The following is a 51,754-nucleotide window of genomic DNA, read 5'->3' on the forward strand; positions in this document are numbered from 1 at the left end:
GGGTGCTGCTCGGGGAGGGTGGAGATCCCCAGGTCCCCAGCTTCCTGCTGGGCCGCTGCTCCTGAAAGGGGATCCGAGCCCATGATAAGGGGCTCGAGGCGGGTCCTCAGGAAACAATGGGTGGCTTGATGGGACCTGCTCTGTGATACTCCTGAGAAGGGAGAAGCCCCTGCAGCCAGTCCCCACTGGAAAGGAAATTGGGGGTTTCCATGGAAACCAGCTCCCTGGGCACAAAGGCTGGTCTGTGTGCTGGGAAGGCAGCTGAGGTGTCTCCCCACAGCAGCCTTTGCTCTGGTGAGCGGGGAGATGGAGGGAGGGACTCGGGGTACCCATGGGGGCAAGGGCCCTGGTGCCTCTCGCAGAGCTGACAGTCCCGGGGCCACCGGGACGGGTGCAGCCTGCAGACAGCGGGGCAGAAGCGGGTGGGCACGGCAGAGAGCCGGAGGCACGGGGTGGAAAGGTCGAACAGTTTATTATTTACACGTACAAAGAGTGAGAGGGCAGGGGCGGGGGACGAGGCACAGCCGGGAAGGCGAGGCCGGCTCAGTCGGTGATGATGAGTTCGTCCACCCCCCAGTCTTCGTAGCTGCCGTCGGGCAGGTAGCGCCGGATGATGATGGGGATCTTCCGGGCCCTGGGCAGGGGAGAAGGCACGGGCATGTGAGGGCTGGAGACGCCCGCGCTGCGGCAGGAGGTGCAGAGTGCACGGGAGGAGAAATCTCAGGAGCATCCTGCCGGGCTGAGCGTACTTTGTAGGGAAGGAATCAGTAAAAACAGGAAGTGCCCGCCTCCGTGGGGGGGGGGGGCACAGCGGGTCTGGGAGAGCTCTGCCGCCCACGGCTGAAGGGCTGGGGAGGAGGAGTGGAGGGCAGATGGCAGGCAGCGGGAAGGGCAGGCAGCGGGAAGAGCGGGTTCTGACAACCAGGAGCGGCCTCCCCTTCGCGGGCCCTCCCTCCGCCCCCCTGCTGGGCTGACTTCCGAACAAGCTGAGGGCCCGCAGGAGCAAGCACCGCTCCCCCAGCCAGCGAAGTGGGGGTCAGGGTGGGCAACAGAGAACCCAGAGCACGATCTGGCGACTTACTTGAGCTCTTTCATGGCGATGAGCAAGGGGTCCGTCTCCCCTTCCAGCTCCACCATCACTGGGGCGCACATCCTGTGGGAACAGGGACAGGCGTTGGGGAGGCTGCAGGCCCGGCCAGGAAGGCCCGGCAGGGAGTCGGGGGTGGGGCTGGGGCCCATTTCACAGACAGGAGGGGCACCCCCCTCCTCACCTGGAAAGACAGGCAGGTGTGACGTGGCAAGGGGGGGGGGGGCAGTGGCTCGGGGGCACAGCGGGGGTCCGTGAGTGGGAGCCAGTAGACCAGATTTAAAGTTTGCCTCCAAAGACACGGAATCTGTCTCCGAATCTCAGTATCCTTGTTTGACAACGAGGGCAGAAGGCCCGCCTTCGCCTGCAGTGAGGCTGGGACACTCCTCACCGGCTGACAGGCAAAGCCACACTAAGCACCATATGTCAGTCTCTTAACATGGTTCTTACACGGATTATTTCATCCGAGGTGAGTGCTAGGGTTACTTCTGTCTTACTCGTGAGGAAACGGAGGCATAGAGAGGTCAGTAACTTGCCCTAGGTCACACAGCAGTAAGTGGCAGAGCCAAGATTTGAACCCTGCAGGCTCCGACCTACTGTGCTGTAACACCTCCCATTTATAAACCGAGGATCCGCACACCTAAAAACGGCAATGGGAACGGGACAAGACGAAGCTTTAACCACAAGGCCACACGACATTCATCAAGTCAGCTCCCCCCCAGGGACCCCCCCAGGGCCTCGGCAGGCTCACTCCAGCACAAAGACACGCTGCGTGCAAAGGCTGCCTCCAGGGGGGGGTGGGGGTGGGGTGGGGGGAGAGCCTCCACCCGCCCGCCGTGAGTGACCGGCCTCAGGGCCTGGCCTCCTTTCCTATCCAGGCACCGCGCCCTCGGCAGCCCCACCTTCCAGTCTCCACGCGGCTTCTCAGGTGCGCTCCTGCTGACCGCCCTTCCATGACGCCCACGGCCAGAGGCAGAACCCAGCCCGGCCCCTGCTCACCTCCCGAGCACCTCCCCACCCCGCTTGCCTGAGTTCCCCCCGCATTCCCCCCACACCAGACTCCTGAGGCGTCCTGGACAGACGCTGCGGTTACCCTTCTGTGTCCTCGTTCGAGCTCTTCCTCCCCTGCAGGCCCGCAGGAGACGCAGATGTCTCCGCCCTAGGGACCGTGTGCCAGACCCTCGGTGCCCAGCTCACTCGCACGTGCTCCCTCGGCCCCGCCTCCTGAGCTCTAACACTGCGTGTTCGGAGTTGCCCGCCTGAGACCATGACAGGCGCCCGGTGGCCCAGGACGTGCCCCAGCACATCCTGGAGGCTCTGAACACAGACGCGGGGTGCCAGTTCCCGGCCCACCTCCTCTAGGAAGCTGCCCTTGATGATTCCAGCTCAGGTTTGCACTCAAGGGCCCCAAACCCGATGGCCGGAATTACTAGGAGCATACACTAAAACCCCAAGATCCCAGGCAGGTCCTCCTCCCAGACCCTCGGAGTAGGCTGTCCAGCGGAGGGGCCCGAGAACCTGCGTCTGCAAAGCCCCCTGGCCATCAGCCGGTCTGAGGGCCACCGTGTGCGCCAAGTCAGTCGCTAGCTTTATTACCGAATACTTTGATTTGCGAGGTCTGTCCAGAAGGTATCCAGCCAGGAAATATGGAAAACAGAGACGATTACTGGAGAGAACACAAGACACAAGGAATGCTGCACACAGGACAATGACCCCTCAGTCCTCGTCCAAGCAGGCACCCAGGGACCTCACACAGCTCTCCCGGTCACCACCCGCCGCCGCATCGTCTTTCCCTGAGTCTCACTGACGGTCTGAAATCTCTTCCCTCTCAAAGGGGATTTTAGTTTTGGGAAAAGCCAGAAGTCACAGGGCGCCAAATCTGGGCAGTAGGGGGACTGAGTCACCTGGCTGACTTGGTGTTTCGCCAAAAAACTCTGCAGGAGACGTGATGCACGAGTGAGAACGCCGTTGTGGTGCAGCTGCCAGCCCCCGCTCGCCCACAGCTGCGGCCCTTGGAACCATCCGAGCAGTTTCCACGGAGGAGTGTTCAAGCCCAACGCAAAATCTGACGCAGATTCACTGCTCTGCTCGCTCAGTCATTTTGAATGTGACGGCCACACAGTGCACATGCTTAGTCAACGGCGTCTACCACCCCCACTGACCAGTACAGTGAAGTCGTCACTGTTCACGCATGTGCATTCCAGTCCACTCGCCTGGGCTGCCAGGTGACATCGATGTCGTGCAAACCATTCTCGTTACATTAACAGTGGCTGGATTTTTTCAGGACAGGTCTCAGTATTACTCCCAAAAGCCTAAAAATTTCTCCAGGGCAGAGAGCAAGCACTTAACTTTCCCCATATCAATAACTTTCCCTCTTTCAATAAGTATTAAAAGTTTAAAGGATGTGGCAAAATGCCAGCCTTCTTTCGTTCAAGACAGGAAGAATCAAGAGCATCCACTCATCCGGCCAGCCCCACTGTGTGTGCGCGAAGTGCCCAGTGTGCGAGTGCGCCCCTCAGTCGTCTGCCGGCCCCAGAGCCTCCACAAGAGACCCGGCCAGATACTTAGGAGGCGACTGTGGCACACATCAGCCACTAGGTGGTGCTAGTGAAAGGAGTGAGACTCCATCCAAAGAGCACCCAGGACGCGTTTACTTGGCACCTAGACGCAGGCTGCATGCCTGGTGCTAGGGATAAGCGAGGGACCGGACAGCCCTGGCTGCCTGCTGCTCACCGTGGGCAAGGAACTGCCAGACGGGGGCGTGCTACTCCTTCGTCAGAAGGGCCACTGCGGACCCAACGAGGTGGGGCCATGCCTGGTTCCCAGAGAAAAGCAGGCTGCTGGGACCCGGTCGTGTTCTGAAAGCCTGCATCCACACCCTTTAAGTGTTGCACGGTGCCCACCAAGTGCACACCCATCTTCCGAACCTGTCACTCAAAGCACCAGTGACATCTTCTCCAGTCTTGTACCCCAAGCCACGTGCCATTCCCACCACAGGCCACTTGCCCGGACCTGTCCTGGTGCTGTTGGTGGCCCCGGGAGTACCGTTAAAACCACCTCCCTCCCCCTGACCACCTGCACTATGACCTCTTCACAGGCTTTCCCGTCACCCCTGCAATTACTCCCTTCTCCCCTTCCTGCACCTCTCGAACAGCACTGCGGCTGCCTGCCTTGGGGTCGGGGCATTCGTGAAGGGGTCCAGCTCCCCTCGAGGAGGTACGCACTGGAGGACAGGGGGCTGCGTCTCATCCTCTTCGAGTCCCCAACAGGAGCCAGCGCAGCGCCTACTCCGTGGTGGGAGACTCTACCTTGAATACAACCGGTTGACTTGTTTGAAAAAGAGTTTAAGAATTACTCTCTTTGCCGGGTCATTTTCAGCAGAGAGGAGCGTTAGAGGACCGACACAATACTTTGCAATGATGAGACTGTCCTCTACCTGCACTGCCCGTCACGGAAGCCCCAGCCACGGGTGCCCACTGAGCACGTGGAACGTGGCCAATGAGACCGAACAGCTGAACTTGCACTTAGGTTAAATGTAAATGGCCGCATGGAGCTGGTAGCTCCCAGAATCGATGGTGCAGGCCACAGGACCTGGGTCCCAGGGACACCAAAACTGTCCCTCGGAGCGCGGCTCTGATTTCTCCCAGACCAGCAGGGATGGCCACCAGGCTGGCGAGAGGTCCCCTGCTGCAGAACGAGCGGGAGCAGCGCTGCCCGACTGTGGGTCACCGAGGAGGACATGCGGTCCTCTCCACCCACAGGACTGGTGATCAGGTCCAACACCGACTGACAGCCAGGGAGGGGGGGCGCACGGACCTGGCGTCGGCACGCCGGCCGCAGCTTCCTTTCAGTCCATTGCCCACCACGCCCCACCCGAAGCGACCCGCCTTCCAGATCACCACCAGTGCCCACACCAGCTTGTGAGAACTCTGGGCAGGGCTCCTGCCCTCGGCCCCCGGTCGCCCTCGGAGACCTCCTGTGACAGACAGGACCACACCTGCCCTCCCTGTCTCCCGACTCACTCCTCCCCAGCACGAAGGAGTAAGTAACTTGCCTGACACGGGAACCTGGGGGAAAGCCGGCATCCGTGGCCTGTTTTGAGAGTCCCCGCTTTCTCAAAGCCACCGCCTGCAGACAGGGCGCCGTCACAAGGCCCCTGGCCCCGGAAGGCAGGCCTGCCCCGGCAGACACAGCCTCCGGGTGCCTGCACGCCTGAGCGCGCACTCCCCAGCAAGTCCCATCTCTGCCTACCCACTGGCCATCCCCTGGACCCTGTGATTCTTTAACTGGGTCCAAATGTGGGAGAGAAAGACAGGTTGCCAATTTCAAGTCCCCAGAAGTCCACACTGTTCTGTTTTCACGTCTCTAGCACGGCCTCTATGTGGAGGGGTCTCCCGTCCTCTGAGCTGGCCACAGCTGACCTCCCATCAAGAACCGCCAGCCCGATGCGGGCTGACACAGCCCCCCGAATGAACTGACCCACAACGGCCTAGGGCTGTCTAAATCCACAGTTTTCCTTCCTTCACTAGCCTGAGAGGCAATCACCGAGTTCTGTATTTTGTTGTTACTTGTCTGCTGTACTGTTACTTGACTTCTTAGATGGTCAGGTCCTACTTCCCCTGTTGGATCGCAGACTCCCTGAGGGCAAAGGTCCAGCACACAGCCGGGCACGCGGAACGAGCCCCCCACTCGGCCTGTGAAAGCGCTGCTGGGCCACACCGCTCACCCGGAGGCACGCTGTGGCCCGGCGGGCGGAAGGGACAGGGAGGGGCACACTCACGCGATCTGGAGGGCGCGGGTGCCCAGCACGCGGGCTCGCTCGTACTTGGTCATGTACGGGGTGGTGATTCGCTTCTGGTTGGCCTGCGGTCGCTCTCCGGAGGGGAGGATCTCCACGTTCTCCTGGCCCTCCTGGACGCCAAGGAAGAAAGAGGGAAAAGCTCAGGGTGTGTCGTTGGGAGGGGGAGGGGCGGGAGCAGTGACCATCACCACCACCACAGCCGCCACTGCTTATTACGTGCCAACGACCTCGCAATTGCCCTACGGGCACCTTATTTAGCCCTCATGTGACCTTACGAGGCAGGGACTGTGGTGCCACTTTAGAGGCCCGGGGAGTTAGCTGACTCGGCCCAAGTCTCAGACCCAGTGAAAGAAAAGCATCGTGACCGGGACTCCAGAGCCAGCTGCCCCGTCCAGGAGAGAAGCAGAGGCCGAGAGGTGGGGTGGCCCAGGGGCGCCGGCCCCGTGTGAAGAAGTCCTTGGGCAGAGATGACAGATCACCCTCGGCAGGAGGCAAGAACAAGTGTCCCATCTTCAGGCAGGACAACTGAGTCCAAGGGTCAAGGGGCTGCAGGGTCACAGTGAAGGCAGAAACAGGCCGGACGTTTCCATATATCTACATATTCACATGTTCAACGGGTGCTCGTTAGGCGTCGGTTGCACGCCAGACGGCAGAACAGCGAAGGGTCTCTGCTCTCAGAGAACGCACATCTGGGAGGAGACCAGAGAGAACACCACGGCCGGTGCTTTGCAGACACACGAGAGTGCACGACACAGGCACTGAGGGGGAGAGGGGCCCCTGAGTCACGCAGGGGTCCGGAAGAGAGTCCGGAGACGAGACTCGAGCTAGTCTAGAAGAATGAGCAGGAGTTCCCAAGCCAAGGAGGAAGGGAAGGGCATTCCAGGCAGGCTGAACTGCACGTCCAAAGGAGAGAGGAAGGAGACCATGTACCAGGTTTGCTAACTAATTGTGGAGCCTAAACAGAGCAAAGGTGCACACCTCGGGGTGGGGATTCTGAGCAGAAGAGAGACACGATTTGACTCAACACGTACAGTGGCTGCTCTGGATACTCTGCAGGGGCAAGGGCAGAAGCCAAGAGACCGTTTTTAGGAAGACCGGTAGTAACGGATCGTGTGGGCAGGCAAGAGAGAGAACTCCGGCAGCAGAAAGGCAATCGGAGAGCCCGACGGCAGGAAAACCAGGAACACGATTTCTGCAGCGGCGCCAGCAAAAAGCAGGAGCGATCTGAACCAGGCCCAGCATGAGGTGTGTGGAAAGGGGGCGGGGCTGAACCACTCGTCACACTCGTCAGAGGCAGAGCTGACCGGACCGGACGGGGGGGGCCCGGGGGAGCAGCAGGACGGAGAAGAGGTTTCTGACGCAGCGCATGGGTGCCAGAGAGAGCCGTGCAGGAAGTTCAGGGAGGGGGGCTTCAGCTTCCCGGCCTAAAACACCAAGGGACCGCTCTCTGCAGGAGACACAAAGCACTTCTTCCGCCACCAGTGACACAAGACAGGGAGCCCTATTTTATTCATGAAGCCAGGAACCCATCCACGCAGTGACTCGAGCCAGAAACCCAGGAGTCATCCTTGCCGGCTCCCAAGTTCCCCTCCCCATGTTCCACCCACCAAAATGCTTCCTCGTCGGCTTGCTCGTCACTGTCACTGACACCGGCAGTGCCCAGGTCCAAGCCGCAGGTCTCTCACCTGCGGGTCTAGGCGAGTCCCCTCACAGGTCTCTCTCCTCCACTCTTGCCCCTCCCCAATTCACCTTCCACTCTGAGACCAGAATGCCCTTTCTAAAATGCAGACTAGGCCCCGGCTGCTGTGGCTCCGTGGACTGAGCGCCAGCCTGTGAACTGAAAGATCGCTGGTACAATGCCCCATCAGGGCGCGTGCCTGGGTTGTGGGCCAGGCCCCCAGTTGGGGACGTGCAAGAGGCGACCAATCGATATCTCTCTCACACGTCGGTGTTTCTCTCCCTCTCTTTCTCCTTTCCTTCCCCCCTCTAAAAATAAAAATCTTTTTTAAAAATTAAAATAAAATGCAAACTGATTCATGCCACTCCCAAGCTCAAAGGCTTCCCACTGCACTTAGGCTATGAAATCCGCCTGATCTGGGCCCTTACCTCCAGATCTACCCAGGTCACTCCCCACCTCGGTCTTATGCAGCCCCACCCTGCAGAGCGCTGTGCACATAATGAACATTCAACACATTTGTTGAATGAATGAGGGTGACACTTCACCCACCAGTGAGCTGACTGTCCCAGAAGCCGTGGGCTATGATCCAGGTGGACAAAAGCCCGCAAGCCCACCCTGCAGGGCGTCTCCACCCCCCACGACTGAACTCTGCTCAGGCTCATGGGGGTGCTCGTGGCGGGGGCTCCAACCACAGAACAGGAGGCAGATGCGCTCAGGGAACTGTCATCGGCCAGGTCATCTGGCAGCCTGGGCTGCAGAGGGAGGAGCCCAAGGCCAAATACTGACCTCCTCAGCATTCTCCAAGTCATCTAGTCCTTCATCCTCCTCCACGTCATCAAAGTCGTCGCCATCAAAGCTGCGCAAGAAGAGGCCAGTAGTTAGAGCATCACTGACTGGAATCGAAGAGGGAGAGGGGGGGTCTCATCGGTACACAGGATGCACTCAATAAGTATTCACTTAACGAGTGAATCAAACTTGTGCTTCATTCCACTCCTTCCAATGGACCCCATCAGCCCCCAACGGTACTGGGACTCCTTTGTCGTCACTGTTCCTTTCCCCTTTCAAAAGCACCACCGCCAGCAGCACATAAGCGGGTATTACTGCCCGATCTTTAAAAACAAAACTCCATTCCACAGAGCCCCATTTCCACGCTCCCCTTGGGAGCAAAATTCATGCAATTCATGTCAGTTTCCCATTCTTCTCTTCCCATTCTGCCACAATTCTGCTTCATCAAAAGCAATCCTTCATTCGAGTTTGTTAACATTCTTCCATGGCGGGGGGGGGGGGGAGCAGGGGAGGACCTAATATACGGTGACGGAAGATGGTTTGACTTGGGGTGGGCACACAGTGTGATACACAGATAGAAATGGACACCTGAAACATACAATTCTATTAACCAAAGTCACCCCAATAAATTTAATTTAAAAATAATTTGCCCTGGCTGGCATGGCTCAGTGGATTGAGCACAGGCTGCGAACCAAAGCATTGCAGGTTCGATTCCCAGTCAGGGCACATGCCTGGGTTACAGGCCATGGCCCCCAGCAACCGTACATTTCTCTCCCTCTCCCCTTCCCTCTCTAAAAATAAATAAGTAATCTTTAAAAAAAATGATAATAATTCAATCTCCCTGGTTGGTGTGGCTCAGTGGATTGAGCACTGGCCTGCAAACCGAGGGGTTGCCAGTTCTGGGCTGTGGGCCAGGCGCCCAGTTGGGGGCATGCGGGAGGGAGCCGATCAATGTTTTCCTCCCACTCTTTCTCCTTCCCTTCCCCTCTCTGTAAAAGTAAATAAATAAAGTCTTAAAAATAAATAAACCCAATAGACTGTTCTTGTTCTCATTTAGCTTGACCTACCAGCTGGCAAAACAGACCACTCCCTCTCCTGCACACACTCTCCTCACTGGACTACAAGGACATCTCCCTCTCCTGGCCTTTCCCCCCTCCCTGGCTGCCCCTCCCCGCTTTGCCAAGCACTCCTGTTGGGATGCCCCACACTCGGCCATCTCCTCTTCTCACCGCGACTCCCCGGATGACCTCACCTGCTTCTTAGTTTTGACGGACACGCTGACCACGCCCCTATTTTTACCTTCAGAACACACCTCTCTCCTTGGGCCCCCATTTGAAAATCATTTTGGCCCTAGCTTCACAATAAATCCAGAATTCAAAACCACTTCTCACTCCCTCTACGACTATCTCCCTAGGGCAAGCCACTACTTTCTCTCCCCAGGTGACCGCCACCCTTCCAGACCGTTCTCCCCTCCGAGTCTCACTGGACCCTCTGCAGGAGAACTTCTACCCAGTAAGTCCTCACTTAACACTGTAGATAGGTTCTGCGACTTGAAGCAAAACGGGGCCTAATGAAACCCATTTTACCACAGGCTAACTGATATAAACCGGAGTTAAGTTCCCACAGCATCTCATCAACGCTGGAACAAACTGACGTTATTCGAGGACCGGCTGCACTACGCGCTTCTACTGCCTAACCTCACCCGATGCTGTCTTAACCTGTTTATGGGCCTGTCCATCTTCCGGAACGGGAGCACGTGGGACTATGCCTAACGCACCTCAATATTCCCAAAACAAGACGCAGCGCCCGGCTCAGGGGACGTTTGCTGGGAGACGCCTTGTCCACTGATCCTCTCTGTACCCTCCAGCCTGAGCCCTGCGGTGCCCGCGCCCTGGCTACGCTTCTGGCCCCCCACCCTCCCCTGCTCCCCGTCAGTAGCCCCAGTCCCTTAGACGCCTGCGTCCTCAGCCTCCTTCGACCCAGGCTCCTGCTTCACCCGCCTCTCCCGAGGATCCGCAAAGGCCACTTCGTCCGCACTCACTTGTCCTCGTTGTCTGACATGACGCCCGCGCCGCAGCGACCCGGCTCCGCGCCCCGGACCCGCGCGGAGGCCGACGAACAGCCTCCGCCTCGCGAAACGACTCGCGCACTCCACGCCTGCGCCGTGACCCCGAGGCAATCACTTCCAGGGGGCAGGCCAGCACGGTAAGTGTGCGCATGCGCCGAGAAGCTAGCGCTCGTTACCATGGTAGCCAGAGCGTCTAGTTACCAGCCCCAGCACGATGCCGCGGCGGAGTCTAGGGAGACCAGCTGCCGCTGTCTGTGGGGCGACCCACCCAGCCGGGGTCTTACTTTAGGGTGAGGTTTCAATTTGAGCGTAACAGCCAACGGGCACTGTCGTGACCGCGGCTATCTGAAGGTCCCCTTCCCAGGGCTTTCCCTGACACAGGCACCGGGTCAAGATGAGGTCCCCGTTCGTGAGTGCATCTGCCTGGTGCATCTGTTCGGGGTGGAAGGATCGGGCACTGTCGCAATAATGACGGGCGGCGTCGCTCCCAGCCTTTGGTGGTGTCAGGGGCCTGGTGTGGGAGTAGAGATTGGACCTGGGAGACGGGATGTGTCATTGCGTTCTTTCCCTGCGCAGGGCCTTCCCATGGCTTCCCCAGAGAAGGTGGAGGCAGTGGCCAAAGGAAAGGGGTTCTGGCGCTGCCCCAAGCAGGCCACTTACACCCCTGAGACCTGCGAGCTCCTCAGAGGTCAGTGCGCTTACAGGACAGGGGAAGAGCGGTGGTAACAGTTACACCCCGAAACTCAGGTCTCCCCCATGTAACCTGTGGCTTAGCCATAGTATTTTCATTTTTTTTTAATAATTTATTTATTTTTTTAGAGAGGGAAGGGAGGGAGGGAGGGAGAGAGAGAAACATCAATGTGCGGTTGCTGGGGACTGTGGTCTGCAACCCAGGCAGGTGCCCTGACTGGGAATCGAACCTGCGATGCTTTGGTTCACAGCCTGTGCTCAATCCACTGAGCTACGCCAGCCAGGGCGTATTTGCATTTTACAGATGAGAAACCTTGAGTTCAGGAAGTTTCGGGTCCTACAACTGCAAGTGGCCAAAAAATCAAAGAACTAAGCATTTTAGAGTAGAAAACTCCTGTGTATCCTTAGATCACACTTTGCATTCTCTCACGGGAAGCCTGTCTCCTCCCTACCCACCACCACCACTGTGGAACCAATTGTTATTTACCTTCACACTACCAAACGTTACCTTGCTCTTCACCCGACAGAGCGTCACCTGCAATCAGCTATGTGGTATGTTCCACTGGGTCAGGACTTACCCACCCTCCTGGCCTGTGAATTGCACCAGGGCGGGCAGGACTGTTCCTGCTTTGGCTCCCGATCGTAGCTCCAGTGTCTGACACATGCTTAATAAATACCTGTTCTTTCATTCATTCGCTCAATGAAAAAAAAAAATTAAAAAGCCCACTATGTGCTTTAGACCTTGTGCTAGGTGGTGAAGATACAGTATAAAAAAAAGAAGAAGAAAAAAGCAAAAATGTTTTTCTTTTATGGAGCTACTGTTTTAGTAGAAGGGTAACAAATAATACATGAGTAAAACCCATAGAACTCAGTGGTGAGTGCTATAAACAAATAATGAAGCAGGGGAGGAAGAGGGGGTACTCGGGTATAGAGCGGGGGTCAGAGGCGACATGATTTCAAGCTGCTGTGGGGTGAGACTGAGGTTTCCGCCTGCAGCCCAGGCAGCCTCATTGGAGTGCTTTATCTTGCAGTGATGATGAAGGAGTCCAGACTGACCGAATTCCAACAGCGCCACATCATGGACACCATGAAAAGTAAGAGTCGGTCCCCAGAGGCTTCCTGGGCGGAGGGATTCTGGGCCACGTTTTTAATGCTCCTCCATATTAAGGATCAGAGGACGTCATTTTAAAAGGCCAACCCTGTATAGTGTAGCATTTTTTATGTTGCCCCTGGGGAACTGACCTTTCGGGACCTTTGTTATCCCACCCCCACTACCCCCCCACCCCCGCCATGGGTGCTGCTGGCACAACCACAAGCCTCCTGACTAACCAACCTTCCCAGGAAATCACAGAGCAATCGAAACTTCCTGCCCAGCCAGAACCGTCTCAGAACTGTCCCGTCTGCAATCTGTCCCTTCCTGGTACACACACACCGTCTGAGCTCTCAGAGGAGAGGACCTGAGGTTCTATTCATTCATGGCTTAGCTGGCAGAGACAAGAGCACTGGCAGAATCCCAACTCGGGAAGCCCGTGCAAAGCTTTCCCACAGCTCACCTCTGACCGCTCATTGTATCATTTAAATAAGAAGTGGAAGTGCATGGGCCCCATGTTCTGAAAGCAGCCTTACTCCCTGAGATTTTGCTGAATCAGCATTTAATGGGTCAGAACAGAGGCCTTTAAGAGAGAGAGAGTGCCGGAGCAAGCCCGCCCTGTTTTAGTGGGATCTACCGAAAGCTGTTGCCTTCACCCTGAAGAAGGGATGTGCCTACCAGGGGGGCACCTGACCGGCCAGGGGAGCACAGGGAGGGGAGGGTCAGAGAGGCCCCTGTCGGCACAGCCCCTTCAGCTCTGGCTGGCAGAGGGAGGCTCCCTCGGGCCAGGTCAGGGGTCAGATATCCTTCCTCACTGTGGACAAGGACAGCTCGGGCTGCCAGAGTGTCGTAACACATCTGAATCACAGGGCAGTCGCCACGCTCAGCACTGCACTGACAAACCGGTGTCCCCCAAAGCTCGATTACACGGACTGTCCTAGAAATGCCACTAAGAGTGAACGCCAGGAGACCACAGACTACGTCTGTCCTGGTCACCGCGGTGGCCTCAGCGCCTGGGCACTCCTCAGTATTTAGTGAAGGACGAACTGTGTTGGTGGCTGGGCCACCACCATGGGCCACCACCAAGGGCCACCACCAAACCCCCGGTAGTGTCGTTCCCCTTGGAAGTTTCATTTTTTTTTTTAAATTGCCTCCAAGTATTTGTGTGGAGTCTGCTTTCTTCTAGAATCTCCTCTTAACCAAATCCTACTGTTGTTTTGAGCTATAGTTCAAATTCTGTCGCAAGCCACACATTTCTCTGCTTCACCTGAACTCCCAGAACCACTCAGGCCGTGGTTGTTTGCTGGGAACGGGCCAAGGGAAGAGGCAGCACTGGCGCCGGACGGGCAGCAGCAGGGAGGGGAGGGAGCGGGAGGACATTCCAGGAGGCACGGCATCTCTTTGGAAACGAGAGATGTGCAAAGCCCTGGCTCCCGCTGGAGGACGCGTGAAGGGGAAGGTCAGTGGGAATTCCTGGCAGCCCCATGCTTCCGGGCCCGCAGGGCGGACACCTCAGCCATGACTCCTCATCTCCCAGGCCCCCCATCCGCCCCCTCAGCCAGCCCGTTGCTTGACCTTCAGTCCGTACCGACACCTCCGACCGCCGCTGCCCTTGGCCCCCACACTGTGATTTCAGCAGCAGCCAAGGGGATCCCGTCATTCCCCCGCTCCAAACCCTCCGGCGGCTTCCACCCTTGCACAAAGTGAGAGCCCACCTCCCCAGAGGCCTACGAGGCCCCGTACTTCTCTTGTCTTCCATGCCCTCTGACCTCTACTCCCGCTACACCCCCACCCCGTGCTCACTGCTTTCCCCGCACCCCAAACACTGCAGGCGCATTCCCACCTCGGGGCCTTTGCTCTAGCTGTCCCCTCGGCCTTGGATGCTCTTCCCTGACGTATCTGCAACGCTGGCCCCCCACCACTGTTGGGTCTCGTCTCAGATGGTACCCTGTCCTCGAGGGCTTCCCTGGCTCCCCAATGTAAATTGCAAACCCCACGGTGACGAACCCTGTGCTCCACCACCTGACGTGCTGTACGCGGGTGTTTCATCCCCTCCACAGCCCCGGTGCGGGCGCACCAAGGCAGGCCTCCATTTCCCTTACCACCGTCCCCGCAGCGTGCTGGGCCGAGGCAGTGGGGAGGGAATCTATTACCCCCCCAAACCTCCCCTCCTCACGCGTGAACCAAGCAGGTGTTAGGAACCCACCTATACAAACAGAAGCACCAGTAGGAGGCCTTGACGTACAGGAGTGTTTACTGGAGCACAATTAGGAGCAGTAAAAAAAAATAACAAAAACAGCCTGAATTTCTGAAACTAGGAGACTCGTTGCAGATAGAATGTAGCCATTGTGAGCACCAGCACACAGCCGTGAAAAACCAGCCACGTGCATAAACGGAGTGGTCGGAGAGGTGTTCAGGGGGAGTTGTTAAGTGAATAGAACACAGTATGGTGGGCTGCTTGAGCCTTACATAAGTGCATGTATCTTTGTGTTTATATATGCATCAAAAAGAACGGACTGAGACCACCCAATTGTTACCATTGCTCCTGGTAGAGGGGGGTTGGAAGGGAAGACTGCTGTGCTGTTGGCCGTGTTGTAACAGGCAGGCATTTATAAAGTGAAAAAAAAAAAGCCAGCAGATTCCCCCACTCCAACCCCCCTTTCCCAGGAGGAGACACGCTGCCCCTCCACTGCAGCCCGACGTGCAGCCAGAGGGTGCTGCCTCCCAAGCAGCCGGACCCAGCCATCTGCCTGCCCCCCATCCTGGTGGCCCGGTCCCACCTCCGGCCTGCCAGCCTGTGCCAGGCCAACGGGGCCTACAGCCGGGAGCAGTTCAAGCCTCGAGCCACCCGTGAGTCAGAGGGCCTTGACCAGAGCCCCCCCTCCTCTGTGTCCCTTCCTGAGGGGAGGGGCTGGGGGTGCGGGAGGGCGGCCAGCCCACAGGGCAAGTGAGCACGCAGCTAATCAAAGTCTCCCGCTGCTCATACCAGTGCCCTTGAGCCTTGGCACGTGAGCTGGGCACATTGCAGGGGAAGCTGGTCGGGCTGTCCTTCTTCAAAATTTTCCCGGAATGCGCCCTGGCTGGTGTGGGGCAGCGGACTGAGCACCGGCCTGCAAACCAAGGGTCACAGTTCGGTTCCCTCTTGGGGCACGTGCCTGGGTTGTGGGCCGGGTCCCCAGTAGGGGGCGTGCAAGAGGCAACCACACATTGATGTTTCTCTCCCTCTCTTTCTCCCTCCCTTCCCCTCTCTCTAAAAATAAATAAAATCGTTAAAAAATATAAGAATGGATGAAATCTTAAGCAAAAATTTGTTTTCCAGAATGCTCTTTAACAATTAACTAGACTCTGTCAGTCTCTGATGGGTGGCCGACTGTCAGATCGCATGACTGCCGCTCTCTTGAGCGGACACGGTGCCTCGAATGCAGAGCGTCCTGCACCCCGGCCTCCTTCAGGGAGCCGTCCGCCCCCTTCCCCCTTGGCACTTGACCTCTCGGCCCAGACCTTCCCACACCCCACACAGCCTCTCCACGCGGGCTGCTACACGGCCACCACTGAGGTTCCTTAGCCTTGCTCTGTGCCACAGCAGTGAGTGGCTTTCGACAAAGGTCTCTTCTTGGTGATTTCAACCCCCTTTCCCACCTGTCTTGACGTGACAGGCCCAGGAGCACCCTGGGTAGACAGTGCCGGGACAGCAGAAGCCCCCCCCCCCTTACCCTGGCCCCTTGGGGCAGGCATGCGTGATTGGGAACACGGGCCGTGAAGGGGGTGCCCTTCCCGCCTGAACAAGGCCTTTCCTGGGCCTTACAGGAGATCTGGAGAAGGAGAAGCGAAGACTCCAAAATATCTTTGCCATGGGAAAGGACAAAGGGGAGCGGAAAAGGAAGCCCCCTCCTACAAAGCAACAAAAGGCCCCGGCCCCCGAGCCAGACCGCTTTGAAGAACGTGAGCCCCGATGGGCCAGTTGTGTTGGGGGGGGGGTGGGTATGGGGAGGGGCCCGCCAGCTGGACAGAGCCCCTTCTTCTCCCCGAGAGGCCACCCCTGCTCCCACCACCCCTCCTGGGAGCCTGGCGGCCCCCGTTGCCCTGTACGACGATGACGACCCTTCTCCCTGTCCAGTGGTCAAGGAAATTCAGGAGAGGAAAGAGTTCCTGGCTGACATGGAGGCCCTGGGGCAGGGCAGGCAGTACCGAGGGATCATCCTTGCTGAAATCTCCCAGGTAGGAGAAGCCACGGGCCAGTGGGAGGGGACGCAGCCACCACCATGTGGGGGACGTGATTCGAGTAGAAATGAAGGGCCAGCTGCGGCTGAGGCCCGGGGAGTCCAGCTCAGCCCCCCTCTCTGTCGTCCCCTGGCGTTCCTCCCCCGACACCCAGCTCTCCCGGATGCCCTCTGCAGAAACTGCGGGAGATGGAAGACATCGACCACCAGAGGAGTGCGCAACTCAGGGAGGCTCTCATCCCAGCCTAATGTGTCTGCTGGAGTAGCCCAGCCTCAACCAGCGGAGCCCACGCCCTTGCCAAGCAGGGTCATTCCCAGGTCTGCCCGCCCAGCCTGGCCTTCAGCCACGGCAGACGGGCACACGGCACTGCCCGGGCCTGGTGTTCTCTGAGCACGTCGGAGACTGTACCCAGGGGCCCTGGGGCGCCTGCGCCCCTGAGACCCAGTCACATGCACACACGACTTGGAGTCTTTTCTTGGGGAAAAGCGAGGCTTGAGCCCCCCCGTCTTGGGTGAATGTCCAAGTGCACCCGAAGGGCCCTCTCCCCACCATCGCCGCCCCACCGTGCGTGCCCACGTTTAGCCTTCTGAGCTCGGGAATGGATATCCCTTTCTTCCTCCCCGTCTCAGTGCCTGCCGCCTCGACTGACAGCCACAGGCGAGTGTTTAACCGCTGTGGTTAATTGGCCAATAAAACACACTTAACGTGGGTCACTGCACACGTTGCTTTGTTTTCAGAGGGATAAGGCTTATTTGTTCAAGGAGTGAGAATTCTTCAAGCATGTTTCTAGCTGTTTGCACATCTCAAGCGGGAATGGGAACCAACACTTCCTGAGCGCCCATGGCCGGACGCTGCGGTCGGTGCCGAGTCTCACTCGAAGGTCCTTCTCCCAGCAGCCCCTGCAGGGGCCCCGCGGCCCCGGGTGGAAACCGAGGCTCACCAAGGCACAGAAGCAGGGTCATTTCACTAGCCAGCAGCCTGCTCAGCAATGAAAGTTAGCTTTACGTCTCCCCACTAAACCCACAGCCCACAGGAAGAAACACAAAGGGTGGGGGAGAATCCGGACCGAGCGCCCTGGCTTTGGCGCTCCGATCCAGCCCGTGGGGTGTGAGCGTGGGTGCCCTCCCCCGCCCCCCCGGCCCGCCTCAGCTCTGACTGCCCAGTCGGGAGGCCCAGCCTCACGGGGGCGTCTGCCCACAGGGCGGCCCTGGGCCTGGCGCAGCGCACACCGCAGGCCCCGGGTCTTCTGGCCACCACAAGCCCTGCGTTCCCCAGTCTTCTGTCATTTCCCCGTCTCCTTAAGTCAGAACATTTTGGAAATTTCAACCAATCCTCCCACCTGGAGGTCACATGACCCAAGTTTTCGTTTGTAGGGCAAACTCTGCCTGCAGCCTCAGACAGAGGAGAGGGGCCAGTTCGAGACCATTCTGTGGGAGGCCTGTGTCCACGCACCCTCCAGAACCTGAGGCCAGAGGCTGCAGAGTGACAAGGACAGCTGTGCTCCACTTCAAAGGCCCCCCCACACGGCCCAGGGACAGCAAACTGGAGAACCCCACGACAAAATCCTGACCCTTGACTGAAGCTCAGGTTAATCACCAACATTTACAAATCTCACACACACACACACGATCTGGATTTCTAGCTTCTTTTTAAAACAGGAAGACCCGATGACGCGGGGCCACACTCCCACGGGCTGCGGCTGACTTGAGGAAGGGCGCCCCCCTTTAGTAGTGGCACAGACACACCCCAGTCCACCCCAGACCCTGCCATCCCAGCCTCCTGCCACCGAAACAGCGTCACAGAGCCACCTCTCAGCTTCCACCCAGCCCGGTCCGTGCACCCTGGCCCCTGAGAGGTCCTCGAGTCGGTGACGCCAGCTCCGGGTCCACAGGCACATTTGGAAGGAGGCCGCCAGGCGCTGCCCGGGCAGGAGCCCCCTCTCCCTGTGGGGCAAGGGAGCCCGACGGCAGGCAGGGGGCCAAGGGCTCCGCTGGTGGGCAGCCCTACGTGCCCGCCTGGGACAGCAGAGGTGCTTGGCCCCGAGGTGCAGTGCGGGCAGGAGAGAAGGCAGTCCTGGCCAGGGACAAGCACCCTAAGTCTGCAGGGCCCCAGCAATGAGGTGGTCTCCATTTATTGTGGGCGAGGCAAACCCCCACGAGTTCATTCAGTGTGATCTTCCCCCAGAGGTGCGCTGAGGGAAGGGGGCCCTTGGGGTGCCCCCCAAATAGCTTATAGCAACAGTGTTTCGACCCAGAGCTGCTGGGCACGGTCCCTGGGGAAAAGGCATTGTCCCCACCGGCTCCTCCCAGCAGGGTGTGGCCATCAGTCCTTGGGGGAAAGAACAAACAGGAACGTGAGGAGACAGACCGGTGATGACCACACACAGGAGTGGCCGCCATCCCCAGGGGACACCCAGCGAGGCGGCAGACTGCAGTGTGTCAGAGAACCAGGGTTAGCACCTACATAAAGCGTACCGCCTCGGCAGGTGAGGGCACAGAGACCCCTGCTGGGAGACTCGGCACCAGGACACCCACCCACCCACCCAGGGCGGCCGCCATCCCCAGGGGATACTGGGGATAGCGCTGCCCGGGGGAGGTTCCCTGCGCAGCAAGGGAGGAGGGAAGAGCCTCCTGGAACCCGGAGAGGCAGAGGGGCGGTTTTGTCCATCATGCGTGTTCGTAGCTGAGGGCGCAGTCACCGAACAAACTCAGAGACGTCGTGAACGCAGCTCCTGAGCGAGGAGGACAGACCCAGGGCCGCCAGCCGGGACGGGAAGACGGACTCGGGGCCGGGCTGAGGCAGGAAGAGGCCAGCGCAGCCGGGCCCGCCTATGACAGGCCACAGGCGCAGAAGCCGAGAGGCAGAGACCCACGGCAGACCCCGTGGTGGCAGGACCCTCGGTCCAGAACTTTGGCAGCTGGGAATCCCATCTGGACGTGACGGGGGGAAGGAGGGCCGAGGAGCTGCCCGTCACGGCAGGCGCCAGGGGGGGAGACAAGCAGGGGCAGGTGTGCTGGGCCGTGCTGCTCCATGGCTCCGTGGACCCAGGCCCCCGCTGGCTCCTTCCGACTGTCGCCGCGTCTGGCGTCATCAGAACCAGAGCGACAGGGCTGAGCCGGGAAGGGGCGAGTGGAGGTCCCCTTGCTGTTAGCTCTTGTCCCCCGGGGACTTGCTCTTGGTGTCGCGCTTGTTTCCTAGCAGCTTCAGCACCTTCATGGTCTTGAACTTCCCCTTCTTCCTGCTCTCGGATTCAGCCTCCTTCTGGAACTCTGCGGGAGGGAAAGGGGTCTCAACAACATGGGGGCAGGGGCCCTCGGGGCAGGCCAGGGGCGGTGGCAGAGGCCTAGGCGTGCCAGGCCACAGGGGCTGGGTGCAGCTCCAGCACCTGCTCCTGGGGAGCCCTGGGCACGTCACCTCACCTCTCTGAGTCCCCGGCGCTTGGCCTGTAGGACGGGGACCATACCCCCTCCAGGGTTCTGACAAGGACCCAGATACAGGAACGTGAGAACAGCCTGGGGACTCTGAGGCACGGCACACGTTTACCTCCAACAGCCTCGTCCTTTGAAGGAGCCCTTTGAAGGTGCCAGGCCCTGGAGAAGTGCTTTACACATGTTACCCCAGGAGTCCTCCGCACACACCTGGGGGGCGGGGCCTCCGTCACCCCCACTCTGCAGGCCGGGCGAGCCAGGCCTGGCGGGGGTGAAGCGGCTGACTCAGGCACCCGCGCGAGGACGCACCAGCAGCCGCTGGGACTGCGGCCCCGGCAGCCCGATTGGAGGCCAGCCCCAACCACAGGCCACGGCCTGAGTCACGGTGGGACCGAAGCCACGCCCAGGTCTCCTGCTCCCAGCCTGCTGCTCTCCCCGCCAACCCAGCACGGCCTTGGTCCCAGCAGGTCCTGCTCGTCGAGCCCACAGGCCCCTCCAGGCCCAGCTGCGGGTCTCGGGGAGCGGTGCGGAGCACACGGCAAACCGCGCTGGGAAAATGCTCACTGGCACCCCAGGCCTCCCGGGGCACCGGGGTGTCCACCCACCCCCCGCCGCCCCGTCCCCCAGGCCCAGGCCTCGGGTTTCCTGGCCACGGGCAGGCCTGCCTCTCCGCGTGTGGCCTCCCAGACCAAACAGACGCTGGGAGCGGGCACACGCCAGGCCACAGCACCCACTCCAACCCTCTCCGCAACCTGTCTCCACCCTCCAGGGGTTCAAATGGGCCACACCCCAGGGCGGCCTCACCTTTCTTCTTGATCATGGCTTCCAACATCTTGTCTTCCTCTTCCTCCCTGGAATGGGAAAGCAGAGCCAAAGGTCCCCCAGGAGGCAAGGCCGGAAAGCCTGTCAGACACGCCCAGCCTCCGACTCCACCCCGGCCGGCTGAACACGGGCGCCCTGGGATCGCAGGCAGGGAGCGCAGGGCTGGCGTGGCCTGCTCTGGGCCCTCCCCCCCAGGAGTCCCCAGGGGAGCCCCCGGCCCCGCCCTGTCATCACCTCTGCCGGTCCTCGTCCAGGCAGTTGACGATGGCATTGCGCTGCTCGATGAGGGTCACGATCTCCTGCATCAGCACCTTCTCCCGGCCCCGGTCGTCCTCGGTCCACTCTTTCTCTGCCCAGGGTGGGGGAGGGGGGGGAGCGGGGGTGTCAGTGGCAGGAAGCCAGGAAGCAACATCTAAGCACTAAGTTCGGAGGACAGTAAGGAGGGTCCCCGATGGGTGGGGATGACAAGTTTTTGGAAAACTGAAGGTTATCATAGAAGAGACCAAGGCTACTTAGGCTGCCTACCCAAAACACCGCCCTTTAAGGGGGCTCCGGGGGGCCCAGCACAGCAGCTGTTCTGAGAACAGAGCCCAGCGCACACTGGGTGGTTTTTGGTTTCCTGCTGCCATTCATTCATTCATTTTCACTCACTCACTCACTCATCCTTTCATTCATTCATTCATCGTTCATGGAGGTTTCCCACAGGAGGCGGGGTTGGGGCTGGGCCTCCTGAGGGCCTCCAAAGGGGGGCTGGCCAGAGTAGGGCAGGGGTGGGGGAAGAACAGAGGACCCCGGGGTCCTGGAGAAGCAACGTCACCCCTGCGGCATACTGGAACACTAACGAGCTGCAGCTTCAGCTCGCTCCTTGTCGTGGCCGCAGACCCCAGCTCAGCCACCTAGCAACCGTCAGCCCTCAGAGGCCACGGAGCGCTTCCACACCCACTGCCCCTTGACCCCGGGGAACACTGTGCGAGGCAGGCATCTTCATCCTGCCTTCCACTCCAGGCCACCGGGGCTCCGCGAGGCTGAGAGAGCTGCCTGCCTCCCCGGCCCTGGCCCCACCCCAGCACATTGGCAGCGAAGCGCGGGACTGCCTGGCCCCACACTGGATCCCTCCAGCTGCTGCCCACCCTGCGGAGCCGGTCGGGCCCGTCCCTCCTTCCCAGAGTCACTCTGAGTCAGGCTGTGCAGGGGACCCTCCGCCTTCCCGCCCCCTGCCCGTCAGGTCAGGTCCTGCCGTGCTCTGGCCCGACGGCCGCAAGCCCAGAGCTGCCCCTGGACAGGCGTCTGCAGTCATCGCTGCACGGGGGGCGGCCCCGGGCCCTGAGCCCCCTCGTGTTCCAGGAGAGGACGCAGCCGCAGGCGCTGCGCTCCCGAGCTTGGCGCGCTCTGTGAGCTGGTCACCTCGGACACCACGTGTGTCCACACCTCCTCCACGGCTCAACCAGACGGCACCTCCAGGCCACCTGTTCCCAGAGTCCGAGTGTCTCCATCGGCTCCGCCACCCACAGCCCGGCCTGGAGGGGAGGCCCCGAGCCCGCTCCCCTGCCCCATGAGGCCCCGGCAGGTGCCCCGGGGCGGGGGGGGGGGGCGTGTGGCCGCGCTCACCCGGCTTGTTGAGAAGGCACCGCAGCTCATACTCCACGTCGGCCTGGCGCTGCTCCAGGTTCTGCTGCTTGAAGCTGCGGGGCGGGAATAAGCTGCCTGTCAGTGCGGCCCCACCCAAGGCCGCCCTGGCTGGCGCTGTCCGTGCCGAGGGGAGGCAGGCAGGGGCCGTCTCTCCGTGCTAGGCCCGTCTGGCTCCCGGGAGGGGGCGCAGGGGCCGAGGGGTGGGAGGACTCACACGTAGATGAGCTCGGACTCCCGCCGCACCAGCAGGTGCTTCTCGTGGATGAGCTTGAACCAGTCCACCAGCATGTCGTCCTCGCGGCCCTCTGGAAGCAGACGCCCACGAGGCCGCGGTTGGCTGCAGGTCCCACCCTCCGAGGAGGCTCCCCGCAGCGAGGGAGTCTCCGGCCACCCCCCTGGCCCCGCCTCCGCCAGGCCCACCCAGCAGCCCTCGAACCATTCACGCCGCTGCGCAGCTTCTCCTCCAGCAGAACCCCACGGAGCTCCAGGGCATCCAGCTGGCGCTCGATGGTGTCCACCTCTCCGTGGATGTCTTCCTCAGGGATGTACTGGTCAGCCTGGACCTGCCCGACAGCGCCCAGGTCACCACCCCTCCTGCCCGCCTGCTGCCGAGAGCTTCCCCATTTCTCTGGCCAGCAGTGGCCAGCGTGGGCCCAGGGCCTGGGCTCTATCCCACACCCTGGGGGCAGAGGCAAGACCCCTGGGGGGGGGAAGGGTCGGTGTGGCACAGCCACAACCCCTCCGTGCCCCGGCCCCAACAGGGACACCCAGGGGCAGGCACAACCTCCGGCCCCTTGTGGCAGCCCTGCCCCCTCCTCTGCCGCTCCACAAACGATATCACAGTGCGAGAGAGTGACCTTGTTACGGAGATAAACGTGAGAACACTCTAATCTATCTCACAAGGAGTGTAACCTTCGAGTGCTTTGATCCCTGAACTATTATTGTAACAGTGAACGCTCCGCCCACTGCTCCCTCTGGAGCACAGCTGATCTGCTCCAAGTCCCCTTGCGTGCAAGCTGAACCTTCCAGCGGGGCCACCCAAGTGCCCCCTCTCCTGCACCTGAGGGCAGCTGCCCCGACGGCCCACCTCCTGGAAGTGCCCCTTGGGGAGCCCGAGGCTGCCACTGGGAGGTGGGGGAGGGGGGCAGGCCCAGGCCGGCTGAAACTCCCGGCTGGTACCTTGCGTTTGATGAGCGGGAAGCCGTGTCCTGGAGCAGGTGGCCTCGCTGGCTTGGATCCCTTGGTGGCTTTCTTTGTAGCTGGGGACGCTGTGGGTGATGCTTTCCGGTTAAAAGGATTCTCCTTGCAGGAAGACTAGAGGCGGGGTGACAGGACAGAGGATAAGTCTGGGGAGAGAGCAGCAAGACCCCGACTGCCTGAGGACCCTGGGCGCGGGGGGAGGAGGGCCCGGGCACAGAGGGGATCTCCCATCACTTTGCTTCTGATCCCCTGGTCACCCACACACATTCCCACTTCCTGCACCCCCTACCCCACCACGCAGCTGCTGCCCGGGGACTCCAATCATTCTTAGCTAACTCTCACAGCCGCTCTGCATGGCGGAACTGTAATGCCCATTTTACAGCCAGAACTCCAGTTCAAAGAGCTCAAGTGACTGGCTCAGGGTCATGCACTTCCCAAGGGCCCAAGCAAGGGAGAGAATCTGCTTCAGGGCAGGACAGCCATCTGGCACTGGGGACAGCGGTCAGGACATGGAGTTCAGGGCTGGACAGAGCTGCGGCAACTCACTCCGTTCTCGTAACCGCCCCTTCCCCGGAGGGGACTCTCTGGCTCAGAGAGGTGCAGCCCCTCGCCCAGCGTGGCCCAGTCAGGAAGGACGAAAGCACGGTCCCCACCTTCCACCTGGGCAGCCAGTGGAGAAGAGCAGCCCCCTGGATGCCCGGGAGGGACCCCCCTCCTCTGCTGGCTGGCCCCTTGTGCACCCACAGCCTTGCGCCTTTCTGCGGATGACCAGCTCCTGGTGGCCCGGAGGGCTGCAGGAGAGGCCCCCGCAGGAACGAGGTGCCCAGAGGAACCTCTTGACCCCTGGTGACCCCTGTTCTGGGCGTGGGACTGAAACATGTGTGCAAACAGCCCACACAGGTCGTGAGCTCCCTGGGACTGTCACCTCACACCCACTCCACTTCTGAGAGGAGAGGGCGTGCAGGGCAGGCGTGGGTGGGGGCCTCCTGCATAAATGGGGCCTCGGTGAATGGAAGGGTGGACACAAGGGTGTGCAGATGGGTGGGCGGTAGCCGTGTGAGTGGACCCCGAAGTGGCAAGTGCGTGGGACAGGCAGGTGAACAGGTGCCTAAACGCACTGATGCATGGAGGGCCTGGCAGGTGGACGGGCGGTCTGGCCGATGGACGGGCCAGCGCATGGACAGGTCTGGGCCCCCGTGAATGGAGTGGTAGGTAGGCAGAGGGACGCAGCCACATCAGTCAGGAAGTAAGTGGCCCCGGACATTCCCGCCCTGAGGCCAGACCCCATGCGCTAGGCAGGACTGCACCTTTCAGCAAGACGGAGGCACTCACCTTTACCTGGAGCTGAGGGGATGAGGTGCCAGGGCAGGGCACGAGGGTCTTATCCCCCACCAACAAGAGAGGGGTGGGCGCAGCGCCACTGCAGGGCTTGGCTGGCTGGGGGCCTGGGCTGCCCTTAGTGCCGGGGGCAAGGCCAGGGCTGGCTTGAGGCACATGGCCCGCGGCGGGCTGCGCCAGCTCCCCAGAGGAGGACAGCGAGGAGTCGGCAGAGAGGCTGGCGGAGGTGGCGGGGGTGCCGGGGGCGTGGACGGCAGGCTCTGAGGAGCTCTTGGGCACCACCGGGGGCTCCAGGAGCTGCCCACTGACGGTCTGGCTGGAGCCCTCGGATGACAGGCTCTCCACGCTGAGGGCTGGCGACGGGGCGGCCGAGGGCGGCTCAGAGTGCGAGAGGCGGGAGGCGTGGAGAGCTGTGCGGACAGACGAGCAGGTGGGCACCACGCCCAACGCGGTCCCTGCGTAACATCCGCAGGTGGCCTGGGCCGCCCGCACCCTTCCACGTCCAGAGGAAGCCAGGGCCCAGAGTGTCCGCCTCTCACTCTCTTGCCCAGCACACGGCTGCCATCTCCACTTCCCTCCCTTATCTGATCTGACCCAAAGCCAAGCCAAATGTGGAAGGCAAATTGGCGGGGGCAGGGAGGAGGGCACACAACTGAAGCTGGCCTCTGCTGTGCCTCTGACCACTAGCAGGGGAGGGAGGGAGGGAGGGAGGGCGGGAGGAGCGGGGGAGGGCGGGCAGCCCCGGCAGCGGCCAGCCCTGGGCCAGGCACTGCCCTGCACCGCTTCAGCCCTCACGCGGGTGGCCGATACCGCGCCTGCGAGCGTCGTCACCTGCGTTTCCCAGACAAGGCAACGGACTCAGGCAGAAGGCACTGATCCCAGCGAGGGCTGGAGTTGAACCCAGCTGCATCGGACTCAGAGCTCAGCTCCTTGCTCCTTGTCTCACACCCACCACCCCCGCCTCGGCCCAGCCGGAGGGTCCCAGGGCTCCGGCAGGGGCCCCAGTGGGGACCCCAGGCCACCGAAGCACCTGCCTGTGATCCTCTCCAGCATGCTCTCGGCCCCACAGTCTAAAGGGGCTCCCGCTGAGGTCTGGGGGGGCACCCACGGTGGAAGCTGCCTGGGGCCAGGGCCTGAGAAGACTACGGGTTATATCAAGTGCCTAGAACACCATGGGCCTGATGAGCGTGAGCGGTGGGCGGAGGGGACACAGCGCCCTGCAGCTAGCCCGCCACTCCCACTTTCCAGATGAGGAGACCGAAGACAGACCCCGGGAAAGAACAGCTCAAAGTCACAAGGGCTGAGTCACACGGAGCCCGGCCACAGCCGGAGACTGCCGGCGACCGGAGACGGTCGGTGACTAGATGGGCAGGGTGCCGGCTGACGCCTCCACGTGCTCTCAGGCCGGCCCCATGCTGAGCATCTCGCCACAGCGCGCGGTTAAGTCTCCCAACGTGCCGGTGCGGCGGGCCACGGAGGGCTCAGCCAATGGGGTCTAGAGCCTGGCCTCACATCCTGCCTCCAGGGCTTAAGGGCTGTGAGACCCTGGGCAAATCATTACCCTCTCTGTGCCTCAGTTTCGCCACCTACAAAGAGGGGTGCGATACCGACCTCACAGGTCAGCTCCAGGACACACGTGAAACGCCCGGCGCCTGGCCTGGAGGGGATCCCACGGAGGCCCACGCCCTCCCGGCCCTGACCCCGGGGCTCCCACTGTCTGCAGTGCGTCTGGACGGCACTCACCTAGTGGGGACGCGCTGGGCGCTCGGGGGGCAGGGCGCTTCTTTGTCTTGGGGCTGCTGGTGGGAGTGATGCCGTACCAGGGGTGCAGGGACTTGGGTGTGCTCTCCTGGAGGGCCTGGGCGGGGCCGGTGGCCAGGCTGGGTGCCGCGGGGGGCTCCCCTGCCGCCGCCGCCTCCTCCTCCTCCTCCTCAAAGGGGTTGTAGGGCTTGGGCTCTAGGCCAGCCTCTGCAGGGCTCCTCGGGGCCGCCTCCTCCGCGCCTCCGTTCTCCACCCGCCCGCCAGCCCGGCCCGGCAGCTGGGGGCTGCTGCTCGGGGGCAGCGGGGCTGGCTTCTTCTTGGGTTCTGCCTGCACCAGCGTGATCCAAGGAGGGTCCTTCCTGGGGGCTGGAGCCCTGCAGGGAGGCAGGAAGAGGCAGAAACTGTTAGGAGGCCAGGGGGACAGCATCCTTCTCTCTCTGGGGAGTTCGGAGTCCACTTCCGAGAGGAAGACGAGAAACAGCACCTTTCTCCTCTCCCAGCCCTGGCGTGGCGGGGCCAGTCTGGGCCCGAGGCTGAAATGGTCTTACAGTCACACCCCCACCGGGCCCAGGAAAGGACCCCCAGGGGCACCCTCTGTGACACTGAGAAAGTCACCTGGCCTGGCTGCCTCAGTCTCCCGCTGGTGAAATGGGGACAATAACCACCCTTACCTCTCAAGGCCACTGTAAGGGCCCAGTGGGCACGGCACCTGGCACACGGCAAGCGCTCACTGAGTCTCAACTGCCGTCGCTGCTGCGGCCCACCTCTCCCCTCCCGGGCCACACAGGGACTCAGAGCTCCAGAGAACAGCGGGAAACGGGTGTCCTCACCTGGGACGCGGGGTCCCAGGCGGAAGACCTGGGCTGGGTGCGCAGCTGAGCTGTCCGGGCCTTTTCTACACCTGGCTGCTCCTTCTCCCGAGCCGACGAGCCAGGCCTAGGCCCCCCGGGTTACGAGGGCAGCGGAGGCTCCGGGAGGTGAAGGACGCCGGAGGTGGCTGTCCCCACCACCAGGCACTGCCGCCCACAGAAGCCTCGGGGAAGGGGATTCTGTATAGCACCCCTCCCCCGCCCAGAGACGCAGAGCACGCCCCTTGCCCGCAGGAAGCCCTATTCCCCCCACCGAGCGGCCCCAGGGGCCCCTCATTCCCATCCCCAGGACCCAGAAAACCTCCTGGAGCCAGCGTACCTCTCTGACAGCTTGGGTGTCCCTCGCGGCTTGGGGACGGGGGGCTCGTGCAGCCTTCCTAGATGGGAAAGGAGAGGGAGACAGGCTTTCATGGGACAGGCGGCCGCGCGCCGGGCAGCGGAGCAGCGCACCCGGGGAGCCGGCCAGAACGCCTGCCTCGCCAGGGAGGGAGTGCCCTTCCTTCTCTCAACCGGCAGGTCATGGACGCCAGGCGGCCCTGGCGACCTCGCCCACGTGCGTGCCTTCCCCACCACAGGACTCGGGAGATTAGATAAGCACCAGAGGGGACAGGTGGAGAAGGTCAAGGGGACAAGGCAGGGCATCGGAGGCCCCGTCTGCATTTCAGCTGAGCGGTGCGGGGCGGGGACCCGAGCGCCTCTCAGACACTCCCCCACCATGGGGCAGGAGACACTGTCTTGGCACAGCCCTGGCGCTGCCGACTCCTGCAGGCCCCCTGACTCCCGACGGTCCCCCAGAAGTCCCACAGCAGCCTCTGCCTCCCCCAACTTAACAGACTCCTAGTTCTACCAAAACCCCCGGGTCTGTGCCCGTCTCCCCCTGCAGACGGGCAGCACCTCGAAGGCAAATACATCTGCACCGCCTCTCCGCCCCCAGTGCCTGGCTCAGGGCTGGGCTCAGTGCAGGCCTCAGGGAGTGGGGACCAGAACTGGACAGCCTGGGGGAGTCTCTTGCCGCCCGCCCGCCCCCCAGCCCAGCCCCCAGGGTCTCTCCCAACCTAACCGCCTTCCCCAACCCAACGCTGAGGGCCGCCCAGCACAGCGCAGGCTGCAGCAGCCTTGTCTGCCTGAGCACACGGAAGCCGGGGAGGTCATCTGGGAAGGTCCTACCGTGAGGGGTGGGACAGGAGTCCCTGCTAGTTTTGACAAACCTAAAGAGCACCCCCTGATCCACCCAACCAGGGACACCCCCGAGCCTGTCCCCGGCCCCCAGCCCCTGAGTGCTCCCCTGTCAGACACCCAGACACGAACAAGTACGAGAGCTGGGCATGGGAGGGGAGGTCACCTGGGCGTGCCAACTGGCTGGACACACGGAGTCCCGGACGCAGCCAGGACACAGGCACTCAAACAGTGCCCTTGCTACAAGCCCCGAAGCCAAAGCGCACAGGGCAGGAAGGCACACAAACACCCCGACGCGCACTGTGCAGGGCAGCAGGGCGCAGTCTGTGCGTGTCTGTCTGTCTGTCCCAGCTGCCCCTGCAGCACAGGGAGCAGACCCGGCACCGAGGCCTCGGTCACAACTTGCTGCATGAACCGACCACCTCGGAGAGTGTCATCCCCACACAGACACACAGGCACGGAGCATGGCCCCATCCACCCTCCCGGTGCGCACGTCCATGCAAACACCAGACACTCCCCAGCCAGCCGGACCCACTCACCATTCACTAGGCTGCTGCCGCCCGGCTCCAAGTTCTCGGGCTGCAGGCTGGACCGGGGCCGGGGCGTAGGGGGCGTCTGGGCTGTGCTCTCCAAGGCCTTCCGGGGAGCGGGCATGGGGCGGCCGGCCGGGGGGCTGGCCAGGTCCTGCGGTCGGTCCGGCACGCAGGGCTTGGTGGGGATCTGGGGCCGGGCCTCGGCCCCTGCAGCCGCACTAGGGCTACCTCCCTCCACATCCTTGGCTTCTTCTGCTGCTTCTTTTGCATCCTCTTGCTGTTGCTTTGGCTGTGGGGGGGACCGGGGCTTGGCCCCTGCCCGCCCTCCCGGGCCCAGCCGGGCACAGGTCTCGGCACACACGAAGGTGCCCTCCTCGGGCCCGCTCCGGTAGGCCCCGGGGACCAGGGTGCTGGAGCACTGCCGGCACCTGCCAGGGAGGGCGGGGGCGGGCATTCAGCGTGGCCAGGCAGCCCGGCCCGCCATGCTGGCTCCCTCCCTCTCTCCCCGCCTCCCAGCTGCCCATCTGGATCCTGTCCTGATACCCTGGACTTCCCGGAGAGGAGGGAAAGGGTAACGGTCAGGAAACTGTGAAACACGCGTTTGGTTTGTGCTGCAAGAGGAAGCGGAGGTCCGCCCACCCCCGGGGCACAGTGACCACGATCCGGTGCCAGCGGCAACTGTCAGTCACCGGTTCCCTGGCTCTTTGGTATTTTTTTTTCAGATTTCTTTTTTATAACATATATTTTCTATGTTATTTGTATGTTCTTTGCCTCTTATTCAATTTTCTTCCCCTGGGAGCCACACACACACACAGAAAGTGAACTGCTATTGTGATTTTTTAAAAATCCTCCGCCCCCCACCCCAGTAGCTTTCAAAGCGCACTGTACCCCTTAAACATCACCGGGAAGTTTGCCTCACAGAGTGCCGGCGCTGGGGGCAGAACCCTGAGCTCCCGCCCTGTTTCTGTCTCTAGCCGTGTGGCTGGGCAAACGTCCCCCGAGGCCTCAGTTTGCTCCTCCGCAAAACGGGGACAGGCAGGAGGTTCCGGCACGCGGACCCCTCAGCACGCCGTGGCGCTGAGTCTGCGGAAGCTCCCTCCCTGCTGCTGGAGGGCTGGGGTCAAGGTCCCACCCCCGGGCTCCCTCCCGCAGCAGCCACTCACCGGAAGCAGTGCCGGTGGTACAGCTTGCCCTCGGCCAGGTAACGCTGCACCAGGTGCACGTGCTGCCCGCAGGCCGCGCACGTGCTGCTGGGCGTCCGGTGGGTGCCCTGCTCCGACAGGTCACCCGAGGAGAGCGCCTCGCCCTGCAGGGAACAGGGTGGGCGGGTTGGGGGGTGGGTGCGTGGTCACCAGCCGTCCCGTTCCCCCCCTCTCATGGTCACTGGCCCCTTTCCACAGGTGAGGAAACTAAAGCCGCAGAGGCCGAAAAGACCTGCGCGAGGTCACAGAGCCAGGAGGGAGCAGAAGTCCCGATGTCCAGTTCCTGGGCCACCCCCACCAGAAAGGTGGCCCCTGGCTGTAGGACCCCTCCCGCTCACCGCTGTTGCCTGTGTCCCGTCCCTGCAGGTCGCCCCCTCCCCCACCATGAGTGACTGTCCTCTGAGGTCCACCTCGTCCCCTTTCTCTGCCCCTCCTAGAGCCCCAGCAGATTTAAATCCCAGCTTCTCTCCTAAGCACCATGACCTTGAGCGAGCTGCTGGCGGCGCCGGGCCTTGGGTTCCCACCTGCAAATCGGAACCCCGCCACATCCCTGCCTATCTCGGCCCCGCGCATGCTCACCCACACCCGCCTGGGGCCGGCCGGGCGCCCTGTCCCTCCAGAGCTCCAGCCAGCAGCTGATGGGAGCAGGTGGGCCGGCTCCCAAACATGGAGGGCTGGTGTCACCCCTCGAGGCACCCCGGAGCAGGGCACTGGCAGTGTGGTCCCCACTTCCCCACTGAGACACCCCGGACACGTGACGCGGCCCGTCTGAGGCTGTTTTCCCGTCTGCGTGCCAGGACAGCTACTTCTGGCCTCCCAGGGCTGCTAGGGGCTGAATCACCCAGGGAACCCACAGGCTCCGTCTCAACAGGAACGAAGGCCAGTATTTGTCTTATTACTGAGGGGTAAATCCTGCCGGGCCCGGGACGGCCGAGTCAGTGTTGCGACTTACGTCCCCTTCCCAGGTCTGGCACGTCCTGCCCCTGACCCCTGTCCTGGCCTGTGAGCCACTACCTTCCGAGCCGGTGGGAAAAGGACCAAGCGCCGTCCGAACGCTGCAGTGCCAGCTGTCCCTGCCCCACTCGCCCCTCTTCACCCGCACCCCACCCGCCCACCCAGGCACCTGCCTACCTGAGCCCTGTCTCCCGGTTCCGCCGGAGCAGATGGCGGGGAGGAGGGTGCCAGGCCCTTTCCAGGTGATGAGACGCCGGCTGCCAAGAGACAGGAGAGAGCCCTGAGGCCGGTGGGGAGCCTGGAGTCCCCAGAGGCCCCAACCTGGCCTAAGGTTGGAGCTCTGAAGCCACCACCTTTGGTCCCCATGCAGAGTGGTGGCCCAGATAGGCCAGGAGACAGGACACCTCCACCTCCAAGCTCAGAGCCCAGTGCAAGCTACTTCGCCTCGCGGAGCCTCCTCGAAGGGGGCGGTGTGAACAGCAGGCAGCAGAGCAGTCCCAGAGCTAATGGTGCCCTCAGGGGGCAGGACGGGGAGCCTCCCTGCCCCCCAGGGCGAGGGGCTGGAAGGGAAGGGAAAGAAAGGGACAACAACGCAGTGCTGGCCCAAGGTTCAGGAAGGGGGGCTGGCTCCCTGGAGCCGACAAGGAGCTGCTCCACCTGCGAGCAGGCAGGCAGCCGTGGCCCAGAACCCCGCCTGCCCTCCCTCGAACCAGAAGAGACCCACCCAGCCTCCTCCAGCCCCCCACTCCTTCATCCCTTCAGCGACTATTCATGAAGCACCTACTTGGTGATTAAAATACAACACCCCAATTCAGAGACCTGTATACCAAAAAATTCATTTTACTGTATGACAGTTTAAAAAAACACACACAAAAATGCAAGTTCCCGGCTGTGGTCTAGAACAGCATTCACTCAACTCCAGGCCACAACCCACTGAGGGACCCTGGGATCCACTGGGCGGGCGCAGCCAGCACCCTCAAAAGGTGAAAGAGAAAATATCTGTGCGCATCACGTGTGGTAAGGGGAAGAACCATTTCCTGAAACTGGTTTCAGTTACATACGTGTGCGTGACCTCTGACTGCGATGGGAACTGTGTTTCCTGCCATGAATCATGGTCCAAAACTCTGGAAGCCTCGCCGCCTCATCAAGTCCCTGCCCCTACGGCCTCATCTGTCCTCTCCGCCCCACCCCCACCCCCCACAGAAGCACACAGACCCCCTGCTGCCCGCTTGCCAGGAACCAGGAACATTCCTCCCCAGGTCTTCACGTGGCCTCCCACTTCTCCTTGCTCAGGGCTGAGCTCAAACGTCACCTCCTCGGGGAGGCCCTCCCTGACCACTCACCTGTAGTAGCCACTTCCTCTTCCCGTTGCTTTTCATCCCATTACCTTATTTTGTTTTCTTATTGGGTTCTCCTGAAATTATATCACTTTTTACATTGTTCTCTCTCTCCCTTGTGATTCTGGGTAAGTAAGCTAAGCTCCAACCAATGAAATAAAGACACCACGACAGTACTAACCTTGAGTCCTAAATAAGAGCCAGACTCCGGTTTATACTTCCTCGTTTACGCCTCACATCAACCTTGTGAGACGGACACTATTCTTGTCCCCATCGCAAAGGGGAAACTGAGGCAGAGAGGTGACCATGGCAGCCCATCGTCACCCAGATAGTAAACAGCAGAGAAAAAATTTTTGAGTCCACTCTATTAATTTCTACCCTATTGCCCCTCAGCAAAGACTCTGTGGTTGAGAAATCCTTTTAATTGGATTTCAATTAAAATACATCTAATGCCTGGCTGGTGCAGCTCAGTGGATTGAGTGCAGGCTGCAAACCAAAGTGTCGCAGGTTTGATTCCCAGTCAGGGCACATGCCTGGGCTGCAGGCCATGACCCCCAGCAACTGCACATTGATGTTTCTCTCTCTCTCTCTATCTCCCTCCCTTCCCTCTCTAAAAATAAATAAATAAAATCTAAAAAAAAAATACATCTAATGGTATTTGTTCAAATATAACATTAATCCCTAGCAATACCTCAGGGAGGGAGGAGTAACAGATTATTTGAATTTTTATGCTTTTTTTCTGTGTTCTAAATTGCCTACAATAGGCATGTTTTACTTTTAAAAAAGAAAACAAAGACCTGACTTCATAGAGCACTTTTTTAAAGAGATGGGCTGGGACTGTCCGCCTGGAGAGACAGGAGGAGGCTGGACTGAAATGGGGCAGGGAAGGGGCAAGGCGCCCACCTCCTCGGGACCCGAGGACAGCAGTGACCCGGAGCAGGAGTCAGGGGACCTGTCTTCTCAAAGCTTTTCTGCTTTCCTGCTGTGTGACCTTGAGCTCCGTGCCTCCCGTCTCTGGGTCCGCTTCTCTGCAGGAGAGGCCCAGCTACGCCTGGGAGATGCCTGCGTGGGGGTTCTGCAGCCCCCAGGGACTAGACTCAGCAGAGCAGTGCCCTAGTACGGAGGGGCCCCCCAACCCGAACTACCCAGCCTCTCAGCTCTCAGGCCTTGAAGGTGGCCTCTGGGGAAGACACTGCACCATGCGCCACCACTGCAGTGGGCGGGGGGGGCCCTTCCCTGCTGGAGGAAAACCCCAGGGAAGTGTCTGCAAACAGGAAGTGAGGGCGGGCGCAGAGAGGTGAACTCACAGATGGCGGGTGCGTCTCCCGCCTGTTATTTTGCTCCGTTATGGGCGGCCATGTTCGCCATCTGTCCCCTGCACACACCCCCACCCCCGCCCCCCGCCACAAGACTGGGCGCTCCAGGAGAGCAGCGACCCGTTCACAGCTGCACCCCCGCACAGCGCTGTTTCACCCAATGAAGAGCATCTCAATGAGTGGATGCACGATCCGGTGAATGAACGGCGTGCTGCCTGCCCAGCTGGAGGCGGTGTGCAGCTCAGGAAAGCACCACCCATCCGTCCCCAGCCCCACCCCCCCAGGGCCAGTCTCCCTGACGGGCTGGCCCCCTCTCACCTTGGCCAGGGCTGGCGAAGTGGTTGTAATACTGGGACACGTAGGTCATGATGCTGAGGCAGTCGGGGACACTCATGGAGACCATGTCATTGGGGTCTAGGAGAGCAGGGATGCCCAGCTCCTTCTCAGCCACTTCGAAGGCCTGGGGTGGGGGCAGGGGCAGGGGCAGCCACAGCAGGAAGAGGGGGAGGAGGCAGGGTCAGTGGGCGCCCCTCAGCTGAGGCCCAGCTTAGCTCCCCGCAGAGGGATGAGGGGTCAAGGGCAGGGGTGACTGTGGGCAACCCTCAGCTCTGACCCCACAGGGTGACCTGGAGGCGGGGAGGTGCTCCAGGGACAAGCGGGCCAGAGGGAAGCAGGGGACGGGGAGAGGAGCAACCCTGCCCACCCCCCCTCACCCCCACGCACAGCCCCTTGGGGCTTCTGTCTGCCCGGGACTCACCAAACGGTTATTCTCGAACACATTGTCCTTGGACAGGGAATCAAAATCTCTGCAAGAGGCAAAGGGGAGGAGGCCCATGGAGGAGGTGGCCCCAGGCAAGGGCGTGAGTCCAGACGGAGCTAGTCTGGAGGGGACTGTCCTAAGGGGAGGGGTCTGCAGGCTGTCAGGGAGGAAACTGAGGCAACAAGCGCCTGCCCGGTGGGAGCTCGGGATGAGCTCAGGGCCCCCAGAGGCCTCCAAGCCGAGGCTGCCAAGCACTCACACTCGGAAGCCGTAGGGCTCAAGCCAAGCTTTCAGGCTTAAGATCCCCTTCCCCAGGAAGCCACATCCTGAGTCAGGAGCAAAGATAAAGCCGAGACGAAGACGAATGCTTGTAAAAACAGGGGCATCCGTGGATCCAGGGCCTCACACGGGCGCTGTGCTGAGCTTCCATCTTGAGTTCCCATGATTTTTAACTCTCTCTGCCCAGCATTCACCCCATGTTACAGACGAGAACACTGAGGCCCGGAGAGGGGGAACAGCCAGCCCTGGGAATCCACATTCCGCGCCCTCCTGCTGCACGTCTTGAACCTGGAGAAGCCACACCAACGTGCGCAATCCCAACGCAGCCCGAGGTGCACGTGTTCTGCACTGGGGCCGGGAGCAGAACAGGTTTGGACTGGCCTGGAAGCCACACAGGCTCCAGAGCTGCTGGCAGCCTCCGCACACGGGCTGCCCTGCCTGGGCCACTCCCCGGGGCCCCTGCTCTTGGGGGAGCAATGAAGGCTTTCCCAGCTTCTAAGCTGGGACAGGTGAGAGGCAGCAGGGCCGGCCTGGGGGACCTGGGGAGGGGACAGCTGGCCAGCCTGCTGGCTTTATTTATCCCCCATCCCCTCCCCTGCTTTAGGCTGCTAGTGTGGCTGAAACCGGTGGAGGCAGCCCAGGCTTCTTGCTTGAAGCCTCCTGGGGCCTCCCTCCCCCCGCCCAACGCCTCTCCTTCTATGGCTGGAAACTGCAGCCCGTCCACCCCCTGCGGTGGGCCCAGAGGCCGGAGCAGGCAGCACGTCCTTCAAGGCCGGGAGGCCCTGCTTTCCCAGGCTGGGCTGTGTGACCTTGAGCAGGGCGGCCGTCTGTGCAGCCTTATCTTCCCGCCTGGGAACCAGGGGAAGCTCTAGTGTCACCTCCCCGGCTGGTGGGGAGGAGCGGGTGAGTCTGCCTTGGTGAAGGGCAGGCCTCACGGACAAGGGAGAGGGGGAGCACGCCCCTCCCCGCAGAGTCCAGGTGCGGTGACCCGAGAACCCCTGAGAACCCCGGGAGGAGTCGCCCCAAGGCGAACTGCAGAGAGGGGAGGTGACTGTGTGTGAGCTTGGGCCCCCTTTTGTCAATGCCAGACCACTTCCTCCTCCCTTCACCTGGATCCCTAACTCCCCTTGCTTTGCCGTTACCTAAGAGCAGGACACTCAGCAAAGCTACAGAACCTCCTCAACCTCCCTGTCTGTGGCTCTGAAAGGGGCGACGGGACACCCGCCTCGGCCCCGGACAAAGACTTGTTCCCAGGACAAACGAGATGAGGCATCATGTCCCGCCGTTTGTCTCGGTGTCCCCAACAGTGTCCCTGGAAGGCTGGGGTTACGTGTTGTTCACCCCGGGCCCCAGACGCCCCACCTAGTTCCCGGCACTTAGGGGGTGCTCAATAAATGCTTATTCAGTGAAGAAAGGGTGGAAACCGTGTGAAAACTGCAAAGGCCCCCAACACACTACAATTCTTCCTCCTCGTGAACATGTGGGCCTTCGTAGCAGGGATTTTCCCAGAGTTTCAAAGCCCGGTAAGCTCTGTTTAGCTCCGAGAGAGACGAAGGGCACAAAGATGAGGCTCAAAAAAAAGAAAGAAAGAAAGAAAGAAACCCACATGGTGTCTCCTCAAAGACGAGGAGACATCTGGGAGGCCTTCCCTGCCCGTCCCTCCGCGGCAGCACCTCCCACACGCATGGAGGTTCCATCCCTGCTCCCTCATGTCACTACCACAGCGTGGGACGCCGTGCACGGCTGGTCCCTCCGCTGGCTGGCTGTCTCCGTTCCCAGGCACAGAGCCCAGTGCAGAGCAGCGACTCTGTAAGTACTTGTTGAACAGATGAAGGCGACACTTGCGTCACCACCCCCCTATCGCCCAGGGACACTGTGGATGCTAACTGATGCTAACCGAATGCTCGTTGCCTCATTTAACCCTTGCGGCAGCCCTGGGAGCTCAGCCTCATTCTCGAACCACTTTGCAGATGAGGGAACCGATGCCTGGCGGGACCCAGTGCTGTCCCCAAGGTCGCACGCCTGGGGCAGGGAGGCGCTGTCCACACACCAGGCAGCCCGTGCTTCGATGGTGGCGGGCTCGGGCCCACCAAGTGGCTCAGTTTGATGCCCAAGTCCCTTCCCACCTGCCCCTCAGCCAAACAGCAGAGCCCCCCAGCCCTCCACTCCTTTCTGGATGCCCTTCTCCCTCCCTCAAGCCCCCACTCCTGAGCCCTCCCCCTGGCCTCTATGGGTGCCATTGTCACGGGCCCACAGCAGGCGGGGCACGACCACGTCGGTCTGTGCTTCATCTTGTTCACTGCTACATTGACACCCCCAAAACCGTCTCCTCCAGGGCCCGACCCAGCACCGACCCAGCACCCACAGACATTGTGCCACAGGGCTCAGAGTAAGCGAAGCGCCCTGTGCCGTCGAATCCCTGAGGCGTCCTTTCCCTCCTTCCTCGAAGCCCTCCCAGGCCCGTCCCTGGGGAAGGCAGGTCTGTAGGTGGAACACAGAGACCCCAGACCCTGCAGGCTCAGGGTCCCCTGCTGTGGGACGCCGTCAGCACAAGAAATGGCGGCACGGAGAAACTTTCGCTCACTGTTTTTATGAATGAACGGAGGGCTGGATGGCAGAGGTGCCAGGGCCCTGGGCAGAGGGAGCTGCATCGACTCAAGCCCAAGTCAGCTGCTCCGGGGGTTTCCCCTGAATCAAGTTTCCCATGAGAACCTCGCTGGGCAGCTGGGGACAAGAAGGGGCAATTTCATACCCCGGAGCAGCCCACTGGTGGCTGTCATAGCAGACACTATGAGTCTTCACTCGGCCTTCCTGCCCCAATGAGGGCCGCAGGACCCTGGGGCACACACCTGGGGGGGCAGGTCTGTATCCTGATGGGCGTTGCGGGGGCTTCGCACCAATTCTTCCCAGCACTGTTAACCCAGGGTCTCCTCCGAGCCAGGCACTAGCGCCCGTGAGACAAGATCACGCGGGGGAATCAGAGAAGCGAGGGTCACTGTACTCAGAGCAAGGGGGTCCCTCACAGAGGGAAGAGGCAGGCCTCACTGCCTCGCCGGATGGGGGCGCCCAGTGTGTCGGTGCGCCCGAGCACAGTTAAGTGCGGGGAAGTCCCAGGTGTCAAAGAGGGCTTCGTGCCCATTCAAAGAGCGTGAGGGGGGCGCCGTTTGAGCCCCTTGGGCGGAAATCAGCGCCTTGTGGGCGGGGCCACTCCCACCCCTGGCCCCCGCCGAGGAGGTGCCAGCGCACTGGCCGGGTCCGGGTCCCAGTGGGCGGGGCCAGGGGCCTACTGGGGCGGGATTGGGCCCCAGGTTGGGGTCTCCGTGCCCCTCCAGGCATCGGGGCTTGTGGGTAGGGTCGGCGTCCGGGTCTCCGGGGGGCGGCGCCTGCCACCCACAGGGCCCCGCGTCACTGAGGGGGGCGGGGGTCCCCAGCCCGAGCCGCGCCGCCCCGCTCCGCGCCCCGGCCCGCCCGCCGTCCCGGCACTCACAGCAGGTCGGGCCGGTGCCGGTGCAGGATGGCGCAGAAGGCCAGGCCGTCCCGGAAGGAGCTGCTCAGGTTGCGGATGTCCACGCCGCGGTAGCCCTCGCACTGGCGGCGGCACCAGGCCAGCAGCGCGCCCCGCGGCCCCGCCATGAGCCGCGTGGGGCGCCTCCCGGCTCCGGGCGCCGCCCGGCTCAGGCTTCACCCTCGGGCCCACCTCAGGCAGAGTACCGGCGGCGGCTTCGGCGCGGCCCTGCCCGGCGCTGCTCCGAACTCCCGGCGCCGACCGGCTGGCGCGGGGCGGGCAGGAGGCGGGGCCGCGGCCTGGTGTTCTCGCTCGGGCTCCGGCGCGGGGTCCCGGCCCCGCAGCGTGCTCCCCGCCCGGACCTGCCCGGACCAGCCCGGCCGGCCGCCGCCTACTCACCGCCTCCCTCTCCCCTTGCTGTGGGCCGGCCGCGGGCGCCTGGGTCCCCGCCCGCCCGCCGCCGCCCGCGATCGGGGAGGGGGCGGTGGCCTGGCGCCCCACCCAGCGGCGGCTCCGCCCCCAGACGCGGACCCCCACCCCCCACCCGCCCGGCACCCCTCGGTCCCTCTTCTCAGCGATCCCCAGTCACCGCTTCCACACAGTGACCCCTCAGGGAACTCTGGGGCGGACCCTAAACCCCTCAGCCACTGCCAGCTAATCCTTGCCCACAATGACTTCCTCCACCCCACCGCCTCCACCACGCAGCCCACCAGGAACTCCCCTCTTCCTCCCATCCTGAGTCTTTCTCACTCTTTGGCCTAAAACCCTGCAAATTCCCCACACGGATGTCTCTAAACCCACCTAGCTACCCTGGCCTGAAACTTTGGGAGACTCCCCCCCCATCTCAGGCCAATCAGGCAGTTCCCCGCAGACTCCAAAGCACCCCCCAAAGGCCACCAGCTTCCTTCACCCTGTCTCACCACCCCAAAACGCCCCTGACCTCCAGGTAGCTCTGCCTTCCAACATTCCCCAGCCCCACAGCCTGCCAGGGAGACTCCATGGTATATGGGGCCTGACCATCTGTCCTGCGGAGTTCTGACACCCTGTGCTCAGGGGTCGCCCCCTCTCCCCTGGGGCCCTGGGGCCCTGGGCGTCCCCGGATTTGGGCGTTGGTGTGTTGGACTCCTGGGGGAAGGATCCATAGGAAGCAGGCTCCAGTCTGGCAGGGCTTTGGGTTTCAGGCCTGGGACCATTCTCCACTGCTCCCCTCCGATGGCGACCCCTCACCTCCTGCCGAGATGAATCAGCCTCCCCCTGGCTGGCTGCCAGCTGCCAGGCGGTGATGTAACTCTGACCAGTGCACTGGATGGGTCTGTGGCTCCGCCCCATCCCCCACCAGCAAGGGAAGGAGCAGGGTCTTAGTCATCTCTCACCGCTGGGCCCTGGGGTGGGTGGAGAGTGGGGAACGGGAAGGACAGGGATTTGGGAGTCATGCCGCCCCAGGCTCAGATCTGGCTTTCTCCACGCACCCAGCCATGGGATCCCGAGCCACCCTGAACCTCAGTGTCTACATCTTAAAAATGGGGATAATGTCTCACTCACAAGGTGGCTGGGCGAGTTAAGACATGCCTACCCTTGAGTCATCACTCAGAAATGCTAACTGTCGATTCCTGGTACTTGGTAACCACGTGGTAAAATGGGCTGAAAGCCTTTCGCCCCCAGCTTGTCACCTGGGCCTGGAGTAAATCATCGGGCAGAGAGGCTCACTTGGGGAATCCCACCTCCTCCAAGGTCTACTGAGTCCCAGCCCAGGAGACGACAGTGACCGAGGGCGGGGGGGCCCCGACTTGCCCACTCGGACCAGCCGCACACCCTGGGTCTGTCTGAGGCTGCAAGGCCACCGTCCCGGCCTTGAATGGGGACTCTCAGGCTCTTAGGAAGGGGCTGCCTAGCCAGCCCTCCTGGCCCTTTACCTGTCCGCGCTGTCACCTCCTACCCTCCTTGTCTTCTCTGGGAAAGCAGATCCAGGAAAGGAAGTTTCCAGGTGTGCTCGTTAAATCGGGGACCTGGCCTCGGGACCCCCATACCAGCACCCACCGGGACTTCCATGAAAACCCTGTCCTCACCAGCCTCAGGGGCTCCTCCCATCAGTCCCCCAAAAGGGCTCCAGATCTGACCTTGATCCCATTGCCATAACAGCTTACGTGGCACAGCCCTCTGGGCCCCCCGTGAACCATTTGTGGGTTTTACAGTTCCCTTATTTTAGTCGGCCCACCGTGATAGGAAGTAAGGGTCTGTGTGCCCACTACTGTGTGACCACAGGCCAGACGACTCACCGCCACGAACCCCAGTGTCGTAGCCTGTGACATAGAGATAATCATCTTTGTTTGGCCTGTGTGGCAGGGTTGTGGGGAGTCAGGTGAGACAATGGGTGGAAAAATGCTGTGCAGACTGTAAATCCGGCTTCAGGTGGGAGGAGAGACCATGCCTACAGGTGAGGTCAGAAGCCGCAGACAGCTCGGCGAGTCGGATCGCTGGCCCCAGACCAGGCCCTCGTTTCAGGGTTAGGACACAGGGCTTTGGGTCCTTCATTCAGTGCTTTTCTTTATTTTTCACTATCAATTTAGAATTGAATACCTTTTCCTAACCCAGAATTTAAAAATAAACTAAAGCTAAAGTTCCTACCAGTCTCCCTCAGTTCCAGTCCCCCCCTAAGATCTTGGACAGGGAGATCCGGCTCCCCAGCCTATGTCTCAAAGAAACTCATAAAATAATTTTTTTTTGAAAAGTAGCCATGGTTGTCAGTTTCAACCTTCGCCTTCGAGACCTTGCGCAGGCATTTATATTCAAACGTGGGTGCAACAGTTACAAGCACCTGAGCCCAAGGGGAGATGGGGGAACAAGACAGGGCCCCTGTCCTCATGGAATTAACATTCTTGGGAAGATGAGCAGTAAACAAGGGAACAAACCAACGAAGACGACTCCCATCGGTGAGAGGAGCTCGGAAAAAAAGAAAGCAAGGGGCTGTGTTCGAGGCCACGGGGACAGACAGGGCAACCTTCCTAACAGCCGCAGGCATCCAGGTAGTGGGGCAGGATGCTGGCAGGGAAGCGCTGGCTAGTCTGGTCGGTGAGACAGATTCAGCAATACTTTTTTTTTTAGATTTTATTTATGTATTTTTAGAGAGGGAAGGGAGGGAGATAGAGAGAGAGAGAAACATCAATGTGCAGTTGCTGGGGGTCATGGCCTGCAACCCAGGCATGTGCCCTGACTGGGAATCGAACCTGTGACACTTTGGTTTGCAGCCTGCGCTCAATCCACTGAGCTACACCAGCCAGGGCCCAAATTCAGAAATACTTTTGTCCAGCATGATAAGGGAAGGAAAACGGAAGCCCAAGGTACAGCAGGCGTCCAGGGGAGGCCTCTGACTAGTTTGGGTCAAAGTGCACCACTCTTCTGGCCAATCCAGTTTGTAGGAGAGCTGCAAAGGAGGGAGGTGCAGAAAGTGAATGGAAAAAAAACAAAAACAAAAACGAAAACCGCCCTGGCCCGGCTGGCTCAGTTAGCTGGAGGGTGGTCCCACACACCAAAGGGCGGCAAGTTCAACTCCTGTCACGCCTGTCAGGGCACACACCTAGGTTTTGGGTTTGACCCCTGGTCAAGGCACGTAGGGGACGCAACCGATCAATGTTTTTCTCTCTGCCTCTCTTTCAAATCAATAAAAACATATCCTCAGATGAGGATTTAAACAAAGAAAGGGAAAACACAGAGCTGCCAGGGAGGGAGAGGTTCACCTAGAATGAGAGCACTGGGAATGAATGAGTGAAAGAGTAGCCAGGACCTATGCTGTACATGGTTTTCACAGAGATCGCCAGGCGAGTTTATCAGAAAGATGGAAGGGGGCGGAACCGCCGTGGAGGGGCCTGCAGAGGCTGTGGGGAAACTGACTTTCATCGTTGCCCTGGGAACCTCGGGCTGCGGCGTCCTCCCGATTCTGCGCCTGTTGGGAGGCCAGAGGCCCGCGTGTGCATGCGTGCTCCTGGGGGTGGGAGGCGGCACCGGGCTGGCCCCCTTCCACCCTCCACCTGCCCCCTGTGCCACTGCCGTGCTGGCAGACCCCAGACAAGGATGTCACCTCTCCAAGGTTTAGCGTCACCATCTCTGAAAGGTAGGGATTTGCCAGCCTGCCGCGCAGCGGCCTGTTTCTAGGATTCTGTCCTCCAGAAACACCACCCCAAGGGCACCGAGCTGTGTGGACGCACACAGAGCTGGTCGTTGTTTGTTCACAGCAAAGCACGGGGCACAGCCCAAGTGCTCATTAGTCAGGGACCGGGTGATTCAGATCCAGCACAGCTGGACCACAGGACAACACACAGCTGTTAGAAAGAAGGGCACAGAAATGCATCTTTAAAAGAAGTGAAGGAGCCAGCGACAGAACAACAAGTATAACAGGGCCCCATTTCTGCAGAATGTTACATAGCCATATACCATGCATATTTATGTCTCTCAACATTTACAGGTGCATGTATATGGAATTTTATTTTATATTGGCTTCTTTTTTGTTTTCTGTTTAAAAAATATTTTATTCATTTATTTGTGGAGGAGGGGAAAGGAGGGAGAAAGAGAGGAACATCCATCAGTTGCCTCTCGCACACCTCTGACCGGGGACCGGCCTGCAACCAGGCCTGCGCCCCGACTGGGAGTCGGAGGAGCCGCAGGCCGGCACTGGGCCCACTGCGCCGCACCAGCCGGTGCGTCTGCTTTCTCTTTTGTTTCTGTTTCACAGCGAGTCGCCAGGAAGAAAGGACACCTGCCCCCGACGCTGGCAGCGGTTCGCTCTGAGGCTGATTGATGTGGCCGACTCACTGCTTACAAGTCGCTACGGTTTGATATTGTAACAACAACAGATAACTTCTTAAAGCAATTCACACACCGTAAAACTCACTCTTTGAAAGCATACAGTCCGGCAGTTTTTCGTATGTTCACGGCGTTGTGCAGTGTTACCACTGCTGCAGTTAGAATATGTTCATCACCCCAAACTCTCTGTACCCGTTGGCCTGACACTCACTCCCAATTTCCCTCCCCGCCGCCCCAGCCCCCGGCAGCCACCACTCCGCTCTCCGTCCCCGTGTGTTTGACTATTCTAGGCGTGTAAGTGGAGCCACTGTACTGATTGATTGCTAGTTAATGTTTAAACTGCTGCTCCGTCATAGTGTTAACCAGTCACTTGGAAAAAAAAAGTCACTGTGAGTCTCTCATACCAACACACGCTGTTTGTGCTTTCACGTTGCCAGAAGCAAATCAGGCTCCAGTTTTAAAACAAAACCAGGCCCAAATCGACAAGAGGAAACCTGTCCACCCGGCACCAGGGCCCCCCGGCTCATCAGTGCAAGATTAGAGTGAGACAGGTGGAGCAAATGTAGCTTTGTTAGGAAAGAAAGAACAGATGAGGGAGCGGGGCTTCGTGAACTGGCCCATCCCCTCAGCCCCCACAGCCTGGAGCCTCAGTACCTGCAGTCTTCCAATCCTAGGATTTGGCTTTTCTAAGCTTCCCTGACTGTCCGATCCCAGGATTCTCCAACTTCCACGTGGGTCTGCCCACTGTGCTTTTCTACCTATCTGTGCCCCTGGATTCAGGGCCTTCTTCCAGCCCTGGGCTCTGAGCTGCTCCCTGGGGGGCGCAGCCTGGCAGAGCCGTGGACCAGGAGCACTGTGGGACCTACGGGTGTGGGCTGGGGCGCAGCAGGAGGCCTGTGCGAGGCTTCAGTAGCAGAAGCCGCAGCGGTTTCGCAGCTCCCCTCTGTCCTCGCTGGGCCAGAGGCACGCCCTGAGCAAGCCGGGACGTCCTGAGCCCCAGCCTGCCTCGATGAGGCCTGGGTCCCCATGCATTTTGGAGACATGATGATTCGAGGAGGTATTAAATTTAACATTAAAAATGTCTGTGCGGTCCTGCCTGGTGTGGCTCAGTGGATTGAATGCCAGCCTGTCAGTTTGATTCCCAGTCAGCGCACATGCCTGGGCTGCAGGCCAGGTCCCCAGTGTGGGGAGCACGGGAGGTGACCACACCTTGATGCTTCTCTCCTCTTCCTCCCTCCCTCCCCTTCTCTAAACATAAATAAAATCTTCAAACAAAAATGTTTGTTCAATTGTATTGTGACAGCTGTCACATTAGCATGCATTTTTTTAAAAAAACATCAGAATTGGTGAATTTTGGTGCAGCCATTTTAATTTTTGAAGATGGAGGAAGATATGCAAAGAAGATACACAACTTTTTCAGAGTGTTACGTTGTTTTATTTCAAGAAAGGCAAAAACGCAACTGAAACGCAAATAAAGATCCATGCAGCATGTGGAGAAGGTGCGCTGACCGAGGGGATGTGTCAGAAGTGGTTCGTGAGGTTTCTCGGTGCTGTGGACGTTCTGGCCAAATGATTCTTTGCCGTGGGGCTGTCTCATGCCTTGGAAGACGCTTGGCGGCAGCCCCGGCCTCTACCCACTGGAAGCCAATAGTGGGAGCGAGCCGACATACCCAAAATACCCAAATCATTGCCCAAGTTATTGGTGAAAATGGAAATTTGTCTTTTATTTCATGGAAAAAACTAAGCGGACTTTTTGGCCAGCCCCGTATGTACCAGTGAGCCTGGTGACAACCCTCCAGGAACCCCAGCCCCACAGCCCCCAGCGCCCCACACACAGGCCCACCTCACTCACAGCTGCAATCGATGTGCGGGCTCCTGGGACCCCCCGGCAGGCCAGCAGGGTCCTGCCGGGGCGCTGAAATAGTACTCAGGGCGCGGGCAGGTGAGCTGCTGCTGCTCCACAGCAAGGCAGGGGCAGACGTGTGGCAGGAAGGACGGGAGGGAGACGGGGCCGCCTGACTCAGGGTTGGGTCTGCAAAACCAGCCCATGAATGCGCTGACACTCTGGGGGTGACTAGGGGTTAGGGTGGAGATCACGAGGGCTAGAGCCCTCCCAGAGCCCCCTCAGTAACAACCTGGCCAGGTTTGCATGTCTCAGGAGGAGGAGTGGGCAACGGTTTCTGGGCCTCCCTGGCTCACCTCTTCCTCTGCGGAGTGTCAGGCTGGAGAGAGTTTGGCTAGCCAGAAGGGAGCGTCTGTGACAAGACTGTCAGACACTTAGAAAGGGACTGTTTGTGTCCTGCTTACCTGAGTGTGCCAACAGGATGGTGAGGGAGCCAGCTTTCCTGTCCTAAACAGAAAGTGAGACTCGCCTGGAAAAGCTCTGAGAGTGAGTTGCTTTTTTTTTCCCCCCCTAAATAGAACAGAGGTTAGAGAGGGTGAACCGCACCCCCAGGTAGCACAGGACAACCAGGGTGGACATGAGGAGCACCAAGTACGAATCACAATCACAGCTTCACCCGCTGAGACTCAGAAGGGCCAGGCACCGGCATGTGGGGGAGAATTACCGATGAGGAAGTAGAGGCTCAGAGAATTTAAGCAACCGGCCTGAAATCTCCCAGCTGCTAAGGGGGCAGCATCAGGCTGAACCTGAGTTCCCTGCCACTTCCCAACTGTGACCAGAAAGTGAAGTCCATTCTCTCCGGTCCCATGGCCCCAGGGAACTTCATGGAGGGTGGAGGTAGGGGTGAAGGGAGATATCTTGACCTTGATCAAGTGGCTGGAAAGGAACAGGGTGGAGCCAGAAATAAGGAAAAGCTTGGATTTCCGGCTGCCAGCTTGACAAGAATGTGGAGCCCCGGGAACCTGGATGAATCGCTGCATCCCCTGTCCACCTCTTTCCGGAAAACATCAGGAAATTGCTGGGCAGGCTTTGGATCTTCAAATCCACCCCCCGCCCACCCCTTCTGCTGTCTTTCTCCCATCCCAGAGGCTGGCTCCTGCCCCCCAGCCACAGCGCACCCCAGCCCCTCTCCTGTCCCCAGGGCAGGCTGGGGGTGGGGACGAAAGGCCACTGGGAGGAAGAGCCAGGGGCAGCAGAGGTGGTTTCCATTTGCTAAAAGACTGTGCAGGACACAGCATACCTTCATCACTGACTCATTCTATGCCTCTAGGTTCTAGAAAGGCTGACCATCACTTACTCGTATGGTGAGTCTTCACTTCACGTCGTCGACAGGCTCTCGGAATCTGCATGAGACGAGGCCCAATGGAACCCGTTTTACTTACCCTCGGCTCGTGGACAGAAACGAGAGCTAAGGTCCTCCAGCCTATTTTTGTCATCACCAAACTCCTAAATAAGTGCCCCGAACACTCCTAATATTAAGCATTGAAATAAATATAAGCTCTGCATAGATTTAAGAGAGATTAGTAATAACAACTAAGAGAGTTATTTTCCAGCCCGCTTATTCTAATTCGGGAACACGGGCAGCCTCTCCAGCAGCTCGAGGACCCACCGCCCTGAACGAGAGGCGCTCCCGTTGCAGGGCGCGCTCACGCACGCAGACGGGCACAGTGCGCAGGCGCCAACTCCCCCACCGCGCACACCTGCGGAGATGTGGGAGGAGCCTGGAGTCCCCAAAGAAAATCTGCACAGATGCTGGAGAAGGTGCGAACTCCACGCAGGCGGTGGCTCCCACTGGGAGTTGGTTTTTTTTTTAGAAAACAAAAATGGGACACTTATTCTAAAAAAAGAAACTGAGGTTACAACTGGGTAAGACATTAAATATAACCAGGGAGGTCCACCCCAGCCCTATTTCCCCAAGGCTGCACGACACAACGGAACCTCTGGAGAGGACATGCGCACAACAGGCAACCCGTGAGCGGCGCCTCCATCTGGACTCCTGCTGCGTCTTCAGTTGCCTCTCTTCCCGCCCTCGGGTGGACCGGGAACAAAACACCAGTGCAGCCTTGGTACAGCTCATTGAGTGCCGGCTTGTGAACCGAAAGGTCACTGGTTCGATTCCCAGTCAGGGCACATGCCTGGGTCGCGGGCCAGGTCTCCAGTGGAGGTAATCACGCATTGATGTTTCTCTCCCTCTCTTTCTCCCTCCCTCCCCCTCTCTCTAAAAGTAAATAAATAAAATCTAAAACAACAACAACAATAACACACCAGTGCAGGCTGATCGGCTGTCCTTCCAAACCCTGGAGGCGGGGTGGGGGGGGCCAATGTGTAGCCTCCACTGCAGCTGGGGCCTCCTTGTATGCCTTTTACTCAACTGGAGCCGGGTATCCTGCAGGCCCATCCAGGTTGAGGTGGGTGCTTTTTATTGCCCCATACTCTGCAGCTTCGTCATGGAGGTCTTCTCTGGCTGGCTTCCTCCTGGGCTGCAGCGACAAAGAGCACCCAGCTCCAGCAGAGCGTGGTGGACCGGGTTCACCTCCATCCTGCTCCGTGCTGCCATAACCCTCACACATCCACGCTCGAAGCTGCAGCCCTTCCGTTCCTCCGCTTCCTTCAGTTTGTGGGTGCTCTTGTCCCCCTCCTCATCCGTGGGGAAATCCTCACCCTGGCCTCGTAAAGATCCAGCATGTCCGCCATCTTGCCTTTGTTGTCAGGAGTTGATTTTTTTCCCCTCATCAACTTTATACCAAAATGACGATGAATGAAACAACGTTATTCAGGACCTGCTGTGCGTTTTTATTCTTTCATTCAATTCTGGCTCACTCACCTCCTCATGCACTCATCGCTTGTTCACGCAACAAATCCTTTTCACTATAAAGGCCATGGATGGATCCCGGGTGCTGCCTCTTTTCTCAGTTGGCCCAGTTCTGGCTGTGACCCAGAATTCTGGGACTGCAGGGCTGCGGCCCTTGGACAGTGGCTGCCTCGTTTTGCTGATGAGAAGGTCATTTTGCAGATAATAAGGTCAAGGCCATACTGCAGAGAAACCCCACCTTGGGCTCGCAGCCAGAATAGGAGGAGGCCGGAGAAAAAGACTGTGGAAGCAAGCCGAGGCCGCTGGAGGGGGGCCTGTGTGGCACGAAACCTGCTCTCAGCCTGGGGTCTGAAGGTCAGGGGTCCAGCCCCGGCGGCTCACTGCTTCTGCCCAAAGTCTCACGCGCTGGGAGTCTCCACCGGATATCTTGTGAGTGCCTCAAACTCACATGCAAACCCAGCTCTCTACCCACCTGCATTTGCCGCCTGTTCCACACCTGCCCCACCCACCCCATCTCCGCGTGGCTCCACTGCCTCCCCAGCTGCAAACACTGGAGGCCCGGGCATCTCCCTCCCCCGCCGCCCCCACTGGGCAACTACCGAGTCCTGTCCTCTGTAACCTCCCAGGTTGCTTGTGTCCCCTGCCTCTCCCCAGGGCTGCTGTCCCACTGCATGCAGCTCGGCCCCTGTGCGGCTGGACCACTCTAGACAAGCACCTCAGACTCTCTGTGAGCCGGTCTCCACTGTCTGTCTCTACCCACACCTGCCTCGGGCCCCTGGAGGAATCGGGGCTGGACAAAGCCCCTAGAGGTGAGAGTCTGCAGGCTGAGTCCCCTCCCAGCTCCACTGCAAGGCAGCCGTGCAGATGGCTGCATGGCTATATGACTGACTTCCAAAGTCACAGACAGCTGATAATAATGGCCTTCACTCCCTAATCACACCCTATGGCCAGGTGCTGTGCTAATACTTGACCAATAGAACAAACCTGAGGCAGGTGCTATCCCCACTTCACAGAGGAGGCGAGTGGGAAGCTACACAGCTTGGCCCCTGGTTACACAGCTAGTATGTGGGATTCCACCCAGGTCTGACCAAGCCCCAGCCTGCACACTGCTACACTGCCTTCTCCTGCTGGTGCGGGAACTCCAGGTAACTGACAAAACCCTCACCCTGTTATGCATGGGGGATTCTGAACCTTCTTCCTCCACTCGGGCAGCAAGAATAAAAGCCCGGCGAGCTGGCTGCAGCTGCTGAATGCCCTGCATTCCTCAAGCAGTGAGTGCCAGGCAGAGCCCAGCCGTGCCTGTCCCCTCACAAGGGCTGCTGGGGCCCAGCACTGCCACTGGACCTGAACCAAGCCATGGGAAATGGCCCCACACTGGGCACACACACGCCGCCTGTGACCCCGGGCTCCTGAAACTGCCTGTTGCCCAACAAGGCAAGAAGGGTGCCGAGACGCTGTGTCAGACGCAGCACGCCTTGACCCGGCATAATTTTCACAACGGGGACAGGAGACTGGGGCTGCTCAGGTGGGTCTGAACTCCTGTGAGCCACCACTGCCAAATGCCAGGACGGGCAGTGGGGACAGCAAGCAGAAGAGATGGCACTGGAGAGGCTGCTCTTGAGGAGGCCAGGGAACCGGGCAGTGAGGCCCTGCGGCAGGCAGGGGCACGGGGACCTGGCTGGCACTGGCCTGGCAATCAAAACCATTGGCAGGAGCCCTACTCTGCACTCAGGAGGACCCGGCAGGGTTACAAAGAAGTGCTGGGGAAGCTACCAAGGGCACTGGGAATGTTTGGACTAATTGCTTATTCACAGAGAGGATGCTGGTGTTTTTCCTTCCTTTGGGGGGCGGGGCGGGGCTGAGCTGTAGGCTGGTGTCAGGGAGACAGCACAGGCTTCCTAACTGCACTGACCCCATTCGATCCTGGCTCCTCCTTGGCTCTGGGAACTGGGACAGGTCTCTAACCTCCCTGGTCGGAACGGCATCCCATCTCAGTCAGACTCAGTCGCAGTCCTTACAGCCGTCCACCGGGCCCTACATGCATGGCGGGAGCTCCCCCAGTCTCTGCCCCTCCTCCCCCTCCCCCTTTACTCACTCTGCTCCAACTGACCTCTTCACTACACCCCTCCGCACACGAACGGGCCTCTGCCCTTGACTCCCCGGGAACACGCAACATTGCTTCTGCGCCCACGTCAGGTCTCTGCCCAGAGGACACCCACCGGCGTGCTGTTCTCGGGCTGCCCCCCTCGAAACGACACCTCCTACCCTTGACCTCTCTCCGTAACATGGGTCTCCGTCCCACGTACAGGATGCGGTTTATCAGCCGTCTCCACCCATTAACATTCAAACCCGTGAGGACAAGGGCTTTTTCAATTAATTTTTGTTGTCATTTTAGGGGTTTTGTCTTTGATGTTCGTCCATTTCCCCCTCGCCTAGCAGCGCCTGGCAGGCCTGCTTGGAGACGAAGGGTCGGCCTCTGCACAAAGCCCTACACGGAGCCTGACACCCAGCGGACGCTGTGTCCGAGTCCCGGGCTGCCGTGACAAACTGCCGTGACCTTGTCCTCACAAGGTCCCCTGGAGGCCAACGGCCCCAAATCAGGGTGTCAGCTCCAGGGGAGGGCCGTCCTCGCCTCTCCCAGCCTCTGGCAGGCCCAGGGTGTGGAAGTTCAGCCTCCGACTCTGTCTTTGTGTGGCCGCCTCCACGTGTCTCTTACAATGACACTTGTCACTGGATTTCGGGGACCGTCATTCAACCCATCACAGCACTAGACGGTAACTCCTGCACAGATGGGGAGGTTCAGAACACCTTGTGAAGCCTAATTGCGAGGGAGGAGCAGGAACTGCGCAAGCACTGTAGCCCGGGCATCGCTCCAGGCACTCGAATGCCATGTCACGGACCCCTCCCAGCTACCCTGTAGGGCAGAGTCCACACCCTCCTTTTGTATACAAGGAGTGGGGCTGGCAGGCGCAGTGATACGCTAGCGGGCACTTCCACCCCGAAGCCGCACTGGCGCCCACCTCAGGGGACAGACGCAGCGCCAACCCCCAGGATACGGGATGCCCCTTCGCCCAGCTCCTGCCACTGCCTACAGTCGGGCTCGCGGGGACAAGCGCCCGGGGCGGGCCCAGCCCTGGAGGGCAGCGGGCACTAGCTAAGGCCCCCCGGGCGTACCACACATCAGTGGGTGACAGGGCACCTGCACACCCATTACATCTCACAACCTGGGGACACAGATTTCAGGACCAGACAAGGCCACCAGACCAGAGAGGTCACAGAGCAAATCCGAGACACAGTTCAGACTTGAAGCTGGGTGGCATGCCTTCAAGTCAGCAGTTCTTTCCCTGCTCTCCAGCTCCCTTCCCGCCGGGACACTCAGGGGACCGAGCACACACCAGGCAAGCACAAAGCCTCGCTCGGGAAGTCCCAGCAGCACCGGCTCCGGGAGGCAGGGACGGCCTCACCAGCCGTGTCCTTCCAAGTCACAGGAAACGCCTCTTCTCTCAGGGCTGATATGCACCCATTTGTGTGGGTTACCTGTTGCTCTTTCCCCGATTGTGCCAGTCTTCCATGGCACTTTCTAAACTAACACCACAAGTTTGGGTAACAAGAAACCCGTCACCACTACCTACTACCTTGACCTTGGACGGACAAGCTATGTAACTACTCCAGGCCTCACCTCCCTCAGTAAGGTAAGGGTGCCGAGCCGCCC

At 60.3% G+C, this 51,754-nt stretch overlaps 3 protein-coding genes across 5 annotated transcripts; 1 reads left to right on the forward strand and 2 right to left on the reverse strand.

Moving 5' to 3' along the window:
• Positions 1–453: 453 nt before the first annotated feature.
• POLR2F (RNA polymerase II, I and III subunit F) lies at positions 454–10,519 on the reverse strand. Its single transcript, XM_045835138.1, has 5 exons — positions 10,394–10,519; positions 8,353–8,422; positions 5,868–5,998; positions 1,082–1,153; positions 454–634 (listed from the first exon to the last, which is right to left on the reverse strand). The coding sequence occupies exons 1-5, from the start codon at positions 10,411–10,413 to the stop codon at positions 544–546; spliced, it is 384 nt and encodes a 127-aa protein (XP_045691094.1). The 5' UTR covers positions 10,414–10,519; the 3' UTR covers positions 454–543.
• Positions 10,520–10,603: 84 nt separating this feature from the next.
• CUNH22orf23 (chromosome unknown C22orf23 homolog) lies at positions 10,604–17,903 on the forward strand. 2 transcript variants are annotated; one of them, XM_045834792.1, is made up of 7 exons: positions 10,604–10,710; positions 10,997–11,108; positions 12,142–12,204; positions 14,868–15,050; positions 16,008–16,142; positions 16,318–16,418; positions 16,598–16,806. In XM_045834792.1, exons 2-7 carry the CDS (start codon positions 11,006–11,008, stop codon positions 16,667–16,669), a joined length of 657 nt encoding a protein of 218 aa, XP_045690748.1. In that variant the 5' UTR covers positions 10,604–10,710; positions 10,997–11,005; the 3' UTR covers positions 16,670–16,806. The 2 variants fall into 2 exon arrangements, with proteins under 2 accessions (XP_045690748.1, XP_045690747.1); XM_045834791.1 differs by having other exon boundaries at positions 16,318–17,903.
• Positions 17,904–18,050: 147 nt separating this feature from the next.
• Positions 18,051–38,987, reverse strand: MICALL1 (MICAL like 1). Of its 2 annotated transcripts, XM_045834789.1 has the most exons (16): positions 38,513–38,985; positions 34,744–34,792; positions 34,305–34,446; positions 31,511–31,590; positions 30,341–30,483; positions 29,184–29,605; positions 27,788–27,845; positions 26,582–26,973; positions 24,833–25,248; positions 23,480–23,614; positions 22,737–22,863; positions 22,515–22,605; positions 22,280–22,353; positions 20,906–21,020; positions 20,654–20,700; positions 18,051–19,690 (listed from the first exon to the last, which is right to left on the reverse strand). In XM_045834789.1, exons 1-16 carry the CDS (start codon positions 38,656–38,658, stop codon positions 19,569–19,571), a joined length of 2,559 nt encoding a protein of 852 aa, XP_045690745.1. In that variant the 5' UTR covers positions 38,659–38,985; the 3' UTR covers positions 18,051–19,568. The 2 variants fall into 2 exon arrangements, with proteins under 2 accessions (XP_045690745.1, XP_045690746.1); XM_045834790.1 differs by lacking the exons at positions 18,051–19,690; positions 20,654–20,700; positions 20,906–21,020 and adding an exon at positions 21,045–22,137 and having other exon boundaries at positions 38,513–38,987.
• Positions 38,988–51,754: the final 12,767 nt, after the last annotated feature.

The sequence above is a fragment of the Phyllostomus hastatus genome, unplaced genomic scaffold (assembly GCF_019186645.2).
Source record: "Phyllostomus hastatus isolate PE091 unplaced genomic scaffold, TTU_PhHast_1.1 phas_contig_198, whole genome shotgun sequence".
In the NCBI taxonomy this organism is placed as follows: domain Eukaryota; kingdom Metazoa; phylum Chordata; class Mammalia; order Chiroptera; family Phyllostomidae; genus Phyllostomus; species Phyllostomus hastatus.

What these genes read in the sequence shown, in the direction of transcription:
- MICALL1 (XM_045834789.1), bottom strand. Translation starts at nt 38,658, where the DNA reads ATGGCGGGGCCGCGGGGCGCGCTGCTGGCCTGGTGCCGCCGCCAGTGC. An exon ending in TGTTCGAGAATAACCGTTTG is followed by an intron (nt 34,447 to 34,743) that starts GTGAGTCCCGGG and finishes CCCCCACCCCAG; the next exon opens with GCCTTCGAAGTGGCTGAGAA. An exon ending in GAGTCCGAGCTCATCTACGT is followed by an intron (nt 22,354 to 22,514) that starts GTGAGTCCTCCC and finishes CCCGCCCCGCAG; the next exon opens with CTTCAAGCAGCAGAACCTGG.
- POLR2F (XM_045835138.1), bottom strand. Translation starts at nt 10,413, where the DNA reads ATGTCAGACAACGAGGACAA. An exon ending in ACTTGGAGAATGCTGAGGAG is followed by an intron (nt 5,999 to 8,352) that starts GTCAGTATTTGG and finishes CTTGGCGTCCAG; the next exon opens with GAGGGCCAGGAGAACGTGGA. An exon ending in ATCGCCATGAAAGAGCTCAA is followed by an intron (nt 635 to 1,081) that starts GTAAGTCGCCAG and finishes TCCCCTGCCCAG; the next exon opens with GGCCCGGAAGATCCCCATCA.
- CUNH22orf23 (XM_045834791.1), top strand. Translation starts at nt 11,006, where the DNA reads ATGGCTTCCCCAGAGAAGGTGGAGGCAGTGGCCAAAGGAAAGGGGTTC. An exon ending in CATCATGGACACCATGAAAA is followed by an intron (nt 12,205 to 14,867) that starts GTAAGAGTCGGT and finishes CCCCTTTCCCAG; the next exon opens with GAGGAGACACGCTGCCCCTC. An exon ending in GCCAGACCGCTTTGAAGAAC is followed by an intron (nt 16,143 to 16,317) that starts GTGAGCCCCGAT and finishes CTCCCTGTCCAG; the next exon opens with TGGTCAAGGAAATTCAGGAG.